The 72,089-nt window shown below is 45.8% G+C and overlaps 2 protein-coding genes across 2 annotated transcripts in view; one reads left to right on the forward strand and one right to left on the reverse strand.

Annotated features, from left to right (window-relative positions):
• Nucleotides 1–16,992: 16,992 nt before the first annotated feature.
• Nucleotides 16,993–60,089, forward strand: runx2b (RUNX family transcription factor 2b). Its single transcript, XM_056294400.1, has 7 exons — nucleotides 16,993–17,050; nucleotides 36,844–37,103; nucleotides 38,439–38,595; nucleotides 40,744–40,848; nucleotides 53,518–53,694; nucleotides 56,262–56,423; nucleotides 59,611–60,089. The coding sequence occupies exons 1-7, from the start codon at nucleotides 16,993–16,995 to the stop codon at nucleotides 60,087–60,089; spliced, it is 1,398 nt and encodes a 465-aa protein (XP_056150375.1).
• Nucleotides 60,090–71,876: 11,787 nt separating this feature from the next.
• Nucleotides 71,877–72,089, reverse strand: part of clic5b (chloride intracellular channel 5b) — a 20,787-nt gene continuing 20,574 nt past the window's right edge. Inside the window, exon 6 of the mRNA XM_056294542.1 lies at nucleotides 71,877–72,089. This exon is cut by the window's right edge and continues 1,549 nt beyond it. The gene's annotated coding sequence lies outside the window, so the exon portion shown is untranslated.

Consider the following 72,089-nt stretch of genomic DNA (forward strand, 5'->3'; position numbering starts at 1 on the left):
GAATGGTACATTCCAAACCAATATAACAGCGGCACTGCACCATCACAAGACCGCAGTAAATGGCAAAATTATTGTGCATACTTTCTGAGGCACGCCTAAAAAACCCACTCTGTCCACATGCACTCCCGCTAACATCAGGTAGCACTTAAGTGTCCTTCGCCCTAATGTATGACTAAACATGCTGCCCCTTCACCCAGCTCCAGCTATGGGGAGACGGACAATGCCATGTGCTGCTGCCTCCTCAGTCACCAAGGCAATAAAGATACCAGGTCCTTCAATAACAGGATATGGTCTGCATTTCTCATTTTGAAATTGTGCACAAACAGCTCTTTAAAATAAATCTCAGCTTCTGTTTGTTAAAAAAAGAAATGCAGAAAAAAAGGGGGGGGAGAATAAATAGAGATTTGTGTAGAAGCCGCCCTGTGCCTGGGAAACTTTGTTGTGTTTCTCCAGCATTTTGAACTGTTTTTCTCCTCTAACTGTGCAGTCTGCTGCGTTCCCACTCTGGTCTTGTAAAAATCAGGAATTTGCCCACTGTAATGAAGCGCTTTTCTGAAAAAGAAAAAAAAAGGAGAAAAAAAAAGCAGGATGGGAGAAAATTGAATTAATGTTAATATGGCCTTTAGATTACCACCCAGCAGGAGGAACACGGCTAACCTCAGCCATTCACACACTAACACTGTTAATCACTTTGTTACCGTCCAAACCTTCATCTGCATACTTTTGGCTAGGCATGGAGGGGGCGCGAGTAACCCAGAGCTAAACCAGGGATCTGTCTGCAACTTAGTCTGTCTTCCAACCACGCAATGAAAGCTGCTAGAGAACACACACACGCCGCTGTGAGGTATCCTTCAGGAAAATATCCATGTACTGCCCAGAAACACACAAAGGTGAGCCTCGAACGCGGCCGAGACAGAAAAGCTGACACATGTCGACATATAGGCTGTGTCAAATATCCCCCCCCCCCCAGTCTCTTATACTGGCTTTCAAGAATGGGCATTTCTGCCAGTGGTTGTTGGCCTCGGACAAAGCCTTTGGGGAGGCCACTGAAGTAATGAAAAGGAGAAGTGGCTTTGACTGAGCTTGTCAAAACTTTTGCTCTTTGCCTCGGAGGGAAACTTTCACCTTTTGTAAATATCAAGGAAAAAGCAAACACTCGTTTTTATAAGTCCTTTGGGATTTCATTTCAGTTACTATAGGATCTTATGTGGAGTATAATAACCCGAGCCGAGTTCAGGTCGGGTTTGAAGTTGTGCTTTTTTCTTTTCTTTTTTTTTTTGTCTTCTTTTTGGGAGGTTGACTAAGAGTGTTTTTGCTAAAAAGTGAACTGAACGAATATCGAGTAATTGATTTCACTCGAAAAATATTATAGATGCTCCCTTGCAGATCTGAATCTCCCTATGGCCTGTCAGATTGCCTGTGTACGAGGCATGAATCATCTGTTGTATATCACATAGATCCGTGGTTTCATCTGACAATGGGAGTAGCATCAGCATCAATGTGTTCCAGATCTGGCAACCTGATAGCTTGGCTTTCTTCTCCCTGTAAACAGATCATCTATTCAAAAGCCTCTGCATCTTACTTAAGACCAGCCAGGGCTCAGTGTCCACTGACTGGTTCCACGTGTGTGTAGGCGGCCCTGAGGTGTGTGTGTTTGTTCATATGTGTGTGTGTGTGTGTGTGCGTGCGTGCATGTGTGTGTGCGTGCATGCGTAGGCTTCAGTAAGGGGGTCATGAGTCATTGGAACAGGGACATGACTGATGCACTAAGTCTTACTCTAATTACTGTTGAGGTGTGGGTGATTGCCTGGGTGACAATCCTGAGCTCGGCTGGTGTGCTGTTTCAGCTCCGCCAAGACGACAACGTCCCAAAACCGAGCTCCATAACCTGTAATTGCGCGTTTTCGAAAGTACGGCATTAGTCAATCACTACACACCTTGACGTTTCGATGTGCGTAGGTCGTGGTGACCAGCGACCTTGTCAGCTGTGGTAGTAATTGCTGCTGAGTAATGTTCCCGCCTCGACTCTAGAACGGGGGATGAAAAAAAAAATTTTTCACCAATAAATCTGGAGGCCATTTTAGGACGTCGCCCAGCTGACTGTGAATTCGCATGGGAAAAAGAAAAAAAAACTCCACTATAATAAGCCAAAGAAATGGCAAAGTTGAAACCATACAACCTTAACAACATCAAATTAAAGCTCTCATCAAAAGTTGGCCGCTGTGGAAAGAGGGCGAGAAGGCGCACAGTTGGCCAACAGCGGAGTGCAGTTACAGAGGAGGAAATACCCACACCGCCAACTGCACAGAAGCACAGCCTCTAGTCATTTCCAATGCTTGCAAAGACAATGGGGATACGCCGGAGCTTAAGTAATAAGCCCAAAATGACTTCCAGAGGGGCAGGGCCTTCTCATTTCAGCATGGCAGCGATGTGGGGAAATCAGAGCCACGCGAGTCGAGGGTTTCGTGGAGGATCAAAGATTGTGATTAGCCCACGCTGTCCATCCACCATTACGGAGAGATCTGCACCCGATGGCAACCATATGCTGAGTGGATTAACCTCTCCATCACAATCACTATCCCGGTGGAAGAGGAGACGAAGGAGAGAGGAAGAGAGGAGAGGAAAAGGAGGGGTACAGCAAGCTGCAAAGGAAAGGGTGGTTGCGTAAAGGAGATGGGGGAGGGTTGAAGAGGAGTGGAAGGGTGGAGAAAAGAGAGGAGTAAAGCAGAGGGAAAGAGTGTAGTGGAGGAGAGAGGTGAAAAGAGAAGAAAGAGAAAAGAGGTGGCGAGGATGAAAGGAAGAGGTGGGTGAGGAGTTCGGCTTGGAAAGGTAGAAAACCTCAAATGTGCCGTAACCTATGTGCCCAACACGATGCAGGACGCCCATGTCAGCTTTCCCCAGCCCGTACAGCCCTGAGGTTGGACAGACAGCAGGCAGGGAGAAAATCTTTCAGCTTCCTTTTCTGTGAGACAGACTAGATGTTCTGTACATTTAGAATTTAAAATAAAAAAAAACAAACGAAGCTAAAACAGAAGTGCTTAGCGACAGAGTGCAAACATACAAAGCTGAGAAGAAAGAGGGCGAGAGAAAAGAAAATCCACATGTTCGAATCCAGTTTGAATATTTGGATTTTATGATTCATAGACAAACAGATAACATCTAAAAACAATGACTCAGAATGAATGGTAGTTAGTATATCTTAATTCATAGTCATTCTCAAAACTGACTGACTTGAACTTGGAACATCATATTTTCATCGATTTATCTTCATCTTTCTGTGTCTGATCGTGTGGTGTGCCCGCCCATCAGTCAGCCTACCCCGCTCTCTCTATCGCTCTCTCTCTCTCTCTCTCTCCCCCTCTCGCTCACCCTCTCTCCCAGTGCTTTGCCTGTTCCAGATTAGTCAGATGAGCCTATGAGTCGTCAGGTTTAATGGTCCTCTGCTCTCTCTCATCAGCGTTTGTGTGCAGTCATCACTGCTGAATGGAAAGCCTATGCAGGCTTGGCTGGCTTGGGGAATAGGAATAGGATAGAGAGATATCATATTGTTTAGCCGGGGATCTCCCTTCTTTGGCAGCAGCCGGGCGGATCCAGTCATGCTTCCATTAGCCGGGTAGTCATCATGTCTTCTGTTTCTTTTTGTGCCCGTGGTGCATCTCTGCTTTTCTAACACTTTATCTCACATCTGTTGCGTAAATATATGGAAACAAAACAGAGGCATTTGTTAGTAAGGATGAGTCGCTCGCACATCATACAAGCAGATGCATCCAGTAATATGACACACGCTTAGCATCTGTGATGGTGTCTCGCTCTCTGTTCAGAAGGCTATGACTGGACCGCCCTCATGCTACTCAGCCAAGTCCCTCGAGGCGTCATTTGAATGTAGAACTTTCTGGTCAAAGTAGTATTTCTTTTGTACAACAGCAGTAACCGTTTACAGTTGCCTTCGTTAACAACTCGGTACCCGTTTGATTTCGCTATAGCGGTTTATTTCCAGACACTCTGGTCCCACAGGATCAGCCCGTGTCTTGAGCGGGGGCCAGGCTTCTCGAAAAGCATTTTCACACTGAGATCATGTTTGTCCATTAGCGTACAGGGGAAACTAAGATGAACTCACTGTAAGGCTAACATGCTTGAGGGGGGACCTGGCCCTTGTTATGAGAGAAGGTCAGAGAGGCAGCCAGATAGCTGCTGCTGTGGAGAGACTGTGCGGTAACAGTTCACACTGGGCCTCAAATGGCTCCCCCGTGGCGTTTTAGCTCTCACAACAACAGTTAATGTCAGTATTTACTACCCTGATACTATGAAACGTGAACTCCCTTGGCCTCGCCATATCGCACAGTATGAAAGACACATATATCCTTTTGAATTCGACTTCTTTCCGCACGAATAAAATGACTTTAATTACTAACGGGTTAGCTGATAAGAAAATTTGAAGATGGCGTAGTTGAAATGGTTTACAGTATGTGAGAGGGGGCTCATTTTCCTTCCGAGTGAAGAATCTGGGGAGGTGGTTTGTTGCCTTTGAATAAGCAGACCCCTTCCATCCGCTGTAATTAGGTGCAACAGATTTAATATAAACATTACGGCCTTTCATATAATCCTGCCCATTAAAATGAGAACCACCATTAGGGAACACTGATGTAATGACTAGTATGAACGCAAGCAATTCCAAATGTCAAATGTCATTTATCATGGCCACCCAAGTTTCACCACGTTATGAAACCTTTAGGAAGAGGATTATCAGAAAGCTACGCGAGTGCTGTTCTTGACCACACACACAAGCCCAGAAATCGTAAAAGTGGAAATATTAAAGGGAATAAAATAACACATTTCCTACACCGGGTAGTAATAATAGTGCCTCTTTTGAAATACACCCTGAATCCGGACTCACTGACACTCCAAGTTTTGCCCCATGACTTCCAAACCAAGCAATCCCAGAATATCAACTCCCAGCTGCAATTCTGAGTTTTGACTCCGTACAAAAACAACGGAGCGGACCCGAACAGCTACATAGATGCAAAAAGATGTGTGAAAACCTCATATGCAAATTGTTTTGTATTACAATATCAAGTTATATTCATTAGCGTGACTGTGGAAGCCACAGTGAATAAACAGCAGGGTTTTCCGTGGCAGGACTGGACAGTATTACAGTGCAGATGATGGGGATCTTAACAGATCTGTTGGCTAACGATGTACTCAGCAACAGATTACCATCGCATCTCGAAATAACTTGTGCACCGGTGAATTAATTCCAGCAGCCCTTACAATGGATGTAAAGGTGAACCCAGTGTCATTTCTACTACAAGGATAAATAAATGTTAGCTTGGTCTCATTTCACTGCCCTGTCAAACCTCGAAAAATAGTAGGAGACTGACACAATTTGATATCGCATTACAGCATCGCATTACTGTAATTAGCTCTGCTTTAAACATGTAATTTTAATAAGATAAAGTGAAGCTTTATTTTTAAAGTGAGAAACCAGAACTCTGGTGTATTGATTAATTCCCCTCATGCTGTAACTCTAGAAGTACATTCTGGAAACGACTATTCTTTTTGGCTGGTTCTCCAAAGGACAACACAAAAGACATTTTAGAACATTTCATCAAATTTCATGACATGGAGAAAAATACAACCAGACAAATATTATTTCTAAGTTTATGACACTTGACGTTAAAGTTGATATATTAAGTGTGATGTGCGAGTTAAAAACTTCATCTCTCAAATACTGCAAGGAATCTTCCAGAGGAAACACATTTAGGGATGAAATGTTCCCCCGATCTATTCCTAGTGAAAGTTAGTTCATTAAACATGCTGGAAAATCACATTTTCTATGCTGGTCAGCAGCATAAAAGTCGGCAGGAGGAAGTTTTTAGAATTCTAAATAAAGACGAAGACAAATTTTGTGTTTAACGTCTCTCTTCTCTGTTATTTCAGCAGGATCAAATGGTTAGACTGTACTTTGCTTGAGCAACGGGTCGGTAAACATTACGGCAAATATGTATATTGGACTGGCAGTGATGTCTCTGTTTTCCAAGTGCACGTTTCAATTAACTTCATTATAAGAAGTTCACCTCCTGATGAAGAGCAGGCAGTTCAGAAAGTGGTGATCATGGCGGCACCAATGCAAAATGTTTGCTCCCCCACCCTGCCGCGAGAGAGCCATAAAAAAAAAGAACAACGTAAATCTATCATGTGCAAAACTTAAATTGTATGCTAGACTAGCAGTTTAGTCACCCTTTGAATCTCGCCTTGATAAGCAGTAATTGCTTGCCAGAACCCTCTGTCCTTTTCACACTTTCATGTACGCTCAGTGGGTCTTGAATCATGGCTTGTCGTGTTCTCCTAAAGACCCTGTGGATGTCTGATCTTGGAAAGAAGACCACCAGAATTGCAGATCTCTGGCACCCAAGACGGCCCTCTGGTGTGCCCATTAAATCATCTTGCTCTATTCCCATCTCAATATAGTCGCGTATTTCTGAACAGGGTAAATATTTGGCTAATACATACTGTAGGTGCAGCATTGGGCCTTGGCCAAAAGCACCACTACCAAAACATAAGTGAAAGGGGAGCATTCACCGACTGCTGATTATTGCAGATGCAACGTTTGCACATCTCTGTTGGATAAGCTGTGATCTTGATTTTGTTACAGGAATTTAGCTCTACATTAATTCAAACTTCCTGATTAAGACATCAAAAACTAAGCATAATTGTTTTGCATTCTTTTTTAAAAATTATTATTATTATTCTAAGTTCAGATCTTTCTAAATCAGATATGGCCAGGTGTACTTCCACTGCTTTACTTAAAGCCTGTAGTGCAGTTTTTAAAGGAATAAAAATAATAATTACGGACAAAGTGACCTCGGTTTCAAAAAGAATGTACTCAAAGACTGTCCAATTCAGAGTTGCCCCTTCAATTTGAGAGCAATTTCAATAATATCAGATATAATGTGGAAAAAATAAACACTGATAATTTGTTGAGAGACAATTTTGAAATGTTTACGGTATCTCAGTTACATAATGCCTTTCGGGTTGTAGTCCAATCTGAGAGACACTGCTGGCTTTCATTAGCAGCAAGCATTTTTCTCCATCATATTGAGCGATGCTGCCAGAAGCCTGTGCTTCTGAAAACATTGCAGGGCCCTGCCAACCCCCCGCCCCCCCCCAACCGTCTCTCTACCCTGCAGCCAGAGCGGGGCCAGACTGCTGAAAGCCAGCACAGGCAGCGTGGCCCTTCTCCAAGCCTTGCCACTTTGGAAATCGCCACACACAAGTGCAGGCCTCCATGTCGGTGGCGTGATGGGGTCACCTCTAGGGCCCTGGGGTGGGTAAATACACATGACCCAAGACAAACTTTCACAATTCCGCCAGGTGTGCAAACAGGGGGCCGCAAAAATACCCGGAAAAGTCTGACCATGCAAAAACAATATAACTGCCTCTGATGAACTCTTACAAATGCAGAAACAGAGACAGAAAGTCTTACCGGTCTTATATGTGCAACCGCCCCGCTTATTGTCAGTGAAAGAGGGCATGTTAGCATTACACCTAGAAATTCGTCACGTCTCGAAGAAGAAGAGGTTGCTCAGGGCTTGATTGGTTTGGACAGAGGACTCACCTGTGCTGATCGGTCAGTAGTGGGGAACTCAACCAGGCCACCCAGTCAGCTGAGAAAGTTCGTGGAGGCATAAATCGAGAAACAGGAAACGAAGAGGCAAAAAAAGAGAGGCAAAAAAAAAATGTTGGAGTGAGATTGTTCATTTTCTTTCCCCTCAGTGCAGGTTTTGTAATTTTTTTTCCTGCTCAGTAAGTCTTGAATTTAATAAAGCACGCTAGCGCCCTTGCCATGTGGAGAATCATCTGATGGTCCGTTTTATGTGCTGACCTACAGTTTAAGAAATGTTGCTGAAAACCATTAAAGTATTTGTCCCCTGGACTATACTCATATCCAGCCCATCCAGACTCGCAGTCCACTCAGTCCTGATCCATAGTCTCTTGGGCTTTCTAGCGAGGAGTCCTCCAGGCACCACATAGTGTTTTTATGTGCACATGAACTCAAATTGTGACTGTGGCATCAAGTCTGAAGGACACAGCAAAACAAGGACTTAACCAAAGCCATATGTATGAACTGTCCTCTGCTCAGATCATCCATTATGCTTTGTGTTAGATCTTCTTCAGATTGTTGTGCCGCCAGTGGAAAGGGATTGCTGTTTGGTCATGAGGGACATTTAAAGTATCTTGACATGTATGCAGAAATATGCTTCAGAGCTGGCTGCCAGCTCATACCATGGCACACAATGCACATCTGGTTTTTTCCTCTCCGCCTCTCTTATTTTCATTTCTTAATCGTGAATTATTCATGAACGATAATTAATGGTTAATCCAACGATTGACACACACTGTAATGACAAACAGATTTTTCTTTTTAAACTGCAATAAATCTTGTCATAACAACATGCAATTTGAACCAATGAATTTTTCTGCTTTATAATGATATCATTGTTACAGTTTACCTCTGCTCACCCCTTATGCTAGACACTGAGTAAGCACATAGCAGCCTGCTGGTTATACCATTAGCGATACAGATGAGAGATGTCTGCATGGCTGTAAACGCAACCTGTAATTATCTTGGCTGTATATCCTCAGGCGACAGACTAAAGCAGATTTATAGATTTATACTGTCTTCAAATTAGCATCATGCCTCAGATTCCAGCATTTCATCTTGCAGGCTGCTGGAATGTTTTGGGAATAAAAAGGGGAGTCATTTTAGTTCACAAATGCACATCCCAAAACCACCCCCTGTAAAATGATGTTTGATAGATTATGTTTGTGTGTGAAACTATTGTTCACAGCACATATATTAGAAAGCTCATTAAGCTTGTGATATTTTATGCACTTGCTTGCTCTTGCTTTTTAGCCATTCATGAGTTGTCAGAAAACTCGAGAGTCAATATATATCATGATATCTGCTTACATGTACAAACATACCATATTTAAGAATTCAACTGAGGTTTCATCGCATTCAACGGTTTGGTAACGTAAAGTATAATAGCAAACCAAAACTAGTTTTCAGATAATCTTCTTCTTTCAGCTTGTTCCCTGTTTCCCAGGGGTCGCCACAGTAGATTTGATACTTTCCATCGGTACCCTCTGAGGGCACAGCACCGATGGCGGTTGTTAACCCGGGCCTGACCGATCTGGCATGGTCTTGTCAATCCGCATAATGATTTGGCAACATTTTATGCCGGATGCCCTCCCTGACACAACCACTAACCCTATGGATATAGGTTTCATAGAGTTTTCATATAATTATATATATATAAACACTGAAACACTCAACGGTAGGGAAAGTGCTCAACAAATAAGGAAGAAAATAATCCAGTGAGTCAAGTAAATTCTTTATGAGACAGTACAAGCCTGTTTCATGCCATAAGCAATCATCAGCTGTCAATAAAGCTACTCGAGGAAAAGTCCTTTCCTTGAGTAAGTTTCCCTTATTCTGATTGACAGCTGATGATTGCTTATAGCATGAAACAGGCTTGTACTGTCTCATAGAAAATGGATTATATATATATATATATATATATATATATATATATATATATATATATATATATATATAATAGTTTTCAGATAATAAAAGAGCATATAGTTTTCAGATAATAATCCCTCAAATACATATTTCAGACCTAATTTTGTGGGAAATTTTAGGTAGCGGATTCTTGCGATTATTAAGTTAGACGACGAAATTGCGTATCATGATATGACAGCATCTAAATTTCATTCCAGTGGAATACAATTGAAAAACCATGAGACATAGTGTGAACATATAGGTAGCGTTGAAGATGAAGTTCACACAGTGTGTTTGGTGTTAGGCGTTGATCCCATGCAGTGTAGATGCATTCAGCTGGCTTGTCTTGGATTGATGTGTGCTGACTCAGAAGAGTGACTGCATACCTACCGGGCATCTAATAGACAATGCCTCTGGGTTACTTCTATGCAGCTACTTTCTTTGGACACTTATGTGAGGGGAGCAGTGTTTACTATTCAACCTAAACCCCAAAGGCTCATTTATACCCTGTGGCTGTGAAGTACAGCATTATGCTGACACAGGAGGAAATTTGATTTGAAGTAAAAGTTCAGTTGATAAATATCACCATCATTTCATATACCGTTGTGCACAAAAAAGAAAAAACCGTTTAATCATTCTGTTATTTTGAAATAACAGTGTAATAATAGTAAAAACAAGGCTATTTTTTAATCTGGTTCAAATCTGGATGCACTTGGAGTATTCCCATCTGATTTGAATTTAATATTCAGACAGCAATAAGACATAAAGCCATGAACTGCGGTACGGTTGTGAGAGCACTTTTAAATGATTATCTTGAGACAATACAGCCAGTGAACTCTGGGAGTCGGCCTGCCCTCCTGTGCTCCGGGCTGTATTATGACTGGTTCAAGTCAGCGGCCCGCTCTCGTACAGCTTTCTAAAATTATACACCACAATGAAGAAAAGCGGCCACTTCTGAACGTCTAAAAATTCAGATTTAGGTCCCCTTTTTTTCTTTATCTTGTTATCGTGTTACACAGCGACTGAAAGACGAGTCACGGCGTTATGAAATCATGTGAGGAGGCCAATTATCCATCACAAAAGCATCACAGGGGGGGGGGGGAATCCCACCGGCCCGGGAAGACAACAGGGCCTTTTGTTTGGTCCTATTGTCAGTGACACTGTGCCGAACTCCTCCTCATAATGGCTTGTTTCTCCAGTGAGCTGTCTCCCTTTATCAGGCACACTTTGTTCTCCGCAGCGAGTAAACTGAGTTTTTGAGGCGCATAATGGGCAGCTCATGTATAAGCTCATTCAGGTTCTGATTGACGGTCGCGACCCCCGGAGTTTGAGTCATAAGCTAAATGTATTCCTCTTCACACTCCACCAAATGCGCGACACAGTGTCATTTTTGTTATTGACATTTTCCCCCAGAGTGACGGCATCATGTGATTTTGGGAGTGTCATGTGACTCCCGGCCTTGTAAGCGTAGCTGTGTCATCCATGAGTTGTAATTGTAATGCTGACTTTGCGATTCGTCCGCTTGAACTGCGACGACCTAAGCTTGGCAACCGTCGTAAAATCTTTTCGGCTGTTGACAACCGACCACACAATGACAGGGTTTCCGACGGCCACAACGATCTTCAACCAACCTCGCTGGACACGGGCTGTACAGAAGAAGCGTGCTCGTGGGCAGGAGAGGCCAACTGTGAGAAAAATCACATAGGTTCCTTTGCATGCTCGGCCACATCAGGAGCACCAACCTCCATCAACCCAAGGTTCTCCGTCACGGTTGCTGTGCCCTCAGTACGATGCTGTTGCTTCGGCCGGCCTCTCTCGGGGGTCACGGCGGCTGAAACTGTCCTCACCTTTAACGGCAGCATGGTTTCTGCCGGCCAGAGAGCGGGACTTGTGAAGGACCAGTATGTGTTTTCAGACAGAGAGGTATCATTAAGTTTCGCCGAGGTGGAGAAACGGCGGTACGGAGGTATGTGTGCCAAGTAAGGAAGATATAAATAAGTCCACCCCCATCTACTTAGCACACAAATTAAACTAACTTGTCAGAGAACGTTTAGAAATCATCGCTTGGGTCTCAGCGGGCCTAACTGTTTGAACTGCAGTGTAGGTAGGTGCTGTTTATCCTGGACCAGGACCTTGATTAAAATGAGGAATGGTGGAAAAAAAAAAAGAAGGAGAAGAAGAAATCGCTCCGTCTCTCAGTGGTCAGCCACAGCCTCCTCATCGCAGCTTCCACCAGTGATCTGACTTTCCCTTTTTGCAATTTGATGTAATCACAACTCCGAGAGCTATTTTTAATGTGTGTTTAAGTTGTGCGCGTGCCATTCGATATTAAACATTTCCCCTTATTACTTAAAGGCCGACTTTATTTTCCCTCAAAGCTGTGTCTCCAAAAACAGCTTGTGCAGACACCACAAGAAAGGACCTGAAGTCACTGGAAGTATGTAGATACCACCGCCAGGCTCCAAAAGGAAAATATCTACTTTTCATTAAGATTATACCGTACCATACCATACCAAACAATTCACACTGAATGCCAACATCATTGCGGCGTCTCATCGGAGCGAACCTCTCTGCGGCTCTTAGTTATTTCTATGGCTCCAGGTCACCTTCCTGTCTCAGCAAGTGCCGTACGGGGGGATATTTACATTCACACCAGTGGCACAGCAGCCAACAGAAGCTGATTGCAAGTGGTGTTTGTTTCCAATGAAAGCATGTTAATTTGGGCTCGGCCGCAGTGTAAACGGCCCTGGCGTTTTACAGATGTCGCCTGTTGAAGTGAATCACTGTACCTGCCTGTTTGGGTCGTTCTGATGCCTCGCCAGAGAGAGTACACAGCACCAGCCAAAACAGCTATTAATAAGCCCTTCCTTTTCTAATACTGAAATACCTACATGTGTGTAATGTCTGCTCCGGGCTAATTATGTCACGTCATTTTTAGCCTCGGCAGAGAAACGAGCACAGCCACCCCCACCCCACCCACCCCCTCTCGCTCTCTCTCTCAAACACACACATACACACACACACACACACACACAACCTCAATTTGAGTTAATTTTAACTCATCTGAGGTATCATTATCCTGCTAATACTTTTCCAGAAATAATATTTTTTTCAAAATAAATAACTGTCTGTGCATTCAGTGTACTGCACATTTCATATGCTGCGACAAAACAAAGCACCGTATCAAGTGGCACTACGTTACCCACTGTGTTACTAGCATGTATAATTTTAAGCGTGCGCCAACACATGATACCTCTATTATGTTTCCGTGAGAGCTTGTGATAACAAAAGCTAGTCCATTTGAGAGTGTGTGGTCCTTGGTGGTAGAAGAGAAGGAGTATCTGGCAGGGTGGGCCATAGACCACAGTCCTTAGGGCAGACCTTGGCCAGAGCTCACAGTATGGCCGGGATCCTCACATCCTTACCTCCTGTACTGCACATATACTAAAACTGACACACACACACACACACACACTGGCATACTTGCACATACATACACACGCGTGCACTTGCACACATGTCCATGCGCACATACACAAATACACCACACACTCAATTCTAGCTTCCTTCAATTAGTGTTGGACCACCAATGAAGAACTGGTATCTGATGAGGCTGCATTGGGATGATAAAGATTTACTCATAATATTTTTTTCCTTTATATCTTGTCAATCTCATGATGTGTACTGTATGTTCTTTAAAGACACTGAACAGCAGGACCTCCCCCAACTGTAGCAGTTCACAACGGTGTACCATGCTAAACTCTTCTTTCTCTATATTGTCCATATTGTGTTAGTGTGGCTAGCACTGGAGCTAGTTGGATCGTATGGAGGTGAAGACAAAAGCTGCGGTGAAAATTGGGGTTGTGGAAAGAGGTTTTTTTTTTGTGCTATCTAAGGCAGATGAACAGATGACCTGGGGATAGGCACGTAAAACAAGTCGAACTTAAACATCGTCATACTTTTGATTTTCACAACGAAGACTGTTTACCACTTTCCATGCCGCACAATAATCAACGCTCACCGTCGTAGAAGTCGTGTTTGACATTCATGCTTTATTTGGTATTTACATTTACATTCAAGCATGTATGCAGAATTCGGTATTTTCTTTGCCTCCATGCTTTAGATTAGATCATAATGTTTCAATTACCTTCCCATCATCCCTGCGTAATTTATTGAAGCTTGGGTGGGACTCATTGTAGTCCATGCTGTAACTTAACCATAGCCTCTGTTGGTTTAATGCTCCCTTGCAGGCAGTGTTCGCCCTACGACAGGCCTAAAAAAGCTCATACATCACCCCTGGTATTATTAGTAGACCATAGTATCAAAAACTGCAATGCCAACCACGACTCAATGAAAGGCCTGTCTTTGCTCTTGGCATGATGATCCGGCATGAGAGCAGAATTATTAATTATTAAAAAAGGAGAATCGTCATGGAGATTCGAGTGTATTTAGTGTAAATGTGAACTCTATGGGTGATACAGCACATGAAATCCTGCGTTGGAAACGAGTGCTATATGTTCCTTGGAATCCAGTATTTCTATAAAGTGCCAGCGGTCCTTCCCTAAGGATTCTGCAACATGCCCTGCAATATGAGACACATGTTCTTGTTTTAGATAGCAAATATTTACAAAGCATCAGGCCAAGGAAAATGTTTCGCTGCACAAAAATAAGTTAGGTGGCAAATACTTGTGGAATTGACGTTTCGCCTCTGAATTTTCGAGAATTGTTTACATTTTATGTTTTAGTTTCTTTTTTCTTTTCTTTTCTTTTTTTTCAAACTATGCAGAGGGCCAGAGATGTGCTCAATGAAAGAAATAACAGTCAGCGTCAATTACTGAATAATGAAAACAAAGGTCAGCATTTAGATTGATAACATCAAAATAAATGACTTAGTATTTGGTTTGCGGTAAGAAAAACCAAGGTCATATCCCCCGAGCATGCCAAACACAGCACAACTTTGTGATACAAATTTAATAATTAACCTTCATACTATTCAGTTGAACTGTCCTCTAAACTTGCCAAACAATCATCAAATTAAAAGTTTTAATTACACATTTATATGTATTTGTATGTTGTTTTTTGTGGTGTGCAATTGTGAGATAATCGGAGGAAAAAAAACCCGTCGTTCCTTAAAAGTTTCGTCATCACAAAAACACGCTGAATCTGTGTGCAAAAGAAAAATACTGCATCTCTACAGATGGAGCCCTACTTTACTTGGGAGTACAGTGGGCTAATGCAAATTTTTAAACCAAGAGTAAACTTTTCCTTAACTTGAAAAGACAAGCAGGAGCAACAGCTAATACCACTGCTCTTTGAAAGTGCTGACTCACATTTTACCCACTGGCTAATGACAAGTAGTGTGCTTTTATAACACTTACAAACTTGACAAAACATCCAAATACATTCCACGCATTCCACCTCCTCGATACTAATACCCGGCCTGCATAGTTGATATGTTACAACAAACACCTGCGATAACGGATCAAAGAGACGCAACGAGACACCGCCAGGGGAAAAAAAGTGTGTGTGTGTGTGTGTGTGTGTGTGTGTGTGTGTGTGTGTGTGTGTGTGTGTGTGTGTGCATACATGCATGCTGATGGGTGTGGATGTGCAGGATGATTCATTTTGGGAATAGTCATGTGCTGCCTGTACAGAGCAGGGGAGGTGGCAGGCAGGCCAAATTTGCAGTGTAGGTGTGTGTGTGTGTGTGTGTCTGTGTCTGTATGGGTGTGTGAGAGTGTGAGAAGGCACCTCTTTCAGAGGAAGACAGGTGGCCATGATTTACAGTCTCTTACAGGAATCGCCCCCGTCTGTCGATTCTGTGAGAGCCAATTAGAACGCAGTACAGATGCGTGCATGCACACACACACGCACGCACACATACACACATACAAGTACACACGGACACACACTACTCAGTCCATCTCATACATACACATACAGACAAACTAATCAACATAGGTAGACAAAAGTACAAAATAGAATAACTGCTGTCATAGACACATCTCCGTGCTGCGTTGAAGACGTTCGTGAGTTAGTGGGTAAAAAAAAAGAAAAGAAAGATCCCGGGAGAAGGAGGACAAATCCATGCCGAAAAAAAGACCCCCTACAAACTCTCGACCAGTTCTGAAGACAGCCTTCTGTAAATAGACACTGATTTTCATTGCGTCACTGCTTTTCCCTCATTCTGTCTCTCAACAGTCACACACACACACACACACACACACACACACACACACACACACACACACACACCCAGCCTGGTGCTCCGCTCCTCTCCCTCTCTATGCTTCTGTCTCCTACACACCCATATACACAGAGCGACACACACAGAGAGAGAAGCGCGCCACACACACGCACACACTTAAACAAAAACACACAGTCTCACACCCCTGAGCCAGCCGTTCATTTCTCACTCACACCCTCAACTCTTACCCAGCTCTGCTCTCCCTGCTCACAGGCAGACAGGAGCAGCGTGCCAGCCAGTTTGAGGAGCTGAGAGAAGGAGAGCAGCAGAGAGAGAGAGAGGGGGGGAGAGAGAGAGAGAGGGAGGGAGGGGGATTAAAGGGGGGAAAGGTAGGCAAAAAGCAGAGAGCGCTGCTCCCCATATGCACGGGGCCGTCGAACACGCCGTCGCCCCCTCCGAAGCCTCCTGACTCATGGGAGCCGCGGTGCCCCATCCCCCAGAGAGCCCGGACGAGCTGCCGAACCACACATAGAGGAGGGAGGGAGGGAGCCGGAGACGAGAGGAGTTAAGAAGTGGAGAAGAGAGGAGGAGAGAAAAGTGGGGGTGGGATGGTAGGAGTTGGGGTGGGGGGGGGGAGGAAAAAGTGGAGAGGAGAGGCAAGAAAGCCACAACGGTAGGCTGTCCCTCTCGACTGTTGTGCCGTGATGACGTCGGCAGGCATGTGACCCAGGCTCTCCAGTGACAGCACATGGAGGGCAGGAAAGAGACGAGTTTTAAAGCTGGTGCCTTTTGGGTTGTGTGAGGGCTCTGCTCGCCTCCCAAACAACCACAGAACCACAGACGTGCGGCTCGGGGTTGGTGTTTGAGGGCGACCTGGAGTGTAAATGGTTAATCGTCGCGGGCCGGAACCAGTCACAAGGACGGCACTAAGCGAGTAAGTACGTTCCAACCACACTCGCCAAGCAAGCAAGTCCGACACCATCTGATCTATCCGCAAAGGCGATATTTGCCTCTTCATTTTTTTTTTCCTATAAAACCAGACCTGGTTGTTACTTGTGGTCATCCAAATAGTTGATACGAAAAAGCATTTCTTGTGGATGGCTTTTCCTTTTTTTTTTTTTTTTCAAAATTTTTTAACATCTCCATGACATGCTGCGTGCTCTTGGTTTAGGACGTGTCAGGGGTCAAGGAAACCGCAGAGGAACAAAAGTGGGGCTTGCTGCAACCAGAGGCGGCTATGGCATCTAACAGCCTTTTCAGTACAGTGACACCATGTCAACAAAACTTCTTCTGGGGTGAGTACCGACTCCTTCTCTGATTACTCTGTCGGGGATGTTGCGTCTGGAGATGGGTTTGCATTGGGGTTAGGGGCTCGGGTCATGGATCAGGCTCTGGGTCAGGTGTTTTGATGAGGGTTTGGGAAGACGCGCTGGGTTTTTCTACGGATGAAGGGTGAAGACTTTGGATCAGTGTTTTTTTGGGGAATTGGAGCTCGGGTCCAAGCTGAGTGGAAGAGATCAGCTAAGGTCATTGAAGACCCCAACATCAGCATAGGTTTTTCCTGGTGCATGAAGGAGCCAACTTTCATCAAGGATTTTTTTTTTTTTTTTTTTTGCGGTGTGCAAATTATATTAAAAGAAAAGGGGAAAAAAGACCCTTCAGTGCATTTTGCTATCCCGGTATTTACTCTGTGTATTGTTTGTAAATATTTGCGAGAGGGCAGATGACATGTTTGTGCAACGTAGCCCTACATTTACAAAGCGATGCCATTGCGGAACCAAAAACAAAAGCACGGGTGATATTTTTGACAAACATAAACAGACGCTGTGCAAGAGAGTTTACAGTTGAGCATTGAAACAAGATGTACGATACGAGGCTTGTTTGGCCTCTAGGGTTTGTGCTGGGTGTCTGTGTCAGCTCTACGTACATAGAGAAGACGTAGTATTGATCAGCTAGCCAAGAACGCTCCCCTGAACTTTGTGAACTTGATCCTACAGGTCTCCGTCTATACCCTATGTCGCACACAATAGACACACATCCACCCAGCCTGGAGCCTCAATGTCAAGTTCAAAACTCAACAATTCATAATTGGACTTCCCGTGATTTATTCAGATTCATCACATGTCCCATTCCAACTAATTGTTTCTCTGTAGGTGATTTCATGAACCCTACACGAAGTCGTTCAGAGATATGTATCCAGAGTCTTCAGAGAACTTAAAGTGGTATCTTCTGGTTGTTTTGTGTTTCAGAGGTTTACTGTAAATTGACAGCATCCAATTATTGTGTTGACTGAACCTTGACACACCCTTATGTACTTTTTCATATTTTATTCAAACTCTTACACCAAGTACCGCTTTTGCCATCTGCTTGACGGAGCAAATTTTTAGGAGATATCTCAAGTGTCAGTGTTGAACTTATGATGGTCAAATATCTCTGAAGGCCAGCAGGAATGTTGTAATTTGTGGCCTCGGCGCCGGGTCTGGTGCTATGATCACTTCTCTACACAATCTAACCTGATCGCTTATACAGAAAATCGGGGGCAAAATAAAGGATGCTTTACAGTGTAATTACCAGGTGAAAATCGAAATTTAAATCGAAACGATTTCATGCCCACGCTGCGCAGGCGGAGGAGGACAGAAGCTCAATTTAGTGGGTTCCTCCTCTCGTTTCAGTCCATAACCTCTCGCTGCTCCGTCCAAATCAAATGTTTAAAAGATGTTTTTTAAGAAGTCGTAGGGAACGCTCCGTGGTCAGGCACAGCTGTGCTCGGCTCGCTCTCCCCGGCTGCAGAGAAGCCCGGTGGCTTAATGTGCTCTGAAAGCCAAGGGACAGTGAGCTGCTTTTACCAATCACCACCACCTATTACCACGTTAACCCCTGACCTCTTAGTGTGTCTCTGGGGTTGGACCATGAGAGAGCGTGAAGAGGACTAGCGCCGCAGGAAATTGGAAGCATGCTGTAACACAGGCGGCGAGGGAGATGGAGAGAGACAGAGAGACAGAGAGAGAGACAGAGAAAGAGAGAGAGAGAGGGGCAGATGTGTGCTGATGTTGAGGATGTGAAAAAGATGATGAAAGGCAGTCAGTGGTCAGTCTGCTCAAAGTATTTTTCATCGTTTTGCTGATCAGTGACCAAACGAAGTGGCTGTTTGGCGTCGTTACCTCTTGGGAGATAATTGATTAGGAAATAATTGTTACAGCAATTAGGCATGCATCCTCTTGCATAGCCCATTCTGAATGTATAGCAGAAGACCTCTAAAGACACTGGTGGTTCATATTTACTGAGTTTTTGGCAAATCTTAACAACTTGTGTATGTTCTGTTTTCGGATATAGAAAAGAGGGGGGTAACAAGAATGAGTGAAAATTACACCGGACTGTACTTTCACAAACTTTATAAACCCCAATTGGAGTTTGACTTTCAGGTAAATTCAGGTTTTAACACAATGAATTTGACACGTTTTACTTGCCATTCATCTTGAGTTTGGTGTGGCCTACTGAAAACAATTTGATTTTGTCTCTTTTTTTTTGCCAGCTGTTTACAAGTCTTATTGAATTGAGTGGATAAAATGACCTAATGTGGCCTCTAATTAGAATATCTTTTATGGTGCTGCCATTCTCATGTTTACCCTGGATGGGTTTGTACTACTTTGTTACACAGCTGCAGGGAAGACAAGCGGTCTGAAAATATTGTTTTGTTAGTAAGAAAGCCACATTACCCGAGTCCCATAGATTTGTGTTTCAAGGACATTTTTAATTTAGGCCTGAGTGTACATTCCCAGTGATAAATTGAGCAGACTTGAGAGAGAAGGCAAGTACTCCTATTGAGAAAAGGGCTCATTAAAATTTGTCTTGGCATTCAGATCAAGCAATTTTCATTTTAATTGCCTTGAATACATTTTTATAACATCTCATTCTGGCAGATGGGGAGGGCAAAATAATCTTCAACATGTGTGGCACCCGCTCAACCATGATGCCTCTCTGGGGAACATTTTAATGCCTTTTTTTTTTCTCTATTACAAACTTAATTACATAAAGACAATTAAGTGGTGGGACCAATTATCGTTTCGTAAAGTTGCATGTGCAGGAAAGGGGGGGGGGTAGAGAAAATTGCTTACACAGGCAGTCCCCAAATCAGCAGCAGGATCAAACGAAAGCGGCGTGATGTGGGTAAATATCTGAAGACTCGGGGTGGAAAACTTTGCCCCCCCCATCACCACCGTCGCCACCCCCCCCCCTCCCTCCCTCCCTCCCTCCCTCCCTCCGATCCCTTCCAAACCCCAAAAGAAAATGTCAGATAATTTGCAGGGAAACCCTATATGTATTTGAGAAAAGGGAGCTTCTGTTGCATAAGCGCTACCTTTAGATCTAACCACAAGCCTGCATCGCGGAGACGCGAGGAGACATCTTAAAAGTGAACCAGACACACTCCCTCCTCCCCGGCCGGGGCGAGACGTGAAGCCCACTCATCAATAGGTAATTTGAAAATGCCAGCGGGGAGGAGGGAATCGCAGCACTTCACTGGCTGCTACTGTGCGAGGAGGACTCTTTCCCTCACCCGAGCCTCAAAGGAACTCTATTTAGCGCTACTTAATTGTACCTCTGAGGCAAACATGTTATTTAATCCCAGCAGGGTCGTATTGATGGAGTAAAGTGTGTGTGTGTGTGTGTGTGTGTGTGTGTGTGTGTGTGTGTGTGTGTGTGTGTGTGTGTGAGAGAGCTGCACAGTGGTGAAGGCACCAGCTATTAGGACTTATTACAGCCAGAGGTTTACATTAGTCTTCATAATTCCTGAGGTGGAGACTGTTAATGCGATGACTGTTTCATCAAAGGTCGATTAATTTGTCCGCGTGCTTCGTGTTGTCCACGCTAACGCCGAGCAGCGTGGCGGGTTGTCGGCACTAAAATTTAGGGTTTGGTCTTGTTTTTTAAGCTCTGGATGTGTGTGCCATGGGAGCGCTGTAATCTGCAGTCGTAATGCCCTGAAATATGGCCTGCTGTAAAGGCCGGGAAAGTGGTGGAGAAAAGTTATGTGTGCATGTGGCAGAGTTTAAAAATTATGTAGAGGTATCTGGCTCTTCATAATAAAGCTTCAAAAAAAAAAAAACTCGTAAAATGTTTTCTGGATGCGGAGGGATGAGGATGAATGATTGTCTTATCTTTTGATTAGGTTGATTGAGTTACACTTTACAATAAGGGCACATGAATTAACCAGCAATTAGCATTAACTAACCGTTAATTAACAGTTAATTACCATATCTGGTAATAATTTACTAATGGTGTTCGTCATTTACTAATATTAGTTAGTACCTTAATTAACCTGTAAACCTTTCATAAATGTTAACAATAAACAGTTTTGCTGCACATTAATGCTTTGGCAGAGAAGTAGGCCTACTCATTGAGCATGTTCATCGGATGAATGTTAGGTTTTCCAGACAGGGGAAGAGGTCCTTTGATGCAAGACATTTTTCCTGTTGCGCTGACTGCTGCAATTTGTCGTCTCATCCAGATCAGTCACCCACGGTCTCCAAACGATTGATTCATATTTAATTTCCATGCCTCCGCGTGCCAAATAAAGCACAGAGGGGTTACTGAGACACGGGCGGGAGAAAGCCTCATGGCAGAGTAGGATTACGTGCGCTCTTGTAACATGGAGACTGCGACAACAAACGTGGGCGCAGTGTAAACACTCCCAAGGCACAGTTGTGTTATTATCCCGTGTTTTATCCCGATCAGTGTTAGCTAGTATCCACACGCCGTACCACTAATTACAGTAATACGATAAGGATTTTGGCCAGCTGACTCCGCTTACTGCTAGTTTGCCTCCTTTCAAAGTGCTGTTATTGGGCAGGTTTTAACCACAATCCTCAAAGCAGTGATAATGCCTGGCTGTTGGGCGCTACATTAGGTAGTGTGCTGCGCTTTCGAATCAAGTCAGGCCAAACTTTTCACAAACCGATGATGATGTCTGGTTAAACAGTGTCAAAACTCAACGTGTCGAATGAGAAAACTCTTTCGTAAACTGTGCCATGTTTTCGAGTACCCAGCTGTGATTTTTTTTTTTTGAACTTACCATAATTACCGAGCAACTTCGCACTATCGTGTTAACTGATGAGGCTTTTAATGCAACGCTGTGCTATTTTCACACTTTACAAGATCCTGCACTCCTTCATCCATTTCAATGACATCATGCTGGGCGAATTACAGTTATCCGATATAAGCCCTCGGAGAGGAAGTAACTACCTAACACTTTGGAAATTGGTCGATCTTGGAAGCCGTTCGCCCCCATGAAACGAGACACCAGTATTATATCCCAAAATCCTACACCTCGTTTGCTCTGTTATGCTTCTGTCCGGCATACTTTCTGTTTCGTGTTTCTCCTCCTGTGTCGCTATTAAAAAAGGCATTCTGTTTCAGGAGTTATTTAAGACGGGAGACGAACACATTTACGTCAATGTGTTTATTCAACGGTGACCTCAATGACAGAGCCGATGCAGCCATGTGAGACCGCAAGGAAACTAACCGGCGTCTTGTCCCACTCTTTTTGCTTGCCTGTGAGAGGCTGAGGCGGCTCGGCTTCCTCAGACACGGTCCATATTTCTTTAAGGGGGAAATATGGAGTGTCGAGCCGCCTGGATGTTTGGGTTCGGCCTGTAACGATGTGAGTGAGAGTGCGGCCGCAGCACCTACACAAGGCCTTACCTGTTTCTGCCCCGAGCCGGAGAAAGGGCAGGTCTTTCCCCTTGTTAGTTTAATCTTAAAGGAATGCGGGATCCCCTCCGACTGGGGCAGCGCTCCCAAATGCATGTGCCTACTTTTTTACCAAGTATCAGGTCACAAAGTGAGCGATTTGGGTTAAATGTGCTAGAGCTCCAGTCTGTGTAAGTGTTTCTAGGTCATTTTGATCCTTTTGGAAAGGATTCATCTGCGTTCAGGAGTTTACGGGTGGGATTTGCTGATTTTTCCAAAAAAAAAATTTTTTTTGCAACTTTTTGGTCCCGCCATAATCTCAAAACTCTGGTCTGGTTTGGCCTGACATTACGTTATGCAGTCCTTCAACGTGAGTAGCCCAGGAGCGGCTTTCCGGTGGGTGAAGATGAAACAGGAGGAGTCGAGTGTAACCTTCGGAGGAGGCACACTGAGCGCTCTGACTGCTGTATGATCAATGGCTTGGCAGCAGATCATCGGTACCGTCAGTACACCCTGTTACAACATGTCTTCACACGTGGATCGCCACACTTTACTCTCTAACAAGGCGTAATCATTTATCACTCGCTAAATAGAGAAAGAAAACTGAGAGATGATGGGTATTTTTCCCCCCTTCTTTTTTTTTTTTTGGTAAACATTTTGGTATATGAATGTCAAACAGGTTGCACAGTAGCAGCTTTTTGACCCGTTGGGGAGAATAGAGAGAGTTGGGTAGAGCGTGTCGTAGGTACATGGTGAAGTCTGTTCGGTGTAGATGTAGAGCACGGTGCTGTGTTTTGCACCGTAAGTGCACATGAAGTGGGGGTGGAAGTTCTCAAGGTGTCTGTGACAGGATGATCTGTCCGCTTGATTAATGCTCTCACTCAAGCTGGCACCTGGAACCAATCCCCCCTCCTGCTACCTTCCCCCTTGTGTGTGTGTGTGTGTGTGTGAATTTCAGGCACTGTGTATTCAGAGGGGGGGGGGGTGTTGTAACGAAGCCGCAGGTGGGATTGGGGGAACAGAGAGCACAGGGGAATAAAGGTGTGTGAGAGGAGGGCAACAATAGATGGACATAAAGTACGGTATGGGGTGTCATTAATAGTGTTCAGGCCCCATCTCCTAATTTGCTCGAATTACCTGCCCACACAGCGGCCTCCCGACAGCATAGAGGTGTGAACACAACGGATCAAATACCCACCTGAAAATCAGAGGGCCCGACCACACCCACACACAGGCCTTTTATGGTGAGCTGCCAGCTCCGACCACAGCCAAGAAGGCGAGGGGGGGGGTGCAAGAGTGTGTGTGTGTGTGTGTGTGTGAGTGAGAGAGAGCGAGCGAAACAGGATGTGTGCATGTCCTCCTTCGTTTATGTTCATAACTGGGAAGAGACAGATAGATGGAGAGAATACAAAGAGAAGGATCGGCTTGCGAGGCATGGCATGCAGTAAAGAGCAACACGAGAGACCGTCCCTTTCTAACCACCTCCCGTCTGCTACTGCGGGGGTGGTCATTACACTCTTCGTCTCCTCCCTTCTTCCTCTCCTCCTTCCCCTTCTCTTTCTGCTGCCACCCTACCTCCCCCACTCTCCCACCCTCCCACGCAGGAAAAAGGGTGATGACAAATGGTATGGGGTGGCGTTGCTCGGGCCACCGGTTATCAGACCCAGAGTTACCAGCGCCTCACCACCTGCAAAGCACACATGTGAACACACACACACACACACACACACACACACACACACACACGCACACACACACACACACACACAGAGTCATTGGACATACGCACAGTGAAATAAGATATGCCCTAGAGACGTAGGGGTTGGGGGGACAGTGTGTGTGTGTGTCTGTGTGTGTGTGTGTGTGGGGGGGGGGGGGAGTGGCTAGGCTTTGAACTTGACAGTGGTGCGTGTTAGTGACAAGTCTCTGGGGAGAGGAGGGAAGTCGGCAGTGGCAGCTCTCATTTGTAAAGTGGCCTCCTGAGAGACAGAGCGGGCAAGAGAGGGAAGCAACGAGAATGAAAGAGACGGAGAGAGAGAGAGAGAGAGAGAGATGGAGTGAGAGATGGGGGCACTCTGCTCCATTTGGGGACAAAGGGAACAACGACAGCAGAAAGTGACGAGCAAACACTGGGACAATGAGCTGTAAAGCTCAAGCCTGAATGTGTCTCACTGGGTCTGATCACCAGCAGCTCACGACAGGGTCATGTTTGCAAAATCTGAATACTTTGTTTCCATAAGTAGCGTTTTAACCAGTTCCTACAAGTAGTGAGTGCAATAGTAAAAATAAAATAAATGCAAAAAAAAAATCTTATCCAATCTCAGAAAAAAAAGGCAAGCAACTGAAGTTCAGAGTCGGGCCTTTTCCTTGTTAAAACGTGAACGTCATATCCTTTGGCCACCATGGTTCACTGTTTTGTGCTGATTGTGTGGACATTTGAATGTACATATGTTCACTGATCAAGCCCACCAGTCTCCCACAGCAGCTCTGTTCAGTCTGGCTTTGTGCAGTCTGATCCTCAGTAAAACTTGTCTTGCTCGCTGGCTGAGGCCTGTCACTCATCTGGAAGCTGCTGTCTGCATCTGCTGTACTGTACTCTGCACCTCTCGTGTCTTTGTTGTGACAAAGTTTTCCATCTCTAACTGTTGCTCTGCTCTCTGAACCGTTGTTTTTTTTGCACACACCCCCCCCCCCCCAAAAAAAAATAGGTCTCTCCCGCTTCCTTTCACTCTTGCTTGCTATCTCGCTCTCAGCTTTGGGGCTGAGACCAATAAGAGGCCTTTTCCGCAAACTCGTCCTGATGCTGAATGTGCAACAGAGATCCCAAAGGAGCAGGAATATGGGAATATTTTATCAATGTGATACTCTGAAGACTCTTTCACTCCTCCGTCTTCCTTTCTGTCTTCCTCCCTTGTCGTGAAATTTTAGGATGCTGCAACAATTCTCTCTGTGTGAGGGCGTGAGTGTGTGTATGTATGTGCGTGTGTATGTCTGTGTGTGTGTGTGTGTGTGTGTGTGTGTGCGCGCGCGCGCGTGTGTGTGTGTGCAGAAAAAAAACAGCTCCTCAAAAAGAGCAAACACAATGCAAAGTTACAGCTAAATGACAGGCTAGGAGTCTGGTCTTTTGAATTGTATTGTTTTCTTTTTACTCCTGCTGGGAAGAGCGGGAGGGGGGGAAAGCCCAATTGGGACGAAAAGCGTGCAGTTCAGTCTCAGGGGACTTACTCTTGGCACAAACAAAAATAGGAGACATTTTTGCTGACAAAGGCTTTTCAACACAAGGGGGATTTTTTTTTTTTTTTTTTTTGTAAAGTTGAGATTCTTTTTGTTTTCTTATTCATGACAAAGCGCCCGTTTCTAGAAATGGGAGGGAGGAGGTCTATATTGTTGCCTTGAATTACTGCTCTGTAGCCTAAGAATGTCTGAGGAAAATAACAGACAATGAGGGATGCTCGCTGCTCAGATGAGCTTGGAACACGCACATCCTCTCTCAGATCAATTGTCCATTCAAACATCCACGTCACATTAAAATTGGTAACTTTTATGTCATTGGATCGTGCAAACGACCCCTAGAATATACCCTAATGCTGCCCAAATATCGCTTAGGTCTCTTAGGTTCCAAAACACTGGGAGGGGATCACTAAAGGCCCTATGAAGTTCAGAGCAAACACTTACACCAGCAATTTTTGGAGGGACCCACTCAAACCCACAAACCTACACAAAGACATGGCCTTCACGTACTTCGCAAAGCATCACTTTCATAACAAAGGTATATTGCACACGCGCATGCATTTAGACACTAAACACAACCAAACATACACAGAAAAGTTCATACACACACACACACACACACACACACACACACACACACACACACACACACACACACACACACACAAGCCCTCCTTCCTTTACTGGACCCTGCAAATGCAGCAGAAACAGAAGAGTTGAGCTCCCTAGTAAACAAACACTGAGTAGCAGCTGGAGTCCTCAGTGGGCCTCCAAATTACAGTCTGGTTAACCAGAGTCTCTGAGCCAGCCCCTTAACTGCTACACACACACACATGTGCACATGCACGCCATATACATACATCCACATATATACATCATGTACACACAGACACACATGCAGGTGCTACACGAACTCGCATGTGCACACGAACATGTGCACATACACTCACATGTGCATAAACACACATATTCACATGGCCATCAGATTCCATTGGGAGCCCGTCTCCATTCCAGTCTAGCCAAGGACAAGGTAGACAGGGGTGCAGAGGTTTTTATGGACACCGGGCGAACAGTGGCTCATATACACCGAACATGGTCAAAAATGTGGGAAAAGAGAGATGGCGAGGGAGAGCGAGAAAGACAGCAAGTGGGGTGGGGTGGGGATGGAGAGAGGAAAGCACACCCTATGGGCCTATCATAAATTTTACCCCACCATCAGCTTCGCAGTGTGAGGTGATTACACGATAAAAAAAGAGCGCTGTATTAAAACATGGTTTTATTGTTTACAGCTTTTTCTGTTCTCTACCTGTTTTATTGGACTACGGCACGTCGTACTGGCAGGACAGGTGGTTGCTTATCTGAATGGCGGATCACAGACCGAGAATTGGATTTTGGCGTTACCTTGCAGTCAGAAGTTAGATTATTATGGTCATTTTGCAAAGAATGATGTGTTTGTCCATTATTAATAAACTAGAACTCACACTGTGATGGACTTCTTTAAAGAAAAAAAAGGGATGAGTTTGAATTGTGAGGAGCTTATGTAATCGTTTAGCTATCTGTGAGTTCTGCAACTACTAAGGACAATTTTCTGTCTCGTGGAGTCGCCAGAATCTATAATGGTGATCTATGACACCATAAAATCCAGCAAACATTTAACATTATCTGTTCGAGAAGGATGATTCACGGTGAATCTCATGCTTCTACGGTGAAAGAGTATTCCAAGCGGACAATTTAATTGTCAGTCTGAGACCACATCCCAGCAACCCCACTGCCAGAGAGAGATTTTTATGTGCGAGATGTTCAGATTCCCGACTTTGCCATAATGCAACACCGCAAAATGGATCATATTTGAAGGACACTGTTTCACAATGTAATTGATGTTCCCCGTGGGACTGAGCTGTCACTGAGTCTCACTGCTCAGGAGTCAGCCTTGTTTTAACGTCCTTAAGTAGGCGTCATCTGCGTCTCGGAGAGGGGGTAAACAGACACACCATGGAACAGCCCTGTCCCGGAATAACCGGGGAATTTTGACTAGTGGGAAAAAGCAGGGTCATGGGTCACATGATCGGACAATAGTCATTCATCTGCTGTGAAATCATGTTTTCCCTCCCAAAATCAACTTTCTTTAGTTCTTTTTTTTTTTTTTTTTTTTTACTTTGGTAAACCGCTTTCTTCTGTTTGAAAGATGAATGGAACTGATTTGTCTGAGGACATCTCTGCCTGGAATCCATGAAAGCAAACTTCATCCACCCTTCGCCTGCCCATTTTTTCACCCCCATCTTGGTGTGAGTCATCACTGACCAGTAGCCTAATAGCCTCTCTGTAATTACAGGCTAAGGCTTGCAGGCAAAGGTCCACCTCTGGGTGATTTGGATCAGCCCCGGCGGCTTGTCAGTTAGCCTCATTAACTCACACTGCACGCTCCACTGGGATTTTGGGTGGGCCTCCAGAGGCATCGGGCATCCGATGCAGGGCCCTGTGTCGGGGGCCTCTCCAACTCCTAGGGATCACACAGGCCAAAACTCCTCCAGGCCATTCTGACATCTAAATGCTGTGGAATTCAATCTAGTGTGTATGGCTCCGGGTTGGAGAGTTCAGGCTCAGCAGGTTGGAGCGGCTCCACGTTGAATGAGAGGGAGCTGGATGATGATCAGGAAGAGATCAGGGGGAGACAGAGAGAGGTCCAAAACCCTCAGAAGTTGAGCGCTGTTGCTCGATGCGCGCTTGGCGCTGTGGCTGCTTGTGGTGCCTGTCCAGTACCTTTTCAAAACCATTTTCATTTCCTGTTTATCTGATTGGCTGCTCGCTGAACAATGTGGACACGCTGACTTTTTTTTTTTTTTGAGAGTGGACGTTTATGTTGATGTTGATCACCCTGATGAAACAGAGCAGCGCGGGAAACCAATGCCAGCCAAACTTCAAGGAGAGGCTTTTGACAAGGGCTTTGCTTATACTGTCTCTATATAACCATTTCCATGATAACATACACCGCCCATGGTGACAAGGCGTCCAAGCTAAACAGATATATACACAACACCGTTTAACTCTCCAAGAAATATAAAGATATGCTGTATGTAAAATTAGCATACGTTATATTTCCAGGCGTGGGTTTACAGCTCTACAGTTAAATGTTTATGTCTGTGTGCAACTGGGCATCCACAGTTGAGCATTTTCTCCCGTTCAGTGCTGCCTTTCTATACTGTCATTCCTCACATTGGCTTGGACTTGGACTTGCACCTGGACATTCCTGCACCCTTTGTAAATGCATACACTCAACAGTAACAGCCACATACATCCTTGCCCCCTGTCACTCGCCTTCCTTTTCCTCTTGTCTCGCTCCCTTCCTCCCTGGCTCCGTCGCTCACACCCTCCGTCCTTTCTTACCTTCCTCTGGATGGAGAGAAAGTCTGGGGTCAGTGGAAAACGGCCGAGTGACAGCTGATAGCCCCCCTGCGAGCACCTCTCTGGAGCGCTGCCTACTTGCCTCTCTCTACATAGTCACTCTATCCATCTTACCCGTGCGTCCTTACCTCACATAAATCATCCTCAATCTACTACACGGATATGGAGAACAGAGAGAAATCTCCCCCCTATAAATCTGGTATTAGTTTTACCTCGCATAATGAATATGGGGCTAAACGGTCCTGGATACATGAGAACAGCATGTCATGCAGATGTACTATAAATATTTTGAAACTAGCCGGCTAGTTCGCAGAGGGGAAGTAGACCAATGAAATACACAGAGGAAGAGGAAAGTGTAAAGTGGAATGTTGGCCCAGCCCAAGTGTCTGTATTGTCTTTAGCACCTACAGAGGTTCTCCGTCCAAGACAAACGCTCTTTACTGGGTTCCCGTTCCCAGCTGTGGTCCTGTACCACTCCTGGATACGCTGGGTTTCCTTCCAGACGGGCCGTCAAACTGGCCTCCAAGGAGCAGGCTCATTGTTTGATTAATTGCACGATCGGACCTGATTGAGTGATAGATGGTTTTAAGGGAAAACCGGTACGGCTTACGGGCACCTGGGGACCAAATCTGGGGAAAAGCCACCCATGGGAGGTTTGGCTCGGTGGAAAGCCTGAATTAAAGTGAGGGACTAATAAAAGCACAGCTAATGACACAAAGGGCTGGGTGAGACTGTGCTCCTGGATATGCCCGGCGATGATGATGGTTTGTTGCTGTAGGAAAAGTGAATATAGAAATACACACATACTGTTAAGACGCGGCACAAAGATATGAAATAAAATGTGTGTGGGCGAGTGCGCCCACACACACATACAAGGAAACACAAGCACAATCCCTGCCGCACACACACACACACACACACACGCACAAATGAGTGGAAACTCTGAAATCCCCCTCTTTGGCATGTTTCTGGACCCAGTTCTGGGCACTGTCACTCTATCCCATCAAAGAGCCACACAACACATAGACCCTTACTTACTTACTTACTTACACACACACACACACACACACACACACACACACACACACACACACAGAGTTACACACAATTACAGACAAACTGACACACACACTGTGTGCCGGGACAGCAGGTGGTGTGTGACACGTCAACATCTGAAGGTTCCCTGGCAGACAGCGAAAGAGTCTCAGCTCTCTGCCTTAGTCGCTCAGATCTATCATTGGGTCTCTTTAATGGCAGCCTTCATCACATATTACTACTTTATTTTCTCCTCTCCCTCTCCCAACCCACAGAAGTTCCTTTTTTGTTCCTATTTTTAAGTACAAGTGATCTCAATTAGGGACCTCCATGAAGGCGGTAGGCGGCAGACAGTCAGAGCAATAAGAGCAGAGAGGAAATTGTCTTTATACCCCCCACCCCTCCTCCCTCCGCCACAAGCAGTGAGCAGCCACCCCCTCAGTCACTCCCACTCTCCTCTGCTTTCCATGCTGCTCCCTCTCTTGCTCTCTGTCTCTCTGCCATTTCAAGAGTGAAATATTAGATGAAACCGGACACAGAATATACCCTCTCATTATCTTCCTCTCTCTCTCTCTCTCTCTCTCTCTCTCTCTCTCTCTCTCTCTCTCTCTCTCTCTCTCTCTCTCTCTCTCTCTCTCTCTCTCTCTTTCTAGCTCCCTATGGAGCAAAGGGATAACTGATGGTGTTAGGTTCATTCATCCCTGGCCACCTCTTAAAAAAAAAACAAGCCTAATCACACCTCCTCCAAATACAGTCACATGAACACTCACACAGGAACACATGCGCGCACACACACACCACTCACAACATGCCCATCCTCATTCTGGTGGTTCACTGTGACGTCACGGGCTCAGTGACAAACAGTCATTTTGGGCTTAGCTGTGATCTTGAATCAGTGTATGGATGTATGTAGGGGAGGTCATGTTGATGAGGTAAGCGGAGTGGGGTTTCAGGCCGCCATTATTTTCCTTTGCCCTGCTGCATGGGTGGCTGGCTGGTTGACCAGCTTGCTACCTGGCTGACTCACTATGATACCCTGGTTGGCTTTGTTGAGTGGCTGGTTGACAAACTGGCTGCCAGACTAGAAGTCTGGTTACAGACTGACTGATAAGTGGCCTGCTTAGGTTGCTGGTTGACTTGTTGGCTGCACGGCGGCTAGTTCGATAGTGGACTGGCCGGATATCTGGTTTTCTGGAAGTTAAGGTGGAAGGGCAGCTAGTTGGCCGCCTGAATGGGTTGGTTGGCCGGCTGATCATCTGACCAGTTACTTGGCCTACCAAATGGTTTGGCTGGCAGGCTGGTTGGCCGGCCTGCCAAACATGGAAACATCCCGTTAGAGCTGAAAGCCTGGGCTTCGTCACAGCCCTCTTCTAGAAAGCTATAATTAAGTGTCTTGAAAAATGCACCACTGTGAAATGGAGCCCTAATCCTGAGTCTTAAGTGGCTGTACTTTTCCTCTTCAGCGATGAGAGTATATGCCGGAGAGATGGGGAAGGCGAGGGGCAGGGAGAGAGAGTACACCCATTCTGTACTTCACATTTCTGTATGTGCAGGGCACACTTTCTTAAGTCCGACCTGAGTGTTTGTGTACATGAACTTTCTGCTGTGCATCTGTGTGCAAAAGTGCGGAGTGTTTGCATTTGTGCAAGTGTGTGTGCGCGCACGCGTGTGTGTGTGATATGTCCATATGGGTAGTATCCTTGCTAAGTCTGATGGACGGACTCTTTATTTACATTTCACCATCAACAGGGAGCGCTGTGTGTCCTGTCATCTTCCCTAATGAGGTGTGGCCAATAATGAGGGTCTGTCAGCCTCATTCTTCCCTTTCTGTGTGTGTGTGTGTGTGTGTGTGTGAGAGAGAGAGAGAGAGAGAGAGAGAGAGAGAGAGAGAGAGAGAGAGAGAGAGAGAGAGAGAGAGAGAGAGAGAGAGAGAGAGAGAGAGAGCTCTAAATAAAGGGGCCAATAGACATAAGGAGAAGCAGGGAGAGAGAGAAAGAAAGATCCTCTGTTTTGGTTACTTGGCTGACAAGGTCAAACACATCCAGTGATGTGTCTCCCTTTGTGTATGTCTATGTAAACATGCATGTAAGTGTGTGTGTGTGTGTGTGCACGTGTATGTGTGTATTGTGTGCATGTTTGTCTATTTGTGCCGGTTGCGTTGCGTCTCTCCGCGTCCTTGTCATTCCCACTGGAACAGCAACAGAAACATTTGTGAACACGCTTGATGTCTCAGCGGCGAAATTAGTCAGCAAATGTCAGCTGAGCTGGGTTTTATTGAAAACAAATAATTGAAACTGAGCGGCAGAACGGGCAGAAATACAATATTACCATAAATCATAAAATGAACATTCTCTGCTGTGTGGTATGATGTGGTTCCTCACTGTTAGCGACTTCTCCTACTGTGCAGTGTTTCCAAGCCAGTGTAACACAGTAGATGAATAATACCAGCGGTGCAAGAAAAGAGCCAGCTGTGCAGCAGAGAGAGAGAGCAGCAGTCCTTTCCATTAAAACACCAATGTGCTCTCTCTCTTTTCTTCCCCTTGCATTCAATATTATCTCTGTTTAATATTTAGTCTGCAGATAAATCAATGATCAGTCATGAGCAAAATGTCAGATTTTTTTTTTTTTTTTTTGGATGGGGCCAACCTTCACATTCAATCTCAGGCTGGTTGCAGGCTGGGTGAAAACCGGTACAGCGGCAAGTGTTTTTTTTTTTTTTTGACTGAATGGTGTACGCTGGGCACGTTAACACCCTCTCCGCTGTCTGCCTCACATCTCCAGGACATCAAACGGCGGAGTTAAAAGCTGCAAACGGGGCTTGCCCTGTGTACCTCTGCATGACAGAGAGGCAGGCGGCGGCGGGCCTTGCAGTGTGAAATGCGGGGCCCTGTCCTGCAGAGAGCTGCAAGACAGATGCAGGATGTACAGCGGAGAGGCAAAGCGGAGTCAGATGTGACAAACACTCTTTGATGAGCTGAGCTTGTCAGGGCTTAAGTCACGACTACACTGGAGTGGAAATGGGGGGTGGGTGGGCTTGGGGCCTGTGTAGCGCTGATGAAAATGGGGTGGGTGGGTGGGGGGAGAGGGGGGGGGCTCTTGCTGCCTCTCGTGGGACAATTACAGAAAATAAGACTGATTAGTTGGCCGTAAATATTGCAGTATCAGTTCACCATGAATATGTAATAAAGCCGATTGCGTCAATGAAATTGTTGATGTGAAAACGATCTGCTCTCCGATGTTTGTTTTACTGCTAAACCCCCCCCCTGAACGAGCGGCTCCAAAATTAAAAAAAATTCCACTGCAACGATTCAAATGAAATCAGCGCACAATAAATATGAATTAAAGTTGATTAGGTTGATCGGGATATGATTTGAGATCAGTCTCCGCACGGATGTTTCTTTTATTCCCCCAAAGTGTACAAATAAACAGTCCCAGAGAGAAATCCCCACCGTGACTTTTAGGATGTTTTCCACGTTACTCCAAACGTGTCCAGCGGTTTAAAAACAAACAAAAAAAAGAAGAAGAAGAAAGAAATGATATTATCAGAAGGGAAACTTTACCCTGTTGGGATCGCAAGGCTCCACAGTTCCTGAGAGTCCATGTTTATCACTATTACAGATTTAATTACAACGATCCATATTTATTCATCCATAAATTGTGAGCTGATCTTTAAGAATGTTGGACAATGTGAACCATATTTCTGGCGTTTGGGGCACTGCGAGGGGAAGTGTAACTCAATCACTCTTTTTTTTTTTCTCCTCCCGTCCACATGACGAGGTGCCAGATGCGTGTCAGTGCTTTCAGACTTTATATATATCCCTCCCACATCCTCACACTCACACACACACACACACACATTCTCCACTGGCTCCCTCACCTCACACACCGAGTTGCATGCGTGCACGCACACCCCAACGTGCACGCGTGACTATATACATTCATACACAGATGAAATACAAGAAGTCGAGTTATTCAGGTACTTTGGCTGTAACACTGTAACGTTAAACGTGTTTTTTTGTTTTTTTGTTTTTTTTTTGTAAGTTGCCCATAGCTATATACATTTCAAGCTATAACTGTGCGAGAGCACACTTTGCAAAAACTCAGCGGGATTCAAATAACCTGACAGCTGTGCCTCTTAGTAGTAGTCTCTTTCATTCAGAAATAGGCGCCGGGTATCAAAGGCATTTGTCATAAAGTCAGTGCAATAAAGCCTGTTTGGGAGCAAAGAAGAGGGAAGGCAGACCGGCCGTGCACATGTTGTGGTGTCACAGGGCTCTTGTATGATGTGGCGCTCCCTGCGACTCGCTGGGTGACTGATGGCTAAAGCTAGGCGAGGCTGTGGGGGGGCCTGCCGGGCTTCTGGCGTGAGCCGACGGAGCTGTGATGGGGCGAAGAGGGGCCGGTTGAGATGCAGAGTGTGTGTGTCAGAGCTCAGAGAGGGTAGAGGATGCCCTCTACAGTAGACATGATGAGAGGGACCGGCAGAGCGGCCCTGCTGCCTGAGACATGTGCACGGCTGCTGTTGTGGAACCCTGAATGTGTTGGCACACAACTATACTGTAACCAGAATTAATTCATTTATTTGAATTTGATATTTCTTTTTAAATGCTGATTCAAAACCAGTTTCACTTCTTCTTTCTTTTTTTTGTTGTTGCACTTTTGGCTTAAAGATGGTTTCATTAACCACTTTTGCAGTTTTGTATCGCTTTAGTTAATGAATAGCTTCTTGCAAAAAATCCGAGTGAAATCTATCTTGTGCTTTAAATTCTGAGCAAGGTGGCCCGTATAGTCCTATTCATCACAGAGGCGCTGGCTTTAAGAAGTATGAATTTATTTATGCATTAAATCTGCATATTAAAATGAGATTAGGTCCGAATGTGAAACAATTTTAATGCTTCGTGCTTTCTTCAGCAATTCCAGGTTCCATTTATCATTATTTATCGGGTTATTGGTTGCCATCTGTTGCACTTGGTTATAATAAATTCTGATGTGCCACGTTTAAAACGTATATGTGATTTATTTATAAGAAGGGGGGGAGTAGAGAATCAAAATGTGAATTTGGGTTTTCAAACAATCTAAGAAGCAGTTGGCCAATCACCTTTTTTTTGTAATGGCCTACCTGTCTTCCGTATATACCTGCATAACTGCGTTACCCGGCGACCGAGCGAGACTCTACCTGACTCATGCTCTCCGGTGACTCATTGGCTGGCGGGCCGCGGTAACCTACGGTAGTTCTGTATTAAGGCTCCGCTCTCCCAATGATCCTCAGCAGACGCGCGTGCCGCACAGCCCGATGATGGCCTGACTCACGCGGCTGCAATCAAAAATGACCGCTTCCAAAGTCAACACGAGCGCGCGGACTAACCAGGGGAGCGGTGATGTGCTGGTACGTATAGGCTGCTTGTAACGCCTCATGTGTCCTTCCCGAACGACCCTGCGGTGCATGCGTGAAACGTGTAGTATCTTTTCCTTTCTTTCCTTTCTTTCTTTTCATCCGCAGACAGAATGAATAACCTGCCCGCTCCGATCGCCGGCCGCACGTCACGGGCGTGATGGATTATAGTGGTCGCAGCAGATCTGACTCGAGACACCACGTGTTGGAGTCGCATCAGCGCAGTATAATTGCCGGGGCGCTGGAGCTATATAAACCACAAAGGCTGAGCACACGGGAAACCCCGGCCTCCAAAACACTAACCACATTTACGGCTACAGAAACCCGTCTCGTTTTTCCGCCTCCTTCATCTCACCGGCGATGATGACCCCCCCCCTTCTTTCATCAACCGTTTTTTTAACCCCATAGTGTGTGCTAAATGTGCGCTTCGGCCGCGTGTGATTTGACGGCAAAAAAATTTTGGGATTAACGGCGACTCGCGGGTTATAAATAGTATTGTTAAATCTTATTAAACGGCAGCGGTGTATTAGTTAGGTACCTTATTGCTCTGGACTCTGGAAAAGTTTGCGTGTGTGCGTGCGTGTGTGTGTGTGTGCGTGTGCGCGCGTGTGTGCGCGCAGCCTGCGGGCTGTGAGAGAGAGCTTTCTAGTTTTGACACAAAGACTTCAATGACGCACCTGGAGCAGCATGCGCTTTGACTTTAAGGTATCGGAGAAAGGCTAAGCTTTTTATTTATTTATTTATTATTTTTTATTTTATTTTGGGGGGGGTGAGGGGCGGTCCAACGACATTTGCCTTTAGAGACGCTCTACCATCGCAAATTACTTGATTATACTTTTTTCTTTTTTCTTTTTTTTTCTTCCCATTTATAACCTCACACGAACGATTACGCCTGCGGTTTTTTTTTTTTTTTGGGTCATGGAAGCTTACGCGGAGAAGTCGAACGCCGACTTTGAAAACGACGTTGTCATCAAACATAAGAAAAAGACACACATCACCGAGTCTATTCGAGGGTGTTTTGTTAGCTGGAGAGTATTCCGTGTCGTTTGAAGGCACCCACCAAAAAAGTCTGCACTAAGTTGGAGAAGGCTTTCGAAACGCCGCGTGCGCTGCGCGTTCGGCGAGTCCCATTTTCCGTTGGCAGATGTGCTGAAGTTTGCGCACCGGTCCGGAGCACCGCGGAGGTTTTCTTTTTTTCTTCTTCTTTTTTTCTTTTTTTCTTTTTTTCTAGCGCGGAGAGATTTTTTCGGTGTGTTTGTCTTTCCCCCACCACCCCCACCCCCACCTCCACCTCCACCTTTTTTCCGCTCATCCAGGCTGTTGTGATGCGCATTCCCGTAGATCCCAGCGCCGGTCGGAGGTTCAGTCCGCCGTCCAGTAGTCTCCAGCCGGTCCCGGGGAAGATGAACGACGTGAGCCCGCCGGCGGGTCAGCCGGACGCGGCCGCCGTGCCGCGGCTGCGCCCGCACGAGAACCGCAGCATGGCGGAGATCATCGCCGACCATCCGGCCGAGCTGGTTCGGACTGACAGCCCCAATTTCCTATGCTCCGTCCTGCCCTCCCACTGGCGGTGCAATAAAACACTGCCCGTCGCCTTTAAGGTAAGCCCCCCCGATCTATCTCCGTGTTATTACCGGTTTCATCCTTGCCTGTGTTGATGACAACTTTTGGAGAAAAAAAAGAGAAGAAAAAAAGAAAAGGTTGTGATGAAAACAGAATAAGCTTGGTCTGTTGTTATTTTTAGAGGATAGGATGTGCAGGCATGCAAACCACTGTGTAGACGACACAATAATAAAAACAATGTCTGTGGGTTTGGCTGTCTGGACCAATTTATGACAAAATAATGCAATCACATGTCAGCGTTGTTTTCTTGTTACTAAATCCCCCTCAAGCTCAAAATAAGTGTTTTATTTTAGCTTTTTATTCCTGTTTTTTTTCTTCTACCACCAGTCCTTTATTTTAGCACAAGCCTTAGTGCACGGCCAGGAAATAACGGTGACGTTAATAAGCTATATCTTGTGTCCAACGTTATGAATTATATTTTCTAAGGATTCTCATCTTATTTAACAGCTACTTAACTGATCACTCACTTTAATACATAGTTTAAAAATGTTTGATGGGTGCTGACATGTTTGAATTTATTTATAACTATGCAAAAAAAAAAAAGAATTGATGAAACGCTAAGTTTTATTCCAAACAAAAGACGTGTGGTTTACTTGGATTTCTCAAATATTTATGGCATCTCCAGATGATATTCATTATTTGTGCGTCCGCTACGAGGACACGTGTACTTTACAGGTAGGCCCATTAACTGAATCATAAATAGCCTCTTGGCTCAAACATTAAATGTGACAATTTTGAAATGTGGGAGTTAATTAACTCTTATTGTTGCACCTTTATAATTAATGCATGCCCAAGGGTGAAATTTCCTTTTATTTAAAGCCAACATTTCAAAGAATGACACAATGCCTAGCAGCACATTGGGCAACTTTTTTTAAAAAAAAAATTTTTTTACTTTTGATTTACATATTTTTCCACATGGTAAGTGATTATGATCACAGTTGTCTTGCCAAACACTCCGTTTAAGAGCGAGATTATAAAATTGAGCTCATTTACAGACATTGATTGGGTTAAACGGGAGGGTCACATGGTAAAATTAGTCTGCATTATTTTCACCTCTAAAATTGGAGTACTATTTTTTATGGTATTCAGGTTTTGGCATTACAGTTTTCTGCACTCGTAGAAATTGATGACTACTTTCATTCTACCTGGTTTCCTCAAATGCGGTGTGGGAACACTAATGTGTTGTAATAATGACGTTGGATATTCCAGAAGTAAAGGTAGTAAATTCCTTAGTCATCCTGAACATGTAAAGCAGCTTCAGTGTAAACATGCTCACAACGTGGCCGCCTTCTCACCTTTGATGGTTTTGGCAGGTTGTGGCACTTGGGGACATACCTGATGGTACCGTGGTGACGGTGATGGCAGGAAATGATGAGAACTACTCAGCAGAGCTGCGTAACGCCTCGGGGGTGATGAAGAACCAGGTTGCACGTTTCAATGACCTGCGCTTCGTGGGGCGCAGTGGGAGAGGTGAGGCCCCGATTCCACCGCACATCAGTGCTCAGTGGGAGCTATTAGGTTCAGCTGGGTGGATTAGTGGTCACATTCCCTACGTGGCGACCACATAATGATCTCTCTCATTCAAGGTTTAAATCCCACTGCTTTTTTCCTAATGTCTGAGGGCTTGATTCATGTTGCTCTCCCCCCGTCGCATCCTTTTCAAAATGAGGACTCTTGAACTTATTTACCCTATGGGACTCTGGGGAGAAATCTAGTTTTACTTTTGAACCTGATTTCTCTAAAGCATATTATCGCTCTCATATGAGGATCCAGTTGTGATAAAGACCTGTGGCCTTTCAGGCCCCGCACAGTGGTTTTACTGTGAAATCAAAAGAATGTAAATCTTTTGATTTCAGAATCAAAAAAGGCAAGTTGCTGTACAGTTTGTGACTCTCACTGACCTGACATAACCCTGCTTACAAACACGTCAGGTTTTGCCACAGCCTTGCGGCGGATCAATCCCTCCAAATGTTTTCAAGCTCCGAAGGAACTAGGCACCAGCAGAGTCCTATCAAGGCAAATTATGTTTGGCATTGTCCTACTTACTCTTCATGTTAATTATATGTTTTGCAACCAAATGACCTCGTTTACGGCAAGAGGTTTAGCTTTTGCCGGAAATTTTTCTCTCCGTGGCAACTCTTCACACATGCAGCGAATGTCACCTCCTCTCAGCCTCCCACATTAGTTCTTTAAGGTGCCAAAGTCGACCCTCCAATGAGTTGCCAGTGATTAAGAGCTATGAAAAAGGTCACAGGACAACAGTTCTTGTCTAGGCTTTCATCTCTGTAGTAGCTCGAGAGGGACAGAGGGAGGAGGGAGAGAAAATGGATGAGGAAGGGTAGAGAGTAGAAGAGGGATGGCTGAAAACCTGTCACCATGGGGATCCTGTGCGTCCTTTCGTTGTGACACAGAATCTAGTCACAGGAAATGACATGGGAGCCAGGGTAGATCAGAATACGAGTGTCTGAAATAGACACCCTGCAACTACGGAGTTAAGTGGAAGCAGAGCAAGCTGATAGGATGTTAGATAGCTAAAAGACATGTACAGAGATATGGAGAGAGCTGACTGTGAAGGACATGCAGGAACAGTTAGAGCTCTGAAATTGTGGTGCAAGATGTCGTACAGCATGCATGGCAACACTAAATGGTAGGACTATTAATTGCATCATCTGAGGCAACATGACAGAAAGACATTGATAGCAGCATTAGTGGTGGATAATATCAAGTTGAATGGATGATATTGATAGCAAAATGAGAAAAAGTGGCCATGACAGACAGCAGTGGTGAAGAATATAGACAAGCAAGGTGCTAATAGGCGAGTGGTCCCGTCTTATCAAATATCTGATGTCACGTTCAAAACAGCTGCAATTCACCCACATGAACCTGAAAATCAGTAATGTGGGACACCTGTTGCATCTGTGATGGTATCGTCCCGGTTCATCTTATCGGGGCTCTTAGTGCCTTTTCTACAGCAGGCTAAACCCCGCCATGGAATCACGCAGAAGAAAAAGGTGGGGAGGTGGGTGTGGCTGGAGAGACAGCTGCTCCAGTGAGTCGCTGCACCAACCTGCCCCCCCACTTCCTGTTTCCTGTGCGTGGCCATGGTTACGTGATGCATCTTCATACCTCAGATGTTACTGTTTGTGCTGAGTTGGCCGTTGCTTTCTGATTCATGGCATTCCAGCTGCTTGCATGCTCTCAAGTATGCACAATTGTACAAATACACACACACACACACACACACGCGTACATGTACACACACATACACACTCAAATTCAACCCCAAGGCAACAACTGCTGAGGATTATCAAGAAAGGAAGTGACTATTAAAATGCCTCTCGCCCACGCATACAGTTAGACGGGGGAGAAATTCTGGATAATAAGACACTGGCTCCTTCCATCAATTTCACATGTAGACTGCCCCAAACATCCTAAAGAGAACCACTTCAACAGCCAATGTTGTCCATTGTTAATCCACTTAAAGCTGATTTGTCCCAGTTTGTATTGGCTATTATAGGATCAAAGCCACACTTGTGACTTGGGGATGGTTTGGCGGATGAATGCAGAACATTGTCCCCGTGGGTGGCTCGTCGTTTCATGTTTTTAATATTCCCACAGGCAAGAGCTTCACCCTGACAATCACAGTATTCACCAACCCTCCACAAGTGGCCACTTACCATCGAGCCATAAAGGTCACCGTGGATGGACCACGCGAGCCCAGGAGTGAGTACAAATCCATACACAAATGTGAACGTGGGCACACACATTAACATACATGGATGAATTCAAACATCGAAAATGATAAACACATGGATGTGTACATATATGCTCGCCCATGAACACACACACACACACACACACGCCTGCAAAAAGCCCAGACACAAAAGTCATATCACTTCCTATTTGCAGCCTGTGCAGTGGGTGTGTATGGCATTGCAGCTAGCCAATAGCAGTAGCTTGGCGGCATCGGAGTAAAGATGGATGTTTCCCTGAAATAGTGACAGGCTGATAAAACATGTTAATTAACAAAAAAGTGGGCTTTTTCTACAAAAAAAAGTTCTGATTGTTTTAAGTAGCAATCAGCAGACTTTTAATTAAGTCGACTTTTCAGAAAACAACCCAGGTTCCCATGTGTTTTCGAGAGAAATGGTAGTGAGAGCAAGACAGAGTAAAAGAGAGAGTGTTCCTGAGAGGGTACACTGGGTAGCAGAGTGCTAGCATCAGCTCATTTTAATGGGCCATATAAAAACAACTGAGGAGAAAAAAAACTTTACTATAGCCGTCAGTGCCAACTGGTCTGGCAGGCAGCTGTTTCCCCGACCCTCCTCCTCCCTATTCATAAAAAACATATTCTCTTCTCATGGCGTCTCAATGAAGACTATCACATCACAAACAGTCCTCCACCCATTCTGTCACATATGGCACCAGGACATAGAGAGACACAGAGGAGCCTGGAGACACAGGGATTAGTACCACCATCATTCTCCATTGTAGCAAACCTGCCTATGGCGCCAGGAACCCCCCCTCATATGCATACACACACACACACACACACACACGCACGCACGCACGGTCAAAAAGGAACTTATTGCCCTAGACTCATGCATACAATGTTCATCAACACATATATTGAAATAGAGGCACATGCGTGCCCTTATATGCACGTGTGTATAGACACACAATCACACCCACACTCACTCTGTCTGTCTCTCGCGCTCTCTCTCTCTCTTTCACTCTCTCACCCTTGCTCTTGCCATCATGTTTGATCAAAAGCATTTCCTGTGCATCTGCTGTCCCCCTCAGATGACTTCTAAACAACTCTTGTTATTTGGTGACGTGCGGATGGGAATCAGAATGGAATTTGTTTATGAAAGCCCAATTTTGTCTCTACAGCAGCAACCTAGTCTGGTTTAGAAAAAAAAAGCTTGGTTTGCTGGAAGCTTGGATGAATGCGAATGGAGGTCAAATTCCTTCACAGACATCCACAAAAAAATGATCAAATCTTGGGTCGTTCAATAAGGGTTTGATTGTATTCTGGCATGGTTTAGAGATTTCACAGTGTCATCGTCAGCCACGCGCTGTTCTTCCTTTCTATTAGTTGGCAGCTCTGTCTGTGGCTCACTCGGGAAAGCCTTTCTTTCCTTTTTTCTTATTATTTTTGGAGCACTTTGTCACAACAAGAACTCAGGCAATAAAAAGTATGTCCTCATACCTGACCCCCGAACTTCTTTAGTGTGTTCTTAAGTGGTCAGAATTGCAGCACTCATTGACTTTACCTTGAAAGTACACGCAGAACACGTCCCCCTCTCAGGGGTCATTAAGCCTGGGTCAGAGGGTGGCAAAACACACATGTGCCCTCTCCACCGTGCGTCTCTCCTTAGGGCCTGAGCACGGGGACCCGAAGCTGAGGGCACCGGCTGTCTCCAGGCTGTGATTCTATCTGTGAACGCTTCATTGACGCATGGGGGCCTTGTCAGCCATTACAGCTCTATTTTGTGTTAAATGACTGGGTAATTAGGAGGCCCCTGGTACACCGGGCCAGGGAGGGGGCCCATGGAGACATGCAGAGAAAGAACAGTGGGCTGTCTCAGCCTGACACACACTGGTGCTGTGTGTCCCTCCTCTGTAAAAACACTGTGTTGTTTCTGGGAAACAAGCTGACAATAACTATACATTTCAACATGGCCCAGAGACCAGCCACTATTCAGGGTGTGAGGAGCAATAATTACTCATTTATCTTAACGACCTGACCATTTTCATTTATTTTTTTACAGACTTAAGTTTCTTTTTAGCATCCCTCTCCTCTTGTTTTTGATATTTTTGTGGCTCTTGCTGCTTTACGGTCTTGTAAATTCCATGCCTCGTTGTGCTGTGGGTGTCTCATTCAGGAAGGACGTGTTGTGTTGATGTGTTTGATGAGGACTTCTGGCAGCCATATGAGTCTTCCCAAGGGATGTTACTTCCCCTGGTTCCACAATTGATTTCAGGGTGGGATGAGCTTGGATCAGGCGAGAATGAATGAATCTCATATCTCTGACCTTTGAAGTTCAGCTTTTTAATTGTGTTGTCATTTTGACTAATATCAGCGAGGCTTACCATGAAGATCTCTGGTGTTTATTGGTTTTTTCTTCTTCTCTCGAGGTTTATATTGAGTGTAAATGTGACCTCAGAGGGAAAGGGGGGGAGGGGTGTTGGGGGTTGTCAGGTCCCTCTGGTCGCCATGTTATTAGCGGGAGGCTAACTTGGTTTCTGTGGCTCTCATGGTGCTTAATGGGTTGACAGCTTTTGGTTACCCTGTGGTTTTCCTCTGAACCAACAATCCAGCAAGCATGTTTGTTTCATGTAAGTCTATCCGCATACGTCTGTGTGCACACACAAGATCACTTGTGTGCATGTGGGCATCTCCACACATATTCTGTTATGCATATAGATATATGCATGTATAAGATTGCATTTGCACACGTGTGTGTGTGTGTGTGTGTGTGTATATATATATATATATATATATATATATATATATATATATGTATATAACACTTTGTTAAAAGAAATACTCAATGGAAGGGAAAGTGCTCAGCAAATAAGGAGTAAAATAAATAAGCCAGTGAGTCAAGTAAATTCTTTATGGACAGCTGATGGTTGCTTATGGCATGAAACAGGCTTGTACTGTCTCATAAAGAATTTACTTGACTCACTGAATTGTGATATGTAGTATATATGTTTTTTTCCCCTGCTCATTTGTTGAGCACTTTTATCAACACCATTGACGGTTTCCGAAAAAGATGCTATATATATATATATATATATATATATATATATATATATATATATATATATATATATATATATATATATATATATAAAATCCAGTGATTCAAGTAAATTCTTTATTGGACAGTACAAGACTGTCTCTTGCCATAAGCAATCATCAGCTGTCATCTGATGATTGCGTATGGCATGAAACAGGCTTGTACTGTCCATTAAAGAATTTACTTGAATCACTGAATAATTTTGCTCCTTATTTGTTGAGCACTTTCACTACCGTTGAGTGTTTCATTTAACGAAGTTATTTATATATATATATATGTGTGTGTGTGTGTGTGTGTGTGTGTGTGTGTGTGTGTGTGTGTAAAATCTCCCTTTCACTCTTTTTTGGGTGGTGTGTGACTTCCTCATGCTCAGGTCCTCTACCAGAGGCCTGGGAGTTTGAGGGTTCTGAGCAATATCTTAGCTGTTCCTGGGACTGCACTCTTCTGGACAGATACCTCAGATGTTGTTCCTGGAATCTACTGGAGCCACTCTCCCAATTTGGAGTCACACCCCCTAGTGCTCCTATTACCACTGGGACTACTGTGGATTTCACCTTCCACATTCGATCTAGTTCTTCCTTCAGCCCTTTGTATTTCTCTATTCTCATGCTCTTTCTTCCTGATGTTGCCGTCGCTCGGGATTGCTACACTGATCACGGCTGCTGTCTTCTGTTCCATCCATCCATCCATTATCCAAACCGCTTATCCTGCTGAGGGTCACAGGGATGCTGGAACCTATCCCAGCAGTCATTGGGCGGCAGGCAGGGAGACACCTGTAAGTCCAAATGGGAGACACCGCCAAAGGTGGTTGAGAATGGCAGAGCTAAGATCCTGTGGAACTTCAAGTTCCAGACTGACAAGCAGGTGCTGGCTAACCAACCAGACATTGTGGTGGTCAACAAGGAACAGAAGACAGCAGTAGTGATTGGTGTAGCAATCCAGAGAGACGGCAACATCAGGAAGAAAGAGCATGAGATGCTAGAGAAATACCAAGGACTGAAAGAACAACTAGATCGGATGTGGAAGGTAAAATCCACAGTAGTCCCAGTGGTAATAGGAGCACTTGCGGGTGTGACCCCTAAACTGGGAGAGTGGCTCCAGCAGATTCCAGGAACAACATCGGAGGTCTCTGTCCAGAAGAGTGCGGTCCTAGGAACAGCTAAGATACTGCGCAGAACCCTCAAAATCCCAGGCCCCTGGTAGAGGACTCAAGCTTGAGGAAGACACACACCAACCAAAAAAGTATGAGAGGGATATGTTTTATTTATATATATATTCATGCACACGTGTGTGTGTGTGTGTGTGTGTGTGTGTGTGTGTTTGTGTGTGTACACTTGCATGTCTATGTGAGTCAGGGAGTAGGTGTTATTGGTGTGATTAGTCTAGTGTAGGAGCAGTGCTGATTTTGCACAGCACTAATAGGTCTCATTAAATGCCATTTTGAGCTAATAGACAGGGAGTGGCTGCTTAAACCAATATGCATTTATAGGTGGCTCTCTGTCTCTCTTCAGCTGCTCCTGTCGGTGACTGTGACCAGTTGAGACAAACTTCCTTAGTGATAATAGCCAAGCCGTAATAACAGAATATACAAGGCTTTCTGTCCAAACCCACCATTCCCCACTACAGCTAATTAATGACAGACAAACATAGGAGGTGACAAAACCCATTGTGGCGTCGGGTTATATTACATTGTGGTGTATTAAAGTGGCTCTGTGTGTGCGTGGGCAAATGTGTGTGTGTGTGGGTGTAAGACTGTGTGTATGTGAATGAGTGTGTGTGCCCTACTTATGCGTATTTGTGTGGATGTGTCCCTGAAAGTGTGTTAATATGTGAGCACTTGTTAATGTGAATGTACAAGGGTATAGGAGCACATGCCCGTGTTTGTGTTTTTGTATATTGAGTGTGTGTGTGTGTGTGTGTGTATGTGTGTGTGTATGTGTGTGTGTGTGCGTGTGTGCGCACACACGCACACTGGGGAGACTGCTGGCAGAGCTGCTGGGTCGGGGTCTGGGGTTGGGGGCTAGGTTGGTCTCTGGTTAGGTTTTGGTCAGGGTGTTAACAAGCCTGGTTCAAGTGGTGAAGAGGCCCTGGTTACTGACAGGCCTGCAGACAATATTAGTGGTTCAGTGGCTCTATCTGCCAAGCCAACCTCTTTTGTGACTTAGGTCACACACACACACACACACACACACACACACTAGCATCCCCAAACAAGCTTACTAGTTGTGTAAAATGTTGGCTAAATAAAAACTAATAAACCCAAAACTCATAAAACCAAAAAAACCCTTAAACTGTGAGAGCTGTGAGTTGTGTGGAAAAGCATTGAAAAAGTGCAGTGTAAACATCAAGTCGTCTATCATGATGACACTATAGAGCGATTCCCTCTCCCTCTCAGCGGTGTCATCACAGGAGCATGCCAGCACATGTACTCGTGAGGTGGTAGGACCTGGTAAATGTCGTTGGCTTGGTTTCACAAAGCAACAGTGTGCTTTGTTCCATACAGTTAAGGGTTAGGATCCCAAGTGGTTAGACACTTTTGGGAAATCCATTGGCCTCGCCCCCCCCCCCCCCCCACTCAAAAACATGCATCATGCTAGCTAGCTAGCTAGCTAGCATGAAAAACACAACTATTGTTCCACTGCAGGAGGCTGTTCTTCAGGTGGTACCAAAATATCTTGATTGTTTCAGGAAAATAGTGGGCTGGTGTACATTTAAATAAGGGCCAAGTAGTGTATATATAATAAATGATTCCAGTTTGCTGAAAGAAGACTTAGCTCGTTCACACACACCCACACCCACACATGCACGCACACACCCACACACGCACACGCTCTCATACACACACCACACAACAGAGTTGGTGCCATGACTGCTGCCTCATTCGGAGCAGCCTTTTAACAATGGGAGCTGGACAAATAAAACTTGCCTGAACATCAGGAGGAAAAAGGAATGAAATTGGGGGGGGGGGGCGAATGGAGAGAGACTGAGGAAGAGAGAAAAGACTCCTGAGGCAGCCAGTCAGTTGAATGTCTCATGAAGTTCCATGATGAGGTGCCAAGACTTTAAAACACAAAACAAAATCATCAGTCAGGGTTAGAGAGAGGGAGAGAGAGAGAGAGAGAGAGAGAGAGAGAGAGAGAGAGACAGAGAGAGAGACAGAGAGAGAGACAGAGAGAGAGACAGAGAGAGAAATCAAATGAAAAGTAATAAAAGACAGAGAGCAATTGAGAGACAGAGAGAAAAGAGAGCCTGCAGTCTCAAGTCAAGGGTTGGCCCTGAGATTTACTCTCCTCTGTTCTGAATCAAAACACTTTAATGTGAACACAGAGGTGATGAGGGAGCCTGCCTGATTCCCACACACAAGCCAAACTCTGTGTGTGTGTGTGTGTGTGTGTGTGTTTGCGCGCGCGCGCGCTTCTTGAAGTATGCGCAAGACTGTACGCGTGTGTACATAATGTGTGTTTGTGTTCAATGAATGTACTTCCTTTGGGAACCTGTGTATGTATGTGTGTGTACTTGTGCCTGTGCGTGTGTGTGTGTGTGTGTGTGTGTGTGTGTGTGTGTGTGTGTGTGTGTGTGTGTGTGTGTGTGTGTCCCTTCCCCGGCCTGGCTTGCTTCCTCCAGGCTGGAACGCATGGACCACACAGACGGCTGGCAGTGCTCCATGACAGCCTGGCTCTCTCTCGCTCTCTCTCTCTCGCTCTCTCTCTCTCTCTCCCTCTCTCTCTGTCTCGCGCTCTCCTCCCTGCCCACCCCCACCCGTCGCCTCTCTTTCTCTTTTCCCCCCTCCGTCTCTTTCTTTTCCCTCTTCTTCGCCCCCTCCCTCACTTCTTCTCTCCTCTGTCTTTCTCTCTCTCTTTCTCATTCCTCCCTCTTTCCCCCTCGTCATTGCACCGCACTCCCTCTCTTTTCCTCACTGCGCTCTCTCTCTCTCGGTCTCTCATGCCTATACTGTCTGCACACAGTCTCTCTCTCTCTCTCTCTCTCTCTCTCTCTCTCTCTCTCTCTCTCTCTCTCTTCTGTGGAGCAGACCCCCATGGTAGACGGGCGTCTGGCTGTCACCCACTCAGCGCTTTTCCTCGCTGGCCACGCTCTGCCAGCTTCAGACGGCCACCTGAAATAATTCATTGTTTCTGACTGCTCACAAAAACAACACGGGCACTGTGAAGCTTCCAAATAAAAAATGTGAAATACGGACCTAGTGTATTCATTCATCGACTTTACTGGCTGTTCCACCAGAGGATGACTGACACACCACCCACACGCAAACACACGTGCTCACGCACACACACACACACACACACACACACACACACACACACACACACACACACACACACACACACACACTGCCTGATTCAACTCAGGTTCCATGACCAGGGTGCTCTCGGCCCAAAGATATATATCCATCCAAGCTAACCCTGGTGATCATAAACTAAAGTGAAGGGCTAATGGTGTGTGTGTGTGTGTGTGTGTGTGTGTGTGTGTGTGTGTGTGTGTGTGTGTGTGTGTGTGTGTGTGTGTGTGTGTGTGTGGACAGGAGGTGGGAATTGGCATGATGTGACATCGAATTTATAAATCATACCATTTATTCATTATTTTCAGGCTTTTAACATTTTCCTTTCGTGCGCTCGAGTTACCGAAATGGTTTGTCTTTAGTTACGGCTGAGGAGACGTTTTGTGTTGTGTTTTGCCTTTTTTTTATTTTTTAGCCCAGCATGCAGGTTTGAGAAAGTTTGCCTCACCTCTGGATACTGTTGAACAAAAATACGTCAGCATTTTTTTTTTTTTTTGGTCATGTGGCGGCGACCTGAGTTAAACCTGTGACCCGTTTTGAGTTTTCACCCGAGGTGGTCGGGGACACGGGTGTCGGAGCAGGTATCGTTCAGGCGCGACATAAAGAGGAACAGCCAGTCAGCCGTCAGGGATCATGGTGCTCAGGCTCGGATCCCTTTTCCTTCTGCCATTAATTACCGCAGACTTACATAATGTTTACCTACTTGCTCTTACGTGCTGTTATCAGATCACTGGAGCGGAGTGGAATATTTAGACTTGTATCTCTACGAAGGCTGAAATAATACTGTGTTAGGATCAGCGTGTTGGACAGAGAGGGAGTTTGGAGATGCTATCTGCAAAGAGGTGATACCTACTTAATGTGAGGCTTGTACCGCTTGCCTGTCAATTACTGCGTGTGTATATATATATATTTGGGTTTATGTTCATTTGTGTGTGTGCTGTTATCCATGTTGGCGTAAGAGCGCATGGGTGCATGTGTGAGCACGTGTGCTCTTCGGGTGTGTGTGTGCGCATGCGCATGTATGTGCATGCTTGTGCACACGCATGCTCACATCTGGTTTGAATCTGTCCATGTTTCCGGCTGCTGGCTGGGCAGGGAAGTGGCAGGCGCTATCAAAAATCTCCGCTGTTTTCACAGGGATGATGGGAATCTCAGGGACTTTCCCTACGGCGGTGAAATCATCCGCCTTTTCCCGCTCCTTTAAATACCCCGGGCTCATTTCTCCACCCTGCTAAGGTTCCGATAAAACAGCTGAGACCGTCTTGTGTTTGGCATCGGTTGTCATCTAAAAAGTGTAATTAACTCACGAAGAGCTGTATTTACTGTCAAGGCCGTTGAACTAATGGACTTGAGGTCTGGCTTTTTGGAGTGTAAATTGGACCTTAATGTGGCGGTTGACGTGCTACATTCCCGCACAGGAGAAAATACATAGGTTTCCTTACCCGGGGCAGCATCCATAGGTTTGCATTTAGTCTGACTCACCGGCTGTGGGTCGCTGAAATAAGCTTACCATTGGTGCCGACTGTTTCAGTCGGTAGTTTATCTCGTTCAGTTCTCCGTGTGTTACGCCGAGCGCTCAAGCTACATGGTTGTTATGGAAAGTTTGGGTGAGGTTTTGTGCATTAAATCTGGTTTACCTGGTTTACTCAATGGGTCCTTTTAAAAATGTTCAAAGAATATTTTTAGAAAATTTATTGCTAAAAAAAAAAAAGATCTTCCCGCTCATTTGCTGACTGTTAACAGCTAATCACTCAGCTAATCTTTTAACCAGCCCGGTGACTTTCTCTAGAGCTGATGTGCAATCCAGTTTGACCTCTTGGGACACTGGTTATCGGGTTATGTTTAGTTTTTTATCGATAAATCTCTTGCATAATCGGCATATCTTCAATTATTTTGGATGGTTGGATTGTTTTCTTCGGCGGTGAATCAGCCATAAGCCAGGGCTTGCCTCCATGTGCAAAATGTTCCAGTAACAGTTATCCCCGGCACGATTTTGCAAGGGCATCGATGAGCATAGTGCCGTTAAGGCCCACTCTCAACGACTCTGATTGTTTTAAGAATAGCAAACAACCCAGAACATTTTTTTTTCATTTATTCCAGGGTTTTCCCTGACCTTTATCCTGGGCTGGCGTTGCACTGAAGTGTAGTGCAGGTCTGGCGATACAAGACTACTGTAACTGTGGCAAGGCCAGGATGGAAGATCGGACTTAGTGAAACCTTTAAACAAGTGCTGGTGTGTGCTGTGTCCACGAGGGTTTGTGAAAAAGGTGGTTGTGAAGTAAAACCTTGCTTCTGTGTCCTCAGAAACGTCTGTACAATGACGGAGCATGAGGGAACAGAGATTCTGGACTCGCAGTTCCCGTCTACTCGGGCTGCTCAAATTTGATTTTATCTCCTTAAATATACGTGTAGTGTTTTTAGGGAAAACCTGTCTGCCCGTGTTCTGGGAGGTTTCCTGGTGGATGTGGAAATCCTAAACGCGGCCCTCTCCTAACTGTTTCACCATTCGCTGTGCTGCCGGGAGGATCCCGTGGCCCCGTGCTCAGCAGTCTTTGTGGAGTGGGCTGCACCTCCTGACTGGAGCGGCCCATCCAGAGCTCTTAATTTACTGGTCATCAGGGTTTTGTTCCCTCCCTCCTCCCCTCATGTCTGTCCCCCTCTGTCTCTCCTGTCAGTCTCGCCTTCGTGTCCCATCGTCTCCCACGCTATTTATCCCCGCTGCTGTGACATGACTGTGCACAAAGCCCGCTCTGTGTCCTTAGGCCATTTTAAAATAGAAATCCAGTCTGTTCCAAATGGAAACGCTATGATTGACGGGCCGCAGCCATCACAGAGAAATGAGAAATGCCAGCAACAGGCACAAATTATCTGCGGCGATGATGGCGAAATGTTATTAATGAAATGTTGATGCGAATTACGAGATAAAATGAGCTCTCGGGACATGTGGCTGCAGATTTTTAGGTATTATTCACATTCCAATGGGGCTACATGAAGGAGAGGCCTCCCCGACAGTCGATGGTGAGACTGTCTATTCACTTTATGTCAATAATGTCATTGAGATGACAATTATCGTCCCTCTTACACTTGTTTGAATTTCGACTGTCCCTTTTTCTTTTTTTTTTTTGATTTCCCCCCCTTTTTCTCTCCAATTGTATTCGGCCAATTACCCCACTCTTCCGAGCCGTCCCAGTCGCTGCTCCACCCCCTCTGCTGATCCGGGAGGGCTGCAGACTACCACATGCCTCCTCCGATACATGTGGAGTCGCCAGCCGCGTCTTTTCACCTGACAGTGAGGAGTTTCGCTAGGGGGATGTAGTACATGGGAGGATCACGCTATTCCCCCCAGTTCGCCCTCCCCCATGAACAGGCGCCCCGACCAACCAGAGGAGATGCTAGTGCGGCGACCAGGACACATACCCACATCTGGCTTCCCACACGCAGACACGGCCAATCGTGTCTGTAGGGATGCCCGACTAAGCCGGAGGTGTAACACGGGGATTCGAACCAGCGATCCCCGTGTTGGTAGGCAACGGAATAGACCGCTGGGCTACCCGGACGCCCGAATTTTGACTGTCCTGTTTGCAGTCATTCTCAACCACTTTCAGGAGTTGGTAGAAAATTTTAGCAATTACAATCAAAGGTGTCAGTGCTGTGCTTCTGTTGTGGATGGTCAGATCTTTAATGATGTTGTTTCTGCCTTTGACATAAATTGTTTCACACCTGAAGTGGCAAAATCCTGCAGTTGTGTTAGCGTGGCAGTTGCGTTGCGTGGTCTTTGATCTTGGTAAATGACGCTTTAATCATGCACATTATTGTGTGATTAATTTTCAACTTCTGTCATCAATTCTAGAGAGGACTCTCAGTCACCCCCCTCTACCTCCTCTCTTGTTCTCTCCTCGCCTCTCCTAATCTCTTTTCTTCTCTTCCATCCTCTATCCCCCTTTTCTCGTCTCTGTTCTCTTTCAAACTCCACTCATCTGTTCTCTTTTGTCCTCTCCTCTCTCCACCCCTTCTCCCCTGTTGTTTCTCTCGCTTCTCTTCTCCTCTCTTTATACCCACCTAGTCTTGGACAAAGTACCAGTCCTTTGTTCCAGGCAGCAGGCAGGTTGGACTGGATTCTGAGGTAGCTCACTGTTGCTGCCAGGGCCAGCTGGAGCTCCGCCAAGCACAGCAGGAGTTTCTACTCTCCTCTGTTTGATATTTACTTTACAGCCTTTACAGGAGAACCAGCACAGGACCAGACAGACGCACAGACACAGATCTGTGTCAGTGGGAAAAAGGACTGTGTGTGCATAGGCCTCTCTTTCTACCCCTCCTTTGCTAAACTCTATAGTCTGCACCTGGGCGGATGCTATAGGTTTGCTGTAGCTCCTGCAACGCTGCAGCATTGCAGGGCCACTGGGTTTACAGGAAAGAGCTGTTGAAATAGAGATGAGTGAAATAGAGACAGAACCCAGGAATAGCAAGTGAGACATCGTTTTGTGCGTGTGTGTGCGCATGCGTGCAATTGAGTATGTTTGTTGTATGTGTTATGTATGTTTGCGTGTGCGTGTTTTTTGCAGGCTTAGAGCAGAAGTGCCAGGTAGAACACACCAGCCAGTCTGACAGAGTTAAGTATAGCAACAAGGATGTTAAGGTTGTAAAATTATAGGCAGAGGAATGCAGCAGAAAGAAGGGGTAGAATATATTTGGCATAGGATACAGCTCCTGTGGGGATAATGGGATGATGGCGTGAGAGCCTGTGTTTACCTGAGGGAGAACTCTTTCACTCTTTCTCTCTCTCACACACACACATGCACACACACACTGTCTCATAGGCGGGATGGTGCTGGACAAGTGCCTAGCTTGTCTTTGTTGCTAACAGGATGTAGCATCCCATTGCCTATGGGAAGCCTCTTTAGCTCCCAGCAGAGATCCTCTCTGTTTAGGAGCACAAACTATGTTGGCCAAACAAGGCACAGTACACAGAAGAATAGCCAGGATAGCTGTGCTGTGCCAACTGAATAGCAAACAGAGATATCGTGAGTTAGGGACGAATGTTCATAGTGATACTCATTCAGCTTTGATGAGAATTAATGTTTGCATGGGAGGTGACACTATGTCATGACTAATGCTATGAATTATCATGGCTGTCTTATCAGGGTGTAATAGTGCAAATAATTATGTTGAGTTGTTTTGAGGTTTACTGTGAATTTTGTAATTTTTCAAATGCCCCTTGCAACAGGGTGTGGAGGAAAAGCGGTTTTCTCAGTCATAGAGCGCTGACGGGCTGTGTATTTTCCACAGGGCATCGTCAAAAGCTTGAGGACCCCCCGAAGACCGGCCTGTTCTCAGACCGCCTCAGCGAGTTGGAGAGGATACGTCAGACCACCATGAGGGTGACAGTTCCCACACAAGGACCCCGGCCGGCCCTCAACGCAGGGGCCAACTCCTTTAACCCCCAGGGGCAGACACAGATAACAGGTGAGACTCCCAGCTTTTACTCTCACCTGAGTTATATTATGAGCTAAAATCCTTTGCGATCTATATTATGGCATATGTTTTTATTGTTAATTTTACAGTCATGTCACAAATGATGGGTGTGAGCAGGGTGACCGATTGGGTTCAGGCCCTTGTGACAACAAGCATCTGCCCTGCTGAAGCATCATTGAGCAAGGCAGTAAATTCCTACCAATGCCAGGGGGGCTTTTTTGCAGCTGGCCCTGGGCTTTAATCTTCAATTGGAGGAAGACAAGCCAAGCGAAAACATAATGTTCCCCGTTGACGTCAGTAAAATATTACTAAATAGGTAATTTGATTATGGCCCAGGTATCGCGTGATAATCAGAATCATGTTTATTGGACATGTAGGTTTGCACATACATGGAATTTGACTCCAATTTCGTGGCTCTCTCAGTGTACTTAACATAGAATAACAACACGACAACACAACAATCTTCAGATATATACACAAGGATTGACTATATACAGGCGAAGTAAGAGGCGATAAAGTGCAGTGGTGGCTAAGTTGCCAAAATAATTGGCATCCAAAATCTTTAACAGTCAGGGAGTTTTTTCTGCTACGCCTGCTGTTGAAATAGGTTGATATTGCAATTAGGGTTTACCGGATGCAATTCAAATAAGTTTGGACAGTGAAAAAACTTCCTGTTTCATTTTATCTTTGTTGAGGTGACACCAGTCCCTCTGTTGGGTTCACAAGTGACCATTTCATGTTCTCCATACATGATGTTTTGGAACTTGTGTTTTATAACTAATTAGTAAAATTGAGTTGGGGGCTCCCGGGTAGTGTGGCAGTCTATTCCGTTGCCTACCAACACAGGGATCGCTGGTTCGAATCCCTGTGTTACCCCCGGCTTGGTCGGGCGTCCCTACAGACTGGTCAGTCGGGGCGCCTGTTCGGGGGGGACTGAGGAGGAATAGCTTGATCCTCCCACGTGCTACGTCCCCCTGGCGAAACTCCTCACTGTCAGGTGAAAAGAAGCAGCTGGTGACTCCACATGGATCGAAGGAGGCATGTGGTGGTCTGCAGAGGGGGTGGAGCAGCGACCAGGACGGCTCGGAAGAGTGGAGTAATTGGCCAAGTATAATGCGGAGAAAAAAAGCAGGGGGGGGTGAATTGGCTGTCTATCTTTAGTGTTAGGAAATATAAGGCTTCTAGGATGGTATATCTTTCAAATGATATTTCGATCTCAGGCTAACAGTGCTGGTGTAGACGGCTTTTTATTATATTTTTTGGTATGCCTGCTGCGCTGCTTCCCAAGGGGAACTGCTTCATAAATTGCAGCGCACTACTAACAGGATTAGAGCGCCACTACTGTATTGTCCGTGTATGTGTGGTCCTGTAGCTTAATGGCATTACTATGGATAGAGTTAGGGAGGTTCAAGTCCCACGTGGGTCACTGACACTAAAAATGTGTGCATTCACAGAAATGTAAGATGCTAAAGATGAACACCTAATTACAGTCATTGCAAACCAGAGCAATCCTCTACAGGTAATTGCCGCTTTAGCCAACAGTGGCTGAGCCGCAGGGCAAGTATGGGGACATTTACATAAGGTGAAATGTCACACTCAGTTGGAGCCCTGTGCGTCTCTTAATAGGATGGTCGCTCATGCCACAGAACAAGTGCAGCTTTTTAGATTGCCTCTGAGGTCATCCATCTCTCTCCTCAGTCTGTCCATCTCTATGTCCCAGAGGGTAACACCATCTCTCACACTTTAGGATGTCCGCTACCTGATCAGCCGTGTCTCTGGAGGCTCGTCACAGTGTAATTACCTTCTGGTTTTGCTACCGTAGTGCAGCTGAGCAGGTCATTTGAGGGATGGCTACACAGATGTACATGCTGCAGTATATCTGAGAATGGAATAATTGTAGACAGTAATGGACATTTTTCCCTGTAAGTGCACTGCTGCTCGAATGTAAGTATTTCGAGGCCAACCTTGAGTTCTTTATCAGTGAACAGTCACGGCATCTGTAAAATAGTGTTTTATGATGGAATGACACACTATAAAACACATCACAACGACGCACACACGTGAAATAGAGTTATACTTTGTCTCTGTGTTTCTCGAATTTGTTCAAAGCTAAATATTTTTGAACCACAGACAATGTTAAAGCATGCATGGAGGATGGTTCCTCATCTCTGTCGCCTTGTGTTTACACCTTGGGTGTGTGCCAGCAAGGTTCTCTGTGCCTCAGCTGCACTGCAGTGCAGGGCAAACAGGAAGATCTTCTTGTTGAAGGTAAACATTAGATGTGTCATTACTGAGGATGTTGTATAACAGACCTAACAGATACTTACCTCCCAGCACAAGCACGAAACACTCACCGGTCTTTAACATTATTTATACCGTCCATTTCAAAGACCCGCTAATAGAAATGGACGTAAAATCAATAATCACGCCACTGTGGGGATTGCTCATCTAGCAATGCTAATTCCTTTCCATCTCTTTCCCTCTCTCTCTCTCAATCTATTTTCTTTCCATATGTCTGTCCGTCTCTCCCTGGTGACTCTCTCCTGCCTCCCTACCAGACCCTCGCCAGTCCCAATCGTCTCCTCCCTGGTCGTACGAGCAGACCTACCCGTCCTACCTGAGTCCGATGCCGTCCCCCTCAGTCCACTCCACTGCCCCCCTCTCCTCCAGCCGAGCCACAGGACTTCCTGCCATTACAGACGTACCTAGACGCCTACCAGGTAGGATCAACACCCTGCACCTCTCTAGCCTGCCGCAGAGGGCCTTTCTAAACTGCACCTCACCTCACCTCGACCGACCCCGAATTTCTGTGTGAAACCCCCTCGTTTCCTGCAGTTGCGGCAGCTGCCTAAAGTCGTGTACCCGAGAAAAGAATGTGTCAGTCAAGTTCACGAATTTCCTTATGAGTGAGAAGCAGGGGGAGGAAAGAGAGGAAGAAAGACAGACAAACAGACACACCCAAAATTCTCACATACGGGACCGACTGGCACACAAAATGGGAATCAAGAACAAAGGTTCACTAAACCAAAAAGCAGTATCATGCATGTGCTACTATTCACAAGAGACCTAATACCGTCTTATTTAGCCAAAGTAAGCTGATGTTAGCTCAGATGAATGCGAGGAATGAGTCGTGTTGTCAGAGAATGGCTGCCTCGCCACAGTGGTTTGCATGGCTTTTTTAAACAGTGGTGAAAAAACAAAAACGATTGTTTCCTCTTTTCCGAACTCCAAGCCTTTGATCCCAAAGTAGTATGAGTAATAACAGGCCCCGGCATAATAACAGGCTCATGACAGACAAATAAAGTGTCTTTATAGTGATACGCCACTCTCACAAGGCATTCTGGGTAATTGCATTATCCAGCCATTTTGCCATAACAGGAGCATCTGTTCTAATTTGTCCCCCCCCCTCCCCAACATGAGGGCGCCTTTAAAATCTGTTTAATGCAGCCAGACAAGTTTTCTCTCCTGTACACCTGTTTGACCCACTGCCAGGTGTTTTATTTTTCTTTCCTTTCTACCCTTTCTTTCCTTTTTTTTTCATCTCTGTCTTTCCTTGTGCTAACACACACTACACCCTAATTCCGCCTCTGCGCCCCAAGCAAGGGTGAGCGATTAAGTGACGCAGGCAGTGTGACTGTGCATCAGAAAGGGTTTGAAATCCAGCCAGCTGCCCTGTCAGCTTTGATTAGCTCGGTCTTTTCCGTCTGCTTTCATCTCGGGAGCGTCGGGCTTTGTTCTCAAGGTGACACGCGTGCATGTGTAAGAGTGCGCACATATACACACACACACCTACATATGTACACACACCCTCCACCTACTCGCACACCTCTAGTGCTTAATGCCTCCTAAGTGATGTGACTAAGGGGCTCAGATCTCAGGAGATCATGTTGACACCTCATCAGGCTACACTAGCGGTGTGTGTACCTGTAACACAATCCAGCCCGAGCACACAACATACAGACAAACAGAAATGAAGAGCATGATATGTGCTACACCGACTGTACTGTTCACTGTGTTGTCACACACACACTTAGACACAAACACAGAAAGACACAAAAGAACCCCCGCCCCACACACATGCACCCACACGAACCTTCCTTACATGACACTGTGCCTGTGTCAAAAGTTTGCTGCCGTTAATCAGCGAGCCACTTCCAAAGGTTAATCAGTCAAATCAAACACCCAATTCGGAAGTGACGGTTCGAGTCTGGGTTTGCAAAATAACTCCCAAATATTTAGACAATTTCAGACTCTGGTTTCGTTTAAACTAATGAAGCTCGATCTGGCTCATCATCACAGGGCCCCCTTTGTGCACTAAAACAGGTCCAAATGTTAAAAGCAGGAGTCAGGAGTTTATTGAGCGGCCCCGTATGCTTCTGAGATCACGCCGCACGGCCACGGTGAAGACAATCACCTTCTATTGCCACGGGAATCAAACGGCTCTCGCAGAGGGAGGAAGTTTAAAGGCCCTAATTGACAGCATATGCTATCTGACACTAGTGACAAACTCTGCTTCGCAATCTACCCTCCGCCCCCCCCCAGCAACCCCACATAAACACTGCCCCCCCCCACCCTCCCAGCTCTTAGCCCTCCTCTCCCTCTCCACCCCCGTCCTCTCGCAGCAGACATGGTGACACGGAAGACGCCTAGTGATTTATGATAAGAGCGCCGTGGCTGGACTCAACCGCTGAGAGGAGACAAGGGTGGGTGGGGGGGGGGACCTCCTATTCCCCTCAAACTCTCTGTGCCCAGTAAGCTACTCACCACAGCCAGTTAGTGGTTTAAGGGTATTTTCTTAGGGATGAAGCTAAAGAGAAGAGAGGAGAAAGAAGAGAGATGGAACAGTTCTCTCTCTCTCTCATCTTTTCTCTATTTCTCTGTCTCGCTCTTTCCCTACAGCATGCACGAGCATGCACGTGCGCGCGCACACACACACACACACACACACACACACACACACACACACACACACACACACACACACACAGACTGGAGCCGATGGGAGGCGAGGAGAGGAGCCACATCAGAGCTCAGCCCTGCCTCATTATGGATCTCATGGAAACTGTTTCGGCTCAAAGTGTTTCCACATGTTCTGCTCCTGATTCATCCCAACTGCTTTTTTATGTGCATACAGTATTCACACACATACCCACCCACCCACCCACACACGCAAACACACACACACACACACACACACACACACACACACACTCACACAGACACTCTACATACACATAGGTTTTACAAACACTTACATGTACCATAGATACACATTCATATGCACATACTGTGCATGCATAAACAATTGCACAGATACGCATAAACATGCGCCAACACACACATACACAGACATAAATATGCAGAAGCATAAACTTATAAACGCAAAAGCACGCCTGGGACCTCTTTGAACTGTTGGTTCGTTTTAGCAAAAAATCAAAAGTCAAAGTAAAAAGCTAGGCTGAACTATGATGAATACATTGGCATCTTGTCGGTAAATGCTTCAGAACTGTGCCAGCAGAAATCCATTATTCAATGTCTATTCTTAACTTGGTTAACACAGTTTGAAACAACTGGTTAAATAGCTGGCTTTTGTGCCAACCGTTATGGACTCCAACCTACTACTGCTTACTTTCCCAAAGGAGAAATTGGTTAAATTCAATTACTCCAGAAGAAAAGAGACCAAAATGTTGCTTTGGAGTCAAAACGCCATGTCTCACAAGATCAAGAAGGACAAAACAACACAAAGTGTAACTGTTAGAAACATCTGGGCCTGTATTATATATTATAGCTATCTGGCTATACATATCTGTATTTACTATACTGTTTACCGGAAGGAATCTCTAACAACAGATACGTTTGTTTGTTTGTTTGTGTGCGCGTGTGTGTGTGTGTGCTTCCTGTGTGTAGGTTCATCTGACCTGAGCCCATTCCCTGGTCAGTTTGAGCGTCAGTTCCCAGGACTCTCCTCCCTCACAGAGAGCCGCTTCTCCAGCCCCCGGATGCACTACCCAGCCACCTTCACCTACACCCCACCTGTCACCTCAGCCATGTCCCTGGGCAGCGCCCACTACCACACCTACCTTCCCCCTCCCTACCCCGGCTCTACCCAAAGCCAGAGTGGACCCTTCCAGACCAGCAGCACACCCTATCTCTACTATGGGGCTTCCTCCGGCTCGTACCAGTTCTCCATGGTTCCTGGGGGGGACCGCTCCCCCTCCCGGATGATACCGCCATGCACAAGCGCCTCCACGGGCACCTCCCTGGTGAATCCTAACTTGCCCAGCCAGACGGAGGGAGGCGTGGAGGGCGACGGCAGCCACAGTAACTCCCCCACTGTACTCAACCCAGGGGGGCGGATGGATGAGGCTGTCTGGCGGCCATATTGAGGAAAGAGCGGGGAAGGGGAAACGAGATGAGCAGAGAAGTCATCTGATGTCATGGTTTGAAAGCACAAAACCTTTTTTTTTTTTTTTTGAAGGGGGGAGTTTTGAGCTATCATCAGCAACTGTCTCTCCCTTTTCCTTGGAAATAATGGCTGAGATGAAAACAAAAAGAAAAAAAAAGAGCGGTCTTGTTTGGACTTGTCTTCCTGGAATGTGTTTTGACCAAGGCACTACAAAGGGAGTTATTCTCACAGCAATAATGAGAAAAACACTTAGACAAATTTTGGTTTACTAGTGGATGAGACGTTACTCCTATTTTATTATAATCCACAAACTAATGGATGCTTCGAAGCGTTTGTAAAAGACTGTCTCATTTTGTATAGTGTTTGTATTTCTATAAAGGCTTTTCGCTGAGCATGTTTTTTTGTACTACGTTAATATCAAAAACGCAAAGTAAGCACTGAGTAGCAAGTGATGAGAGTAACACATATGTTACCTTAGGTGGTATGAACAGTAAATTTTGCTTTAAACCATTTAATTTAACTTGTATATTATGGGTGAACCGTTGATGTGGACTGAGGCGTCTTCTATGGAGTTTTTAACTTATAAAGCCATAAATTATGTATTGTATTTGAGACTTGAGTCAAAGAAGTGTAATCTGAATATTTTTGATGCATCTATATGACTAAGTTTAAATTAATTTTTGATAGGTAATTTAATGAGTGAAAGGTTTAACTTTTTTTTTTTTTTTTTTTTAAGCGCCCAAAGATTTAAATTACTTGGAATATGAAATGTTATTTCCAAAGAGTATTTGCAACAATGTTTTCTTCTGGTACAACTTTCAGTTAAACTGCTCTCTGCATCAAGCTGGATGGGAGGTGTTGACATACGTTTGGCTGGGAATTAATACTTTGGTATTTATTGAGCAATAAGTTGTATTGGGCCTCTTGGCAACACACTATGAAAGGGCACAGTACATGAAGTGAGGAAAATGATCATCCAATGGGGAAATTCTTTTCATCTCAATTTTTCTATAATTGTCTATTCTGACATCTGCACACACACACAGGTTTATATAATATGTAATATATTTATGTGCAGTCTGAATAAGAGGCTTTGTGGTACAAATGGTCATAGATTTATACTCAGATTGACACGTAGCCCTAAAGAGGATTATGGTCGTGCTCGGTCGGGTGGTGTACCTCGGGGGGGGGCTGCAGAGTAGCGGGTCAGGCCTTGGTTTTACTATGCTTGACCTCCTCAGGACTGGAATGAACCTCGGGGGGGATCCGGAGCACCCACAGGCTCGCTGGATCTGCACTACGCCTTTTTACCTAAGCAGTGCAGCTCCGTACGCAGACTCTCCCGAGGATGTTTTCGTGTCATGTGTGAGAGATGACTTTCAAAAAGTTACTCTGAAGTGTCTGACACAAGTCCCACGTCCTTCACATACACAGTATGGATCCTTGTATTTGTCTGTCCCGAGCCTGGAAAGTGAATATGCGGTCACGGTTTGAGACTATAGGCAGAGGTCGATTTAAGTGGGGATTCAAGGGGATGGTTTGGGAATACGGGCGTCCGGGTGGCGTGGCGGTCTATTCGGTTGCCTACCAACACGGAGATCACCGGTTCAAATCCCCGCGTTACCTCCAGCTTGGTCGGGCGTCCCTACAGACACAGTTGGCCGTGTCTGCAGGTGGGAAGTCGGATGTGGGTATGTGTCCTGGTCGCTGCACTAGCGCCTCCTCTCGTCGGCCGGGGTGCCTGTTGGGGGGTGGGGAGGGGGAACGGGGGGAATAGCGTGATCCTCCCACGCGCTACGTCCCCCTGGCGAAACTCTTCACTGTCGGGTGAAAAGAAGCGGCTGGTGACTCCACGTGTGTCGGAGGAGGCATGTGGTAGTCTGCAGCCCTCCCCAGATCGGCAGAGTAGGTGGAGCAGCACCCGGGACGGTTTTGAAAAGTGGGGTAATTAGCCAAATACAATTGGGGGGGGGGGCAAAATAAAAAAAAAAAGTTCGGGAATACAGACGGTGTGGTTTGAAAGACGCTAAGCATCTCTCATGGTTAAGCACGTGTAGGTCAGTGGCTACAGTTTAAAAGGGGATTGTGTTTTTTTGAAGCGTGCCCGCCCTACCCACCGCCATGACGGTTGTCCCCACCAGACCCCAAAATCGCCCGATGACTATAGACATTTGGATGTTCCCTTGGACGTTTTGTTTCGAACAAGATGTGTTATGCTTGTATTTATTTCCATACCCTGCTCCTGGGGTGATGGTTTACTGAATACGGCCGTGTCGTCTCGCTGCTCTGCGTCCTGTGCAGCGGGGGCGGCGCTGGCGCTGTAGCGCCGGGTCAGGAGGGTTGCAGGTACTTGCAATTTGCAGTCATTGAGTTTGCAAAACTTGAAGAAGAAAAAAACGAATATTGGAGTGAGGAAAAGCTGCAAGCACAAATTGGATTGATTGAGCTGCGGGCGGCAAACGGCGACCAACAAATATGGGAGAGTTGTGTGTGTTTGTTTCAGAAAGCACTTATCTCTCTGTTGTATCTCTCGCAGCAGGCTGGCTGCCAGAAGGCTTATTGGTTTTGGTCCTCAGTGCACTGGAAACACACACACACGCACGCACGCACACATATGCACAAACACACACGTACGCATGCGCGCACACGTATGCACACCCTCGCACGCACACACACACACAATAGCTAACACTTGGCTAAACAGGCCATTTACATTGGAGTTGAATCTGATCTCTTAAGGCAGTTGGAATTTATTTGAGAAAACATTTGTGCTCTTATTCAATAAGATATTCAGCAAGTGTAGTAACACGATAACCTGGTTAGAGGAGCCGAGGAAAACACCGCCGTGCCCCAGGACCCAACTTCACACGCCTCATGGAACATTTGCACGCAGTGCCTCTCCTCCAATCTGTGCCGAGGACCTCCTGAGTCCAGCTAATGGAAAGGAGCGTGTCGCACAACACCAACCCCCACCCCCGCCGCTCCCGCCAGAGCGGAGGCGCTCCTCCTCAAACCCGTAACACCACACTGCTCCCGAAACCCGTAACACCACACTCCTCCTCAAACCCGTAACACCACACTGCTCCCGAAACCCGTAACACCACACTCCTCCTCAAACCCGTAACACCACACTCCCTCCCGTAACACCACACTCCTCCTCAAACCCGTGACACCACACTCCTCCCGAATCCCATGACACCACACTCCTCCTCAAACCCTAACACCACACTCCTCAAACCCGTAACACCACACTCCTCCCGAAACCCGTAACACCACACTCCTCCTGTAACCCGTGACACCCCACTCCTCCTCAAACTCATAACACCACACTCCTCCCGAAACCCGTAACACCACACTCCTCCTCAAACTCATAACACCACGCTCCTCCTGTAACCCGTGACACCCCACTCCTCCTCAAACCCGTGACGCCACGCAGCAAAGGACACACAGCCTACCCGCATTGAGCGTTTTCCGTCGTTTTAAGCGTTTCCGTTTCCTTCAGATGCTGGGCGGGCAGATACTCTCACGTGTTGGTCTTCATTGAATTTGCTTGTCTCTGTCCGGAGTTTAAACAGGACACGTGTTATATTTTGGACTGTTTACACATTCATGCAGCACTGACGTCCCATTCTGTCCTCATCTGCATTTGTTTGTCCTGTTTTGATTTTTTTTTTAATTTGTCTTTCATTTACAAAACGAGAGATTGATATATTCCCCCCCTTGGGTCAATGTTACATGTAAACATGTATGATATGGAGGAACCCGCTCGTATGTAGACTTTCTTTGTGTTATGTCTTTTTGTTTGTGCTTCTTCTCTCATGGATGCTTGTCAGGAAGCGCGAGCTGACGGTGTGTTACCGTCAGGGTCTCGCTGGTACGCGTCATGTCTCCAGAGGTCATCGGGCAGATGAGTTTTTAATCAAAAAAGGACAGAAAAAAACAACCTGACAACAGTGAGTGAAATTGGCATTGTGATTGTACATTTTGTTTATGATTTAAGAATAAAAGAGGAATTTTGTTACTTTTCTCCCCCCCCCTCCCCTCTTTCCAACTCCTCTTTCCATTATCTCCTTGCCGCCTCTCGGGTGAGTGCTCCACCACACGGTGTCGTATCATCCCGCATCCCCTTATTTTTAGAAACCAATCCCTACCTATAATCTAGTTACACCCCCCCCCCTTTTCTCCTTGGCCAATCACCCCACTATTCAGTGCCGTCCCGGTCGCCGCTTCTTTTCAACTGACAGTGAGGAGTTTCACCAGGGGGTTGTAGCGCGTGGGAAGATCACGCCATCCTCCCCCAGAACAGGCGCCCAGACGGACCAGAGGAGGCACTAGTGCAGCGACCAGGACACAAACCCACACCCGCAGACACGGCCACTTGTGTCTGTAGGGGCGCCCGACCAAGCCGGAGGTAACACGGGGATTCGAACCGGCGATCCCCGTGTAGGCAACGGAATAGACCGCTACGCTACCCGAGCGCCCCATCAAGTGTAACTCTCTTTTAACTATAGTCTCAGGTGTGGGCACGTATACAAAAGTGACCCCCCCCCCCCGACGTTTTGAGCAGATTCCACCGTCGGTCTAATTGCAGTTTAAATTTGTGGGACCGCCACTACACTTGTGTGTACCCGCGCTTAATTCCTTCTTGTGTTACTCAAAGGCGCGTCTCCAGGGGCGTTTAATGTAACATGCCACCGTAATAATTGCTGTAGTTACACCAGTTTAATGTGCTGCTTTACATTATATTCGTCCTTGGAGATCTGCTTGTCAACCATGTGAGAAAAAAATTAAGCAGTGTCATACCCGGTCTGCACCAACGTTGTCTTTGGACAGGGACTGAGCCAGGCCGGAGCCCCTGCAACCAGACTACCGCTGCTACCGCCGCTGCGGTGGCATTGTTTCAAAGGTGCACTGGGAAACCAGAGAGGGGGGGGGGATAAGGGGGAGCAGAGACGGGGAGAACCAGGGAAGCTGTTTTACATTATTCCAAGACATAACAGAGCCAATATAAGTTTGCACATACACACACGTGCACACACGGAGAGAGTTTTGGGGTTGGAGTGGGGGTGTAGGGGTCCTAAAGAGAATTAGAGCCCCACTGTGTGTGTGTGTGTGTGTGTGTGCGCGCGCGCGCGCGTGTGTTTTTGGTTCAAGCATCGGGAACATTCTCGGGATTTCCCTGAATATAGATTGCGTGGAAAAAAAAGCTCCCATCGGTTTCAGGTTCGCATTCCCGGCGTTCTCAGCCATGTCTAGCAATTATAATAATGAACTCCGGAGGAGCAACGGGCCCCAGACACCACCCAGCGAAAATTAGCATAATGTCCTGCATGCACGGGAGGGACAGCGGTACTAGAGCAGACCCGTTTAAGCAGGGATGGTATAGACATTTGGCTCCTCGTTTGATTTTAGTGGTGAACATCATACCGAAGCTGATGTTTCCCAGAGTTCTCTGCCCGGTTGTAAGTAGTTTTGCAGCACGCGGTAGGCTATGCGTGCAGGCGCCCCCCCCCCCTTACATTACCTTGCGCAGCTCTGCTGCAATTAACGGACGCATGCAAACAAGAATTTAAGAGAGGCTAATAACGCCGCATTGGGCGGGTAGCAACGTGCGAACGCGCGCACGCGTGTGCATGCACACAAACACAGCCGACAGCCCAATACAAACTGTTTACTTGACCTCTACAAATGTTTCAGAGTAGCAACTGAGGCGGGAAGTGGTCCCCTAGGGCCCCATACCACTCACAGTGCTGTATATTTCTCCCCGTGTTTCCATCTCCACTAACAGGGCCGGAGACCTCATGTGTCTCCCCCCCCCCCCCCCCGCCGTTCATTTATGCTCTTAAGCCGGGAATGCCTGCATCTTGATTTCTCGTTTAGGCGGAGATAAAAAACACCCGGGGAGGTGCAGGAGGACCGTCAGACCCGCAGGAAGCCCTGTCCTATCTGAGCGTCTCCGATGGCGCAAGTCATCTCATCCAAACAGGCCTGCCAGCGTATCAGAGGTGACGATGACGAAACGTCAGCCCATTAAGATGGAGTGAGATGATTAACGGGCTTGTAAGCAGTAAAACTTGTGCAAAACTGATTTTTATTTGATCGGATTGTAATGGAGTAAGCCCAGTTCCAGTCCAGGAAATTTTAAAACGAGAGTCAACAATAACGGTGTACTTTGGCGCACTCTAGTGGCCTTTTATTAAACCTCAGAGACACAAGCGGAGCGGCCCACCCATGTGCACCGCATCCTACCAGGCCAAAATCAGATGTGGCCAAACTCACAAGTCTCTGTTATTGTACGTAGGTGGTGCAACCCCATATTTCTCGAGTATCGCGCTCCCATCTTGTGTTACAATACCCTCTGGCCACGAGAGGAGGCTTGGCTTTATAAAATGAAAACCAGATCTGATTTTTCTATAATGTTAAAGGGTTGTAAAGACTTGGTTGTCCTGCTTTTCTGTAATGTAAGGAGTGATCAATAGCCAGTATAGCTGCAGTCAGGCAGCAGGCCAGCGCTTCACTGACGTGAGCATCGGTTCAGCGCTGTAAGATATTCTGCCATCCTGCACCAAAATTCATTCATCAGTAGATTAAAGCGTGCCTGTGTCTTCAGACTGCTGCGGGAAAAAAATCGACTCCATAAAACCATTTGCTGCTAAGTGAAATACAGCTCGAAGAAAAGTGCACTTATGAAACATGAAATGCATAGATTTAATGAGTCCTGCCAGTTTGGATTATGCAATCTGATACTAGCCACACTGCTTGAAGAAGAAAAAAAGGGAATTACTGTGAAAATGCAAGTGTCAGGACCATGGACAGCGACCAAACACACAAACAAAAGGCCTCTTTGTCCAGGGCTTCTGCTTCATGCCAATGTTTCAAATTATACACCATCTCAACTGTCAAGAAATGGCAAACTAACTGTTGCAACACAACTAACTGCACAGAACATAAGACAGGATAAGCTTCACTTCGTTGCCAAATATTCATGCAAAACAGGCCCTTTTCCATAGGTTTCAGCCAGGCAATAAAATTTCAAAAATTTGGGCAGCCCCCCCCCCCATATTTGCCCGAAGCCAAGCATGAAGGAGCCTTATGTGTTCTTCCTGTCAGATGAAGGACTGTTTAAACTTTATCAGCCAAGTGTTAATTGACAGCTAATGGACTTGTAATTTAGAGCAGTCAAATAATACCGGCTGAATGACATACAACCCTGATGACATTCAGATAATTTCGGGCTTTTTTGGAAAATCCCTCGCACCGCTATACCCATCTGTGGATGCCAGCCGAAACGGGGATGAAGGATGCCCGCCTCCATGTCTGCTTCTGCTTTCGGCGTCCTTTCTCTCTGTCTCCAAGGATCATAACTCGTGTTAGAGGCAGATTTTATGGGTTATGACTGGAAAATAAAATACTGCGCGTTTCCTGCAGGCGAAGCGAAGATTTACAACCATGAATGATAAAGTGCGCGCGCTCGCTTGACAGCGCGGATGTGTGAGGGCTGTTGAGGATCCAGACGAGTCCGACTGGATACGAGTGTGGTCGTATAGTGAATGTGGTCGCCACAATGCGGTTGTATAGGCTGGAACAACACCATGGGGGGAGCTGTTCCTTCTCACTGGTAGGTATCCATACCTGACATCATCATCTCACATCATTAGCGCAGTGTCCACATCCTGCTCCAGTGACCGAGGAAGACTTGATGTGGTTCACGACTGGAAATGAAACCTCAACCAACAAAGCTTAACCAAGAGCATAAATACCTCTGGGCCTTGCTGTCTGCATGCAGACATGGTTATTCATTTGAAGGATACGCGGCGTCCAAAAAAGCCAATCAAGTCGTTTATTGTTATCTTGTGCCTAAATTTAGGGCGGACAGGAGTCTCTTGGTTGCCTAGCTTTTATGTTAGGCTGGTACTCCTGACTCCGAGTCAAGTCAAATTTTATTTGCATAGCCCTAAATCACAAATCGGCCCCAGAAGACTTTATAATCACATTACATTCGCCAATAAATAAAGAATATAGTGGGTCCCAGTGTGCAACACCCTCCAAACTTACGAAGACCCTCGTGAATAATGAATGAAGAAACAAATGAAGAAAAACTTATCAGAAAAAAACAAAATGGGAGAAAACAGGAAGAGCATCAGAGATGGATAGATAGATAGATAGATAGATAGATAGATAGATAGATAGATAGATAGATAGATAGATAGATAGATAGATAGATAGATAGATAGATAGATAGATAGATAGATAGATAGATAGATAGATAGATAGATAGATAGATAGATAGGAATCACGTCCGTGCAGGACGGATAGATGTGCAATTGTCGACATTTCCGGGCTCAGTCTACATCCACATTTATTTATATTCCGCCTATGGCGAAAATGAATAGGGTTTTTGTACCCTGTTTGACAATGAAACGTATTAAGTAAAATTGAAATATGATGAGGTCATTACTTATTTTCAAATGTTTGTGATTTTTTTAAAGAGTTATTTTGCTAACAGCCACGGCGTCACTGGACTACGAGAAGGATCACTACTGCTGGCGTGGTGTGCGGCTGCCGCGTCTCCCTCTCGTAGCCCCCCTCCCGAACCGCCCCTGTATGTCTGTGTTAGGTTTAGCTGTCGTCTTGTTTCACCACGTTTATTATAAAGCGACTTTGAGTATTAGAAAAGCGATATATACGTTTAATTTATTATTATTGTTATTATTATTATTATTAGTGTCGTGCACGCGCCACCAGTAGACGGCGGGACAAATCTTTTTCATATAGTCTGGGGCAAATACAGCTCATACTAAGCTAACAACTGCTAGCGATTTCTTAATGGATCTTCACAACCGATCAAAATCAACCTCAAACAATCTACAAACGCATAGACATATAGCTGAGGGCAATTACTTTAAATGGGACCGGAAATGCCTTATTGGCTCATGACGTTTACGTCACACGTCACATGTTTATAGTTGCCGAGTGGGCAGCGCGGTTCCAGTTGATAAGCGGTAACAGATTTACGATCACCACTCGATTGAGTTCACTAAATGAATGGCTCGGCATAAGTTTCAGAGCGAGTCCAGACCTACAGGCCAACCTCGCAGGCCTCTATCCAGAGCATTTCTCCGTCCTCCGCACACCGAGCAGCTCCTTCCGATGATCTCAGACGCGGGCAGCGCGAGCCAAGAAACTCTCTCTGCTGAGGTCGTCAGTCTCGCGCCGAAACCGCAGGCGCGCGCCAGGCAGATCAATAATCCCCATCAAACTCCACCGCAAGTCACTCAAACCTCAGAGGGCCAAGCAGGAGGAGGAGATGGAGGAGAAGGAGGAGGAGGAGGGAGGGGGGGTCCTGCAGGGAACTCGATACTGCTCTCTCAGATGCTCTCCGTCTTGCTGCCGAGGAGAGGTGGGCTCGTCTTCCCGCAGCTCTGTCTCCGCTGGACCTGGAAGCACGCACGACCCAGCCGGAGCCTCCTCTCCATCAGCGCTTCATCCTCACGCCACGCTGCGGTGTATGGAAATTGTTATGACGATAATCATGAAGATTTCTTTACTCAGTAACGATATCTGCTCCGCTTACATATCACAAAAACAAAAACATGTTAAAGAATCCAGGTGAGGTAAGGTTCATCATATTGAACTGCTTGGTAAAGAATAATATAAAACCAAAAAACTAGTTTTCAAGTAATGCTCCCTTAAAGGTCTCAGACCTCGTGTTGTGAGAAGATTCTCGTTGTCATTCATTTCGGCAACAAAACTGTGTCTCTGTATGACAATAACCTGATACAACACCACTGTAAGGTGATAAACAGTCGTGTTAAATTGCTGCCCTGCTTCATCCCCCCCCCCCCGGCCCTAAATGGTCATACAAGGCTCTTTGTGCAGTAGGGCCTGCACACACACACCCACACACTGATAACTAACCAACACGGCCTTATGTCTCTGTAATGTAAATGTGTTTGTGATGTGTACAGTGTAGTGTCTAACTGACCGTGTTGTGTCTCTGTTAGTGTATATGTATTTCTACAGTACGTGTGTGTCGATTTGCACCACATGTGAAAAAGAATTTCCTCTCTGATGGCAATAATCTATCTATCTATCTATCTATCTATCTATCTATCTATCTATCTATCTATCTATCTATCTATCTATCTATCTATCTATCTATCTATCTATCTATCTATCTATCTATCTATCCATCCATATATCCATCCATATATCCATCTGTCTGTCTGTCTGTCTGTCTGTCTGCTGTATAGTATGGGTCCTGTCTTCCTTAGCTGTACTCAGACTGACAACAGATCTCTCCATCCGATTTCAACACCTCCTCCCCGGCCCTGTATAACTTCAGCTGTCACCTTCTAAATTGGATGACACAAGTCAGTAGGATTCCCAGCATCTGGGATCACAGAGACTATGGCGACAATTGAAAAAGAAACATTTGATTAAGAACAGAATTCATCTGCACACAGCCAGAGATACATCCCCCATGTCTACGCGTGATCATGTCATACTTAACAAAATATTCCTCCGCTGGCAAGTCGCTTTGATGGAGAAATGTTCCATCAGTCGGCCTGCAGGATGGATAGGGATTTTCATCGCTCGCAATAGCTATTAATTGCAGCAGAGCTGAAGAAATAATGAGGGAGTTAAGGAACCTAAGACTAAAATAGCGAGATAGGATGTGGTAAAAAAATAATCACCTCTGCCAATTACACAGGGACATTTGAGTCCGTCTCAAGTCTGTGATATCTAGGCTACGTCTGCCCCAGTGCCAGTTCAGTATACAGTACAATTCATTTTATATCTACAGCGTCGGCCAGGACCCGGTCTTGATCATGGTGGGTCCTAACATGTCAAATGCGCGAGTTTGTTTTTCATTAGCTCGGGTCTCAAGACAAGACTAATTTCCCTCAATTTGCGCAAAAGGAGTTTTTTTAACCCTTGTTATAAAAGTGTGCTGTTTGAATCCTTGTCAAACTTTTATGGAGTCCAATGTGCCATGGTGGCCAAGGCCAGAGACTGGTAAATCCACTGGGAGTGTAATAACAGATTAATGTAGCGTGCCAGGCCACATGACCAGACGTGTTTGACGTTAATGCTCCGCTGTATATTATGCAGTTCACAGAAATGTTGGATGTGAGCGATGAGATCCAAGGACAGGGATGTTTAGGTACTAATTACCAAACAGCAAGGCACAAGTCTCGCTCCATATTTCCTTACTCCTGTGGAAACACCAGGCAGGCTCCATTTATTTTCCTTGACTGTTGTTTCTGGCAGGGCCGCGTCTTCAGTAAACACCACTCGCCCACCATTGTAAATCCGACAGGCGCAGATCTTTCAAGTTAGACTCCTTTGAGGAAAAATGGAGACAGATCGGATGGCGGCGCTCGGGTTTTCCGTCTTAATGAGAGAGTGGAGAAGAGGGATGGCGTTTGATCCCTGGCATGGAAGCCTCTATTTAAGCCTGTCAACGGTCATCACTCTCTCTCCCTCTCTCTTTTTTACTCTTTTTCTCTTGCTCTCTTTGGTATGGATGAAGAAATAGACCTGCACCACTGGATTTGATCAACCCGGGCAGACACGCTTAACCCATTCGGGGTTTTCGGAAAGGGGGGAGAAAAAAAGGTCCAAGCTCCTCTCCCGGTTACCGTGCTATCAACGAGACAGACCCCTGACCCCCTTCATTCACGACAGCCCCGTAACGTATCGGCGTTGATTGATCACCTAGCTGGGAGAAGAAGGAAAGAAAAGGCAGACGCAGATCTGTGAAAATATTATTTTATTCGTAGAGCTTTGCAGTGAGCAAGCCTCCCAGTCATCATGCTCCAATTTCATCTCAAATGATTGTCCAAACCACACAAGAGCCTTACGGTCCTTCAAGGAAAGTCTAGCTTATAGTTGCAGCCTCAGACCAAGCCAAAGACGATAAGCCCCGAGACAAATTTCCATCCTATTCTGCGTGGACAAAGAAACTTTTGAATGT

The sequence above is a fragment of the Lampris incognitus genome, chromosome 15, assembly GCF_029633865.1.
Source record: "Lampris incognitus isolate fLamInc1 chromosome 15, fLamInc1.hap2, whole genome shotgun sequence".
Classification (NCBI taxonomy): domain Eukaryota; kingdom Metazoa; phylum Chordata; class Actinopteri; order Lampriformes; family Lampridae; genus Lampris; species Lampris incognitus.

What these genes read in the sequence shown, in the direction of transcription:
- runx2b (XM_056294400.1), top strand. Translation starts at nt 16,993, where the DNA reads ATGGCATCTAACAGCCTTTTCAGTACAGTGACACCATGTCAACAAAAC. An exon ending in TGGACCACGCGAGCCCAGGA is followed by an intron (nt 40,849 to 53,517) that starts GTGAGTACAAAT and finishes TATTTTCCACAG; the next exon opens with GGCATCGTCAAAAGCTTGAG. An exon ending in CGTACCTAGACGCCTACCAG is followed by an intron (nt 56,424 to 59,610) that starts GTAGGATCAACA and finishes TCCTGTGTGTAG; the next exon opens with GTTCATCTGACCTGAGCCCA.